Genomic DNA, 72,089 nt, shown 5'->3' with positions numbered 1-72,089 from the left:
ACTGTCAGTGTTTGCCAAGAGAAAAGTATGCATGTTGCATTATCAAATACCAAGAGTTTTAAACAAGTAGGTCATATTTTATCTGCCTAATGAGCTGTTGAGAAAACCTTCGTTTTTCTTTCACGTTTGGTAATTGTTTTTATGTTGGCTTCAGTTTCTTGGTCAATTAAGAGTTGTTCCCCTTAGAGCTTCTTCGGGTAGTTACCATTTTTTGGTTATGCATAATAATTTAAGTGAGAGTAACAAGAAAAAAGTCACTTTTTGAAAGCGAAATCAGCCTAAATACGTTAATTAGCCACTAATGTTAAATAATCCACACCTACTTATTCAATTTCACATGTTAAAGACACTTGAACTCGAGACAAAAAACGAGATGAAGCTTGTTTTAGCGTTATGATTTAAAAACAATAAATGAGTTTTAGCTTGGCATGACGTCATATATGACATCAGCAAGGGCTCTGAACACGTTTTTATCATATACTGTAAACCTACAAATGTTCGCGGATACTATATTTCGCGTTTTTCAAAATGTGGACATTTTTGCGGATACAAATCTTCGCGGAATCATATCCATCGCGAATCCCGCGAAAATGAAGTCGCAAGTGAACATATTTAGTATAATAAGGTAAGTATCACTACAAAGTTGCATTTATAGTATTCTTGAAAACGTTCAGTTTTATTGTACCCTTCAATTTAAATGCACCCTAATCCTTTTCATCCATATCAACGGTTATTCACACCCCCAATTATTGACAGTCAGTAAATTGCTGTTATTACACTGTATAATATATCGTCTTGGTAGCCGACTGTAAATTACATGTATATGTCGTTTGATAGATGCATATTATTTTTGTTTTTATCTCCTGTTTGCCTGACGGATTGATATTGAAAATGCTGTTGCTTCATAAATAACTAACTTGTCAATCAATTGAAATAATATGGATTTGTGCACTCATGTAATACAATTATGGTACTATAATATGAATTATTAATATCCAGATATGTGTAAGTACAGAACCATTTTATAACCATCTATTTACGCTGAAGCTAAAATCTTTCGCGTTTTTGTTAGATCATAGTTTTTCGCGGCTTTTTAATTTCACGGAAATGTACTACCCGCGAAAGGCGCTAATTTAAAAAGCGCGAAAACAATTCTACGTTTACAGTAAGTATCCTTAAGACAGAAGTTATATTAATAACAAAAACTTTAAGAACCTCGAATACAAAAATGGGTATATGGTGTATATGCCTTAATGGACAGTGTCACTAAAAGTGATATCTTTTCTGAGAAGTAGAAACGAGTGTCTATATATCAAGAAACTTTAAAAACATGAAAAAAACTCCGTTAAGTAATTTAACTTTGCATGAACTATTCCGTATTTTTTGAAATATAATGAGAACATATAAATACCATATATACGTACTGTACGTATCAAAGGAACAATTTCTTCAAGTCGGTGTGAAATTCAGTGAAGCAGATTCAATGACTACGAATATGTTTGGGTAAAATTTATTAAAGTCGCGATTGATATTTCTGTCATGACGATTGATTCATTTCTATAGAAATGAGAATAATAATTGTTATTTTCGAATCAATACCTTAGGCTAGGACTTAATTCGAATCAATCACACGAGCAATAAAATGTAGCAAATCTGCACATAAATGTGCAGACTTTCACAACAGTACAAATGCCAAACAACCCAAATTCCTCAGAACGAATAGAAAAATAAACATGTAATTAATGATAAAGAAGGTCATGATTTTGAAGATATATTGTATTTATAATGACGTTTGTATTACATACAGGTAGGTGGTTTTTCAACTAATCTCATGTTAACTGATGTCAGTATTACTTATTTAATAATAAACAATCAAACAAACTCAAAACTTGCAAACGTTTTAAAAAGCATTCTGAGCAAATTATATCAGTTGGGAAGTGTCTGTGTTTACCAATTACTCACTCCCTGAAACTTTGTTAATTTTTTAACGTATTAAATATGGCGTTATTGCTTTTCTCATTTATCTATGTCATCTTATTCCATATATAGGAGCAATTCAGCATTTCATTAGACTTGTGGGAATATATAAATATAATCCTGCTTTCTACTACTTGTGAAAATAATATTTGATTTGTAGGTGATAAAGTTGTCATTGGCAACATGACTCTATTGCGAAGAAAATGCGAAAACTATATACGGTCGACTTAAATGTTCTGTGAAAAGCAGAACGTCAGTAAAACAGCAAAACGTCATAGTACTATTCTTATAATTGGTAGCAAATTGCATGAAACCAGTTTCAGTAAGACTGTGTAAACCAGTATTGATCACAAATCGAACTGAATGCTTCATTTGATTGCAGGTGATAGTCTGACCGGGGGGAAGTTAATCGATACGCAATAATTGCACTGGGTAATCTCTTCAGGGGGCACATAATTCGTTTATTTCACTGTCATAAAAGCTATATATCAGTTTCTGGAACAAAATCGAACTCGATTTATCAATGCAGTACCCTTCGGATTTGGCTCTTAAATCACGTTACAGACACTGCCAAATGGTTTAGAGCTATCTTGGTTCAACTTTTCATAGATGTCGTAGAGGCATACTAATCATTAAGTCGGTTGGTATCATATAGAATCCTTGTGGTTGAGGTAGCAACAAGAAGTATAGTGTCGTCATGCAGGATACTGATAAAAGCATGGCTGTGTTATCTCAGCGAACCCTGTATACCTTGACACAATGAGATACAAATCAATTGATCCGTAGCAATTTATTGTATTTCGTGTCATTTAATGTTATAGCTGCTACAATCTGAATTCCGTTTGTCCAGGTCTGAAGAACATGACCCTCCAAAGGTAATGTATATTGAAAGAAGAAGTAAAATACGGATATTTTACACTTTTCAGTGTATTTCAGTTTCACTGTTATCCGTAGTTGATAATTTTAATAAGCTTAATGTTCCATACGGTTTTTAATTTCATGTTAAAAACAGATGATGCTGCTGTCCAAACAGATATTACACATAAGTAAATAGTTAGAAATCCGCTATTTTATATATTGCACATGAAATTTTGAAGTCAGTTTCATAAAAGGAAGATAATCAAAAAAGTGCATTTTATAGAAATTTCTATTATGTTAATCACATAGTGAAAACTATGACAAATACATGAGAAAACAATTACCAAGCATACTTTTTTATGGAATATTATTGAAGGTTCCATGTACACCGCCGTATAAATATATTTGTGTATGTCTCTAAATTTTTTATTTTGGTACTTGTAGCACGTGTAAATGTTGAGTTCTTCTAATCCTTAAGCTAGACAGCGTTGATGATAGCTTGCATTTCCACTTCCATGTAACATTCACATTTATGTTGAGCTGAACGACCTGTGGTTTTCCTGTTTTTCTATTTCATATCTACATAACAAGAAAAAACTATAGGAAACACTGTATATATCATTTTATTACTATCTTTGATAACTTTGAAATATAAAATCAAACTGTTGCTTAGTGTTCAGATTCCATACTTTAATGCAAATACCGAACAAGACTCAAAGTCGCCGATCTAAAGCAGTCTGAGCTATGTCAATGAATTACTAAAAAACAACAAGTATTCTTAAAAATATCCCATATAAAAAAGTATTTCATTGAACGTAGCGGCGCTGGCTGCTTTGGATCGGCGACTTATTAACATACAAAACTGTACTTTATAGCATATTTAGATAGAGAAAAAATAGTACAGGTAAAAACATCAAGCGTTTATCATCATCAAGCGTTTATTTAGCCTTATACAAGTAATGTAATTTTGATTATGTAAACATGATGATTAATGATAATAAAAATCTCTTTACGTTCACTTTTATATCTACACATCTACAGGAAACTATGGGAACATCTGTATTTTGTAGCATCTTTGATAACTTTGAAATAATTAATCAGATTGTTGCATATTGTTTAAATTCCATACTTCAATGAAAATCCCGATCAAGATTAAAGTATGTGAATGCGCATCGCCGCCGATCCAAGGCAGTCAGAGCCACGCTCAATGAAATTTATCTTCTTTTTCAGAGAATGTTTCAAGAACACTACTTATTTAAGTATCCAGTAATATTCTCGTCACGGTAATTGATAGCTATGAATAAAAACGACAGCTCGCAGTTAATAGCGTCGAAATAATACCTAGTTACAAAATAACATTTAATGTACAGATATACCATAAGACCTCTTACCACAGGGGAAACAATCCGTTTATAGAGTGAAGTAGTTGAGTGAACACCGTTCGTCTATTCTAATTTTCTTCATATCAATGCAATGAAAAAATAACCTACCTGTATTACCTGCCGTACAGGATATCACACTCATGCATGTAACAGTTCTGAAATTGTTCTCTTATATTTTCATATATTTCTAGACATTTACCCCATGTTTTGACGCATATATAAGTGTAGCACAGATTCTTCTCTTTCCAGCAATAGCTATCTCAACATACTTCACCTTCAAGTTGTCAAATTATGTGGATTTAAACTTACAAAATATTGTCTGTTTGTTGACAAGTTTTAAAATATAAAAAAAAATATCACACTTTCAAAAGGGTATTAACTTATTTGATCTTTTTCATATTTTTTCTATTTAACCTACTTACCTTTGTAGTAATTCTGCATGCTTTATTTCATTTCAGGGGTAAAAGTTGCATGGTTGGCATGAGGTACTAGGTAAATCGTCACCTAAGCCTTCACTAAAATTTAGACGGAGTTGTCTCCATTTTTTCAAATATTTTACACATTGTTTTACAACGAATAATGTTTTCAGCTGAAAGAACTCTTTTTCAGAAAACGATATTACAATTAAGTCTAATTAAATAGATTAAGATCCATTAATGAAGCTTTTATACATGCATAAAGAACGGTTCCTAAAGTAGTCAATACAAATGCCCCTTTCAATCGGGGATTTTTTTCATATGATTTAAAAGAGGTAATATTGGTATGGTTATGTTACAATGGCTCAGTATTTACAACCTGAAATCTTTCAGTCTTTGTAAGTCAATATTATACACTGAACATTCTTATGTGATATTTATTTGATATTTTCAATATTATAAAATTATTATTTTAGTTTTTGACTCTTATTATAAGCAATGAGTGTAAATTTTAGGTTTGTTTTGTACAATGTCTAAGACGAAAATTTAAAGATTAGCCAAATCCCAAACCATTTTGAATGTAGAGAGATAAATTACTAGTATTTAATAAAGCTGACGTTATGGTTTTGCACATTTACTCACTCTTTTCTATAAATATATCTTTTTATAGAGGCAACACATGGGGGAATATGTACAACCGAAATGTTAGCAGAAATAGTATTTTTATATTTAAGAGGAAAGGGAAAATCTGTTGATAGGTACTCGGTCTTTTTCCGGAAAGCATGATTAATATGTACTGTATAATCTTAAGATTATCCAATTATACCCAAAACCTACGACTGGAAAGGGTGAGACAATTACTAATCTATACGTTTCTTTCCGTTTTATATATTATCTGCACCCGAAGCCCATATGAATTTCCTTACAAAGCAGAAATATAGCGCATGTTAAAGAAGTATTACAGAAAAGATCGTTAACTAAATATTTGCGTCATTTCGAATTTATAACAACGAACTGTATATTTTAATACATTAAACCCGATTACAAAGCCGTATTGGATGCGTTTAGACATCAACAATAACTGATCCCAGTTAAGTATTATCACGTCGTCAAGAAAACGCACAAACAGATACAGTTTACGGCCACAGCGGTAAGTTAATCTGTGGTATTAAACTTCAAAGAAACTTTATTGTTTTACTATAATGATGAGTTGCTAAAATACAAATTCGAAATCTAGGCAAGTAAATAGATTTCTGCTTCTCGTCAAAATCATAACACGCTTTCCGTGACATTTGCATAGCGTTCAATAGACTATTCTGCTGATCGAGAGTTAGATAATACAATTTTCGCTACATCCCAAACTGCGTTTCTGCAGAGTCTGCTACTAGTATTTTCTTACTTGATTGCGTTTTTTCTTACAAAGACTTTTCAATCCTACCATCAGCCGTGACTGAATGTCAGACCCCAACTTTTCATTTGATGTGAAGCAGTATTAACGACAAGGGGTATTTATAGGTGATAATAATTGCTTTTAATCTTTTAACCATACCAGTAGTGGAAGTTCTAAATTGTAGAGATGGTATCTTAAATTTCAAATTGCACCTGATATTAATTTCTGTTGAAAACTTAATACCGGAGTACCTCAATTATATAAAGGTTTAACTTTCATACTTCATTTTTTATGCTGAAAGGCAATATTTAATCCGAAAAAAATGATCCTACTTGGAAAAGTGAAGCCAGTGACATATAACTCTTCTAGATCTATTTAGCTATGTGAACAAAGTATGCATAGATTCGGATGTGTTTCCCAAAAATATAGTTTACTTCAAGATCTATGAATAATCATTCAAACAAAAAAGTTGCGCATTTTCTTTTATTTTTGAATACAATTATTCAAAGACAATTAATTTTATTCATTACTGCCGATAATTTACAGGTATTGTATGATCACCGGAAAGAAAACATTTTTCGTGAGAAAAAATATAAAAAGACTATAAGAATTTTACGACATCGAATCCATCAACATTTTACAAAATTCATTTGCCAAGAATAATCAAGGCCTCAAAATGTATGAGTTAAAAACAAAGCGATATAAAAATGTATATTCTAGCTGATGGTCACACCAAAACCATACCAAAAACTGTGCAGAAAGAAGTTACTTCACTTTTTATGACACGCACCTTGTGTTTACAAATGTACCTAATTTGCATATTGACCGAGGCCTGCGGAATCGCATTTACCTTGCGGAATCTACCGTTACAGAAACTTTTGTTAATATAATGCAGACGTTCTTTAGTATAAATAAAATGGTTGTGTTAGTTAAAAAGAAATAACAATCACCTTTCTTTAGCTAATCCATCAAAATAACGAAGCCGGTTTCGCTGTTAGAAGTTCCCGTGTTCACTGTACGGTGATATGTTAAAATATTGCAAGCGTGAGATAAGCGATATGCGCTTCAGTTTTTCACCTGATTTGTTGTTTTTGTCGTTGAATATGTAGCCTTAGGTACCATCTCTATAAATTGCATATCGTTTTATGCACGATATGTAAAATCGTGATCTCCATTCACGTTGTAGTCACGGCGAAGTGTTCGTGATGAAACGGTAGTTACATAGGAAACTCCTTTCAAGTATGTTATTGAGACATACATATCAAATCAAAATAATTCAGCGGTAATCAAAAGAAATAGGAAAACCGCCCAGAAGTGGCAGGTATAGATACACAATTAGATGCTTATTCATAGTATTTATTCATAATTTAGTATGCTCAAAATGTATTTCGCATATTCATTTTGTACAGCGAAACATTGTAAAGAAAGAAAAAATATAAATAGTTTCCTTAAGGAGGTAGGTTACCTTCATATTTGTATGTGCGCATGTCCAACCGGAAGCAAACGTGACGATTTACGACGACGTTTACGACAAACTAAATGTGTTTGTATATTCATTCTTCTGAAAACAAATCATGAACCTGTCTTCGATTTGATGCTTTATGGTTTAATAATTCAAAAATAATGAATAAATTGCCGCAGAAACGCCTCAAAACAATGTTGCCTTAAAATGACGTCACTGACGTCATGACGTTATGTGTCAGTTACCGCGCAAAATTAATAGTTTTTGTCTTGATAGTACGTAATTCTGTGCATTTTTTTTTTATTTTAACTATTTTCAAATAACCATTATTTGCTGAAATATTTTTATGAGTCTTTTGCTCTGAATAAAAATCAATATTTTGCTTCTTTTATGTAGTTATATTGAAATGTTATGCGGAATGTAAGAAAATGGATGATGGTAACCAATGTTATTTGGAATATAGTTGGGTGAAAGGTTACTTGTTACGGCCATTTTCAAATAAAAAATCTAGCAGTTTGATTTGTAATACCTATTTTTCAGGTTCCGTTGATAATTTGTTACTTATATACTAAAACTAAGATCTAAAATTGTTCAAATTTCGGTAGAAAAAATGTGGTTTCTTGAACTGAATTGATGTTACCATGGAAACGAAGCCCGTGACCTATGTATCTAAATGTAAAATTCAAAAGCGTTGACACTGGTCTATTTAAGAAACACAGCTTCGGCTTTTTATTTTCATTTCAACAATATCCATGAGAATAATAGCAGCATGCTGAACGATTTTTCCATGAAAAATGCCAGACGAGGGGTACTGCTGTAAGTATTCTAAGTTGTGAAATTTGTTCGAATAAATTCAAATAACACGAAAATATAACTTACGTTAGAAATAGTATGTTTTATAAGAAACGACGACAAAAAACAAGATATAAGCTATTTTAAACATCTCTGTTGTCATGGTTACTTTAAACTTTAAGAAAAATAGGATACCATGTAAAGTGCTTGGTATTTTGCTAATAATATTACCCAAATATTCCATGTTGGCCATTAACAGAATGGCACTGAAGCCGTCGAAAACCCCTATTTTTATACATAGTTCTTTAAAAATGAGAGAAAATGCGTTACCATGGAAACACGAGCCCCGCGACATATACATTTTAAGCTTTTATTAGAAAGATAACGTGCATACTAGTAAAATTATCAATTATGCAGACTTCTACGGATATCAATGAAACTAAAATACACTGAAAAGTGTTAAATATCCGTATTTTCCTTCTTCTTTCAATATGAAATACCTTTGGAGGGTCATGTTCTTCAAACCTGGATAAAAATTGAACTTGAAGGGACATAGACAAACGAAATTGAGATTGTAGCAGTTAAAACTTCATATTACACGAAATACAAAAATGCGCTGCGGTTCAACTAATTTGAATTTACCCTTGTAACAAGGTAACCTACCTCCTTAATATTTTCCACAAAGCTCTTTAAAATTTACTTTTGATATTACTGCTTTATTTTGTGATCTGCTTGATTGTAGTTTAAAGCTATCATTAAGAATGTATTGAGAATATGCACGTGTCTAATCGTATGAAATATTAAAATCTAATGTAAATGAAAGTAAGTCCTTTTACTACTTTGAAACAGTTTTCCATTTAATGATTAGATTGTACGGTCACTATCACAGTTAATACTACGTTAAGCCTAAAATATTTCACAAAATTCTCCCTTATCAACTTAATAAGTTAGAGGTATCGATCCAGTGCTCATATCATAAACACTCAAACTTTCACAGAGAAGAAGAAGCGGCAAGACTTATAAGTTACAAGTGCTAGTTATGAATCGGAACCATTTCACTAGATACGACGTAAGTAGTGGCTTCCTTGCATTTTTGTTAGTATTAGCATCTTTTAGATAGAGGAATTAATACTTCTTATCAAAGGTGACCTTAATTCTTTGAAATCGCATTATTATGATAACTTTCTTAGAGTCAAAGTAGAAACCAGTATAAACCTTAACAGAAAATCTCTTAAATGATAACAATTTTAATAGTGTTCTGTTAAGAACTTTTACAACAAGGTTATGAGATGTCGTCGTTAAGTATCTAAACTTTTAATTCTTCATTAAATAGAATTGCATTTCATAAGTTCCATATTCCATATTTCAGTTAGGAAATAATCAGTTAGGAAATAATTTATAGCAAAAGAGTGTTTTAACACTATTTATGCACGATGGGCGGTTTTACGTCGGGTGTAATAATTTCACGAGGGAAATTATTTGTACGACGTATTACCGCCCGAGTAAATATTGTTAAAACATGGTTTTGCTATAAATTATTTCGATTCAAATATGGCCTTAATCTTAAACAGTTGATAATATATAGTAGCGTTCTTTCTTGGTCGCATCAAAAACATTGACGTCATCGCGCGTTAAAGTGACGTCATTCTAGAATAAGCGTGTTTTAAAAGAGACAAGAATAGCTTTTAAAGTGTAATGACAATATATTCATGTCAAGATGTGTATGCACATCGCCGAAAGTGATAAGTGACATTTTACTTCACAAACCGTTGCTACATTGGGTAAAGTACATTTAGTCACAGCAGTAATGTTCCAGAAACCTTTATTCAAGTCTGCAGTCCTATCACAAATAATCAATTCAATGTTGCAGAAGAGTAACAAGAAGTATTACTAACGTTGAACTACTACTTAATTACAAACAACACATTGAGTGAATATGAACATGATACCTTTATTATTGTAAGTAGCATACAAAACCAGTTTCTTTATCAGTTTGTATCAGCAGTTATGTGCGTATCACTGATAGTAAAACAATAAATTAGACGGAAATTGAAACCCAAATGTCGCTAATTATGACTAAAATGGAAATGGTGCAGGCCACATTTGTTTTGAATAAATCACACAGCTGTAAAAAACAAAATATCTGCACCCTGTTCAAATGCCTAACAATTCATCTTGCTCAGTCAACGGATAGATCATAACTGCATAATGGTAATTAAATCTGGCAATGATTTTAAATCTAAAACTGAACTAATCTAAACTAATTATAGTATATGTTATAAAGACACTTGTTTGAAAACAGAAGTAGTGCCATATTGACTGATATTGGTATGACAATGTCGCATGTACTCGACATTCAAAATTTGCTAACTATTTTGGAAATCAATTTCCTAGCAATAAATATAATAGGTGGAGTTTCTTGATTTACAATTACTTAGAATCAATACCTCGTAACAGACAGAAATATTCCCGAAGCTTTGTTGAAGTTAAAAAAGATAGATCAATCACTCGTTAAAAGAAATGACGCAAATTCATTCTTATATGATCTAATTATACGTATAATTACTAGACATATGGGAATATCTAGAAATAAAATATTTCTTTTTGCTACTTGTGGAAATAGAATTTAATTTGTTGGTGACAAGACTTTCTATGGAAACTCAACATCATTACTAAGGGCTTGTGGAAACAATTGATTGTCAACCAATAGTTCTATCACGTGCCAGGGATAGATATATCTGTATTTCCCTTGGAAAATTGCAGGTACTTCAGTGACAATATTATAGAACTTGTCACGTAGATCACGTAATAGTACTACAATTTATTTGTCATCACAAACTGTGTTAACAAGATAGGCCAAGAAAAAGGATCTTACACGCCTGCCAGTGAATGGCCGCTTTTTCTAAACCTCGTAAAAGCATAGATCACAATAAACCTTGCTACAGCTTGGGGTTAAAGGGTGAGTTTGGTGCCATAAACTTTAAAAGTATAAACTCACTCCACAGTGTCTTTCTTTTTTTTTTTGCAACCGATTGTTCCAAGACGACGTCCTTCTGTCTTCTTATGTCGTGTATGTTTACTGTATTTGTAATATTTCAACGTTATTACGTCCAGAAGAAGAACAATGGTACATGTAATAGGCGAAACGATTGCATTAGATTTTCACAAATTTAACAGTATTACATTCTAAAGACAAAAACGTAATCTTAGTAAATATTCTGAGGAAAGGTTCAAAGTTTCGGTAGATGTCCAGGCTAAAATAGTACTTCCTTTGAGATTTCAGCTTGAAGTCTACTGACATAAATGAAATATTTGGATACTGATTTTCTTTTTGTCAAATCAAATTAGCGGATAATACAATTTTATCCCCTTTTCGAAGTCCGTATCTAAGTGCCTTTATTACCAGAATTAATTACAAAGCGAGCTTAAGATGCTTTATTTGATTGCAAATGGCATAGACGCCAAGAGAAAATGTGCTTTATATATCCTACGACTCCTTTGAGGCGTCTCTCTGTGAACGTTTTATTGCTTTATTCTGTCTGTATGTAAAGCTTATATCAATTGTTGCAACGCGAATCAATGCAGGACCTCAAATCTCGTTATGGAACGGCGAAGTGTTCATAACTGTAAAAACCTGATGAAGCGGATGCTACCTATGATGCCTGTCAAATTTGCAATTGAAATATGCCATCCGGCAAGGTGGTATATGTCAGTATATGACCTACGAGCGAGTATTTTCACAAGGAGGAGTTTTACGGCTGTAAAACACACGTATTAACTTAGTTTATGGTAGTACTTACCGTACAAATCATGCAGAAATACGAAATAGCGATACAATTCTTAATATAAAGGGGAAAATAGATTATTTTCTACATGTCAAAACATTTGACTTATTAACAGAATGTGTAATAAATGGATATTCTGCAATATGGTAACCGTAATGAAATCTTATTTTGAATTTGCTAAAGAAATTTATACATTGAAATAGAACAAATAGAAACACCTCAAGTCGCAAGAATACAAATAGCTCGGTTTTATTTAGCCTGTTCAGAGGGTAAGATGTATTTTTGACAAATATTTTATCAGCTATTACTTACATGATAGACGTTATGCTAATGTTCTTTGTAAAGGATGAACACAGCGTAAAACGTAACAAACAACAAAATTTTAATAAATCAATAAACATAATTTGTATTATCCGTATCATTGAACACATCAAATGGATCCAGTCAACTGTCTTCATATTGTCCATTCTATATCTTAAACAGTTTTATTTTCAAGCAATCGATATATCCTGGAGAATTTCTGTGCTTCATAATTTTCTAGATGAACAAAAGTTCAGCCTTAATGGCATTCATTGTTGAATCGTGGTAAGCCTTATCATGCTGGACACAAGTGGTTCTGCCTTTGCGACCATTGTAGATCATAACCAGCACTGTTCACCATTCAGTCAGTATCATTTTATTAGACACCCCTTTTTAACAGTTAATTGTACTGTCTAGATTGAATGACGGACAAGTTCAGTATAGAAATTTAGCAGTGTAAGGGATAAGTAGAGATGAATCAATAAGTAAAGAAGCTCGCATTTTGAATATACGCATTAAGCATTCTCATTTATCATTAATATTCATTATACAATCTAATTCTATGAATAGGTGCAAAGAAGTATCTGCTAGACATACATAATTAAAAAAACACAACACGCCTTTCTATTTTTTGGCGGAAATACAGTTGATTTGAAATACTTTAGATGAACGTTTCAACAGTTAGAGATTGTATAGAACAAACAAGTAACAAGAATCGTTCGAGAATTAACGATGAGGTTTTGTATAACAAACTTGACTTCAAACATTTTGGCGGAGCGGTTTTGACAATAATGATATATGGGGCTATTTGTTTCAGTGTAAGATTGAAATGTTTTACATGAGTGAAAACTATATGCGATATTTTCATTAGTGGCATAGCCACGAGTAAAAGTGCAAGATGTTATGTTAATCAGTGAACGATATTTTCATTTCTTTTTATTTCATGTTTTGACTGAATATCTGATATTTCTCACTGTTAAAATACCGGATATATTTCACTCTAATATTTCGATAATTCACTGAAAAAATACATGCAATAAATTGACAATAATAATATAATTATTAGAAGGAGGTACACATTACGAGTTCTGATAGTCAGAAAGACGATAAGCATATAGCCATTCTTATTCTTGTTTTTCATCGGTAACATGATTACCAGCAGTAAAAAGCCCTTTAATACTAGCTAAGAATGGTGCTATATCTGAGGCGTAATATACACAAAGTCAATAGGTCATTAAAGATTTTTGTTAATATGTTTTGACAAAAACGCACGGTTTAAAAACTGGTTTTATTGTGGAAAATAACATAAAACACGTTTATCACACCCTTTACGATGACTTCGTCTAACTGCGTAAGTTAACAAGCATTGATTTGATATCGAACTGAAATGCTGCGTTTGATTGCAAGTGAAAGAAGTTATTTTATATGCACTAATTGCTTTGGTCGTCTGGTGAGGATGTTCTTTATTGATTTAATGTCGCTATTACATAACGCTACATATCAATTACGACCCGTCAGATTAGTCTGCCCAATCACGTTAGTACTGTCATGGCCAATTGTTTCTATAGATATGACGAAGCTGTTGTTACCTTGGTAACGCTTGTCAAAACTGTCATTGAGAAACATACATCATTAAGTTGGTTTATATCTGTAATTCATACAGTGAAATAGAAGCCCTTGTGGCCGAAGTAGCTTATTCGCAATGCAATAGAAAATATTCAAGTTTCTAAGAAAACCCAGTTATTAAATTTGATATTTCATTTCATAGCTTATCTTTGTTGGTTTTATTCTTGTTTTCCCCCCAAAGTAAATATAAAATATTGCATATAAAACATTTACTTAGTTTGTATTTATCTTGAACACAACTCTGATAATTTTGTTACATTACATATTTCAGGGAAAGGCCGTCATTAATGTCGGAAAATCTTGCGGTTCAACCCATTTGCTTTTTACTTAAATCATCTTCATCATATGTGCGTTTATTTTAATGTGCTATATGTACAATGTATTGCATGTTCTAGATTTATATTAGCAATAAAATATGATTAAATCAATCAAATACGCCAAAATATGAGATAATGTTTTGCTAATACGAGAAAAGCAACGAAAACAATTTGAAGACTGTTCGATGCAAGACGGTGTAACCCTGTATTGCAGGTAGCATTGATATATCACTATTCGTTTGCATTAAAGAGCATATGATTAAGTTTAAGAGAACGTATTCACTCAACAATCTTCTTTTGTCACCACGTTAATTCCCTTGTCAATGAGTAAAAAGGATTTAGGGTAAGTCTCTAAATAAAAAAGTGTTATTTGTATACCGATGTTGGTATGACTAAATACTTTAAACTCGAACAAAACTTCTAGTTTTGCACTCTTCGTATGATAAGTTTTTAAAACTAGACAATCTAATTGATACCGATATGATATTTTCAAAGCTAAAAAAGTTTAACACAGTTTGGTAATAAGGATTCTTATCAGATGAAAAGGATGTAGCTTGAGGCGTGCTCCTTACAATTACTCCCTACAAGGAGCGGCCACACCCAAGGGCAGTGTTTAATTTAGCACGGGAGATAAATGAAAAATACTAAAAATTTCTAAATTTCCTTTTTTTTCAGTTCTGCCCATTGTTTTCCCGTTAGGACAAACCCATTATTTTAACTGGGGACTATACGCCGCTTTTCATTGAATTACACGCTAGTGCATCATTGAAGGTTCCATGTGCACCGCCGTATGAACACATCTCGGATGTCTAATTTGTTTTGTTCATGTAACATGTGTTAATGTTGAGTTCTGCTCGGCCCGGGACTGGAGGGCGTGCACGGTAGCATCCATTTCCACTGCCGTCTATGAACAGGTTCAATTAAACCGGGCCTGCAACATTTTCGTTTTTGTCGTTTTTCTATTGTATTTACTGCGCTGTTACTCAATCCTTTATGTCAATATATATAATTTATTTAAATGCACAACGGTAGGTGTAATTCAGAATTTATTACACATATGGGAATATTCATAAATGAATTGTTCCTTTGCACTTCTAGCGGAGAATATCTGATATAATGTACTATACATTGTTATAATCTAAACATTGTTATGAAACTACATCAGCATTCTGTAAGAGAAACTTTGAATTCAACCAGTTAAAGTATCCTCTATCCACAGTGCTTTAATTGCAATGAACTGTATTACTTAAGCGATTTCAAATATATAAAAAAAAACATTTGGAAATTTGGGGTTAATACCAGTGAAGGTAGAAACATACCGCAAAAAAATATTTAAAACCCACTATTAAATACTTATTTGGAACAGGCCACAACAGAAAATCATAACTAATTGGATTATTTTTATTTGCAGCTCACGTGGCCTGCGTACAAAGAAGCGTTCGTTTATTAATTAACCGACAGGATTTTTTTTGTTGCCGCTCACGTGACCGGCGTGTCCGGATTGAGTTAAACGAATTGGCCCTATAAGGCAGATAAATAAGGCTGCGCAGTATTAGAGATAAAAATCATTAAAGAAATTTTACGTCCCTTCCAATTTAAGATATTTCTTTAGAAAATACCGAAAGGTATGGCGTGTAAAATGCTGATACAAGTAAAGTATTATTACGCCAAGAATAAAGATCAACCGGGCGAACAGACACAGCTTATTTCCAGAAACTACAAAATAATCTGTAGCAATTGCTATAAAATTGCCATGTGGTGTATATAAATGATGTTGAAGTGACGAGTAGTTCAAAGTCAAACCAAACGTCCAGACAGGGTAAATATATCCCTGGAGATTCCTGCCTCACGTTAAGGTGTTCTAGAGATTGTTATACCGATGGAAAGGTAGATAATAAAATTTTATCATAAGCCTTGGGCTAGATGGTTGTGCGTGTGGGTGCATTAGGAATGCATTACCTTTCATTAACAGACTGACTGGATCAAACAATCGTTGTTAAGCTTGGTTACGTCCTATGTTCAAGGGTTATATTTTAAGAGATCTTATTCATAATTTGATCAAACCTCGGTGTCTTAATTAATAAGTATAATTGAATCCCGAACCAAAATAAGTAATTTGATAAAAATTAAGCAAAATCAACACCAGTAAAGACTTTGTTTTAAAGACGACAATAGTTGATTTTATTCCTCTTTATGCTTTATTTTGCTTGTTTATAAAGTTTTACTTCAAAGTGTTCATTATTTTACAAACATGATAAAAAGGCGTGTCCACTCGGCGTCCCTAACAATTGCATGTCAAGTATGTCAATGTTATATTTGCGAAAATTAAAACAAAAGTAGAAAAAAATCGAGGTTAAATGTCCAGTTGACAAAGCCATATTAAAAAAAAACGCTGATGCTTATACAGAGGCTGTGGCCAGAAGTGAAGCTTTGCGCCGCATTGAGAGCTGTCTGACTGAAATTGTCTCGTGGATGAATTCCAACATGCTGAAGCTCAATGCTGACAAAACTGAGGTAATGCGTTGACATCAAAGCGTAACTCCAAGTACATTAATGACGTTTCTGTGAAGGTCGGTGATTCTGTGATAAAATCCACGAAATGTGTTAGGAATCTTGGAGCAGTATTTGACAGCGGTATGGATATGGAACAACAAGTCAACTCGGTGTGCCGGGCTGGATATGCACAACTTCGCAGAATAGGTCACATCAGACGGTATCTTACCAGTGATGCAACAAAAACCCTTATAAACAGCCTGGTTACTTCACGGTTAGACTACTGTAATGCCTTGTTAAGTGGTATACCAAACAGCACACTTAACAAGTTGCAACATGTCCAGAACACTGCAGCTCGCGTAATCACTAAGACGCCCCGTCGCAATCATATAACACCGGTTCTGAAGGAGCTTCACTGGTTGCCAGTGAAATACAGGGTGCAGTACAAGGTTCTGACCCACACCTTTAAGGCGTTACACAATCAGTCCCCTGCCTATATTAGGGATATGCTAGAAGTGTATAAACCGGTCAGGACCCTAAGATCGCAAGACACGCTGTCACTGGTTATGCCAAAATCTAATACCATGATGTATGGCAATCGCAGCTTTTCGTGCACTGCTCCAAAGCTTTGGAACTCTCTTCCTGTCAAGATCAGGGAAGCTGACACGCTAGCTGCTTTCAAAAGCCTGCTCAAAACCCACTTCTTTGTACAATATTTTGTTAACTGACCGATACATTTATTTTTTTTATCTTGTTTTATTAAATTATACTTGTTTTCATTTATGATTTTTGTTAATGTGGAATGCATTATCTTTTTATACGTATTTGTTTGTATTTTTGCAATTTATTCTGTAAAGCACTTTTGAACGTGTACAAGTGCATGAAAAGAGTGCTATATAAATGTGGTATAATTAATAAATAAATAAATACAGCAATCCACATGAAAGTATGTGTATGTGACTGAGCACATGTACACATTTACACGAACGAATGCGATGATAATATAAATGTAGCAAAAACATGAAGAAGAAATACAATTATATATGGTGTCGCCTTGGAACGGTCAATGGCAAAAATACCGCTTGGGGTCTTTAAACTGGCACCAACCCTCGTTCTTAAACCCGACCGTGTTCATATACTACAAGCCAGTGTAAATAAAATTATTTCTCGCCAGAATCCCTTACTTGGGTAACAGTTACTACAGGAACGCACTGTAAAAAAATCGGATGTAAAGATATATAAATAAAAAACAATGGAACCGTAAATATATTTACTTCATGACTTTGCAAAAGCACCAGCACCGAATGAAACACCATTAAGAGCACGACGAAGCAGGGGACAGATATCAAACCAGTCCAAACACTTGCGGAAATGCCAGCAATAGGTGATGAATATAGAACTGGCTTACTAAATGACAAAATTGTTCTCATAAACAAGAGTCAAACGCTTGTATAAATCACTCTGGTATCGTTACTTTACTTAATTATCTATCACTCTAGTTTCTAATTCACCAAAGGAAAAAAATCAGATAGAACGTAACATCTGAAAATCAATTTAATCTTCTGGAATAACTAACACAATTTCATTATCCACAATATTTTTTTCTTTCAACCCAAAACACTGATGTCAAAATATACTGAACTCTAGATGAACCTGTCCCGTGAGAATTTTTAAATATAAAACGAATAATAATATCTGCCATATGTTTACGAATCGGATAGAAATATCCGTCCCGAGGGCACCTGTGCATTGGGCGGTAACGAGGCTTGCCGAGTTGACACGCGAGGGGACTGTGTTTTTTTTTTCTTGCATATCATATACATATAAGCTTTTTATTCTGACAGATTATTTTTCTTGTAAACTGTATTGACAAAATATAGAAAAAAATAAAGCAAATAGAAATACTTTCTTTGTAGCACTCTTTTTCATAGTAGAATATGTACACAAATCGCGGGAAATTAACGTCCGTAAACAGAAGTGACGTCATGACGTTTCAGAGACGCACAATAACAAAGTTCCACTTTAGTTTTATCGTTTGTTGCGTAACGTTATGTTCTTACCGTAAAATAACGTATATTGAATCGAGAAATATACTATAAAGCAGAGAGAGAAACTATCAAGGTACCTGATTTTTTTCGTATTTTACATATAAAATATATAATCAATGCATAAATCTCTAGTTGTCATTAACAGCACGAAAGTCATAGGGGATGCCAGATGGGTTTTTGCCGGCATGGGTAAAATCACCGAAAACGCCAGTCCGATGTGCAAGAATGATAATGCCCGCGGTTGAAATAATAAATCGGTATTTATAACAAGATGAGCTATGTGTAGACTACAGTTTTTAACCTCAACTCAATAATATTGTTCCCAGTTGTTGCGTCATTAGTCTGGGTATAACTGATAAACCTGTTGTCTGGGTTAAATTTCAATGCAGGTTTTTATTACCTGTAAAAAGGTACTCAAATGCTTCCTGTCGAGATCGTTTATAGTTCAAGGACTTCTTTTTCTTAGTACAATTATTTGATAAGCTTATCTGATGCCTTAATGATGATATGGTTCTGAAGGTACTGATTCGGGAGATTTTAGAAATCTTAATATTGATATTTATACTCTTTAGATAATTAGATTTAGATGCATTCTATCTGCAGTTTTTTTTTTCAGGGCTTATTAAAACTTTAATAGAAAATATGTACTCGTCTGTTTTAAAATGAACAAGTGATTAGTAGAGCACTGTACGTGGTCTTTAATTGATTATTCTGCTTATGATTTCAGCAAATATATTTTCTTTCAGCTGTTATCCCAGTGAACAAGGAACATAAACACTCTCTAATAAGCATACCTATAACCTTTGGTTAGACCTTGAAAACATCCATATACTCAAATTTAATGTAAACGAAAACAAAACAGTTTCCTTTTTATAAAATACCATTTCAGGTTAGGGCTGTATTATTTGCTATTAAAGGTGTTGCTACATGTTAATGATGTTGATGGCTGTGAAATCTTATTCTTAGACTAATATGCTTAACGTGCGGTGACGTCAAAGTTTTGTGTTGCGACAAAGAAAGAGCGCTTTTATATGTTATCTACTGTTTTAGAGTAGCATATTAGAATCGAAATAATTTATAGCAAAACCGTGTTTAAAAGAATCTCGAACACTTCTGTATTTAAGATTTGTTCCTGTTGTGATATACATGTATGATATAGAAACTGTACGATATGTGAAATTGAAACAATGCAAAATGCGGTACAATTTGTACGTGATATTTGAGACATAGAAACAATGTGATATATAGAGTGCTCTATGGTATTGAAACAATGCGGTATGTGATATTGAAACAATTGAAAAGTAGGCATAAGACAAATTATTTAATGAATGGCTACGCATTTATTCTTAAAAAGTCATAAGTCATGTCCACTTACATGTGGATATCTTATGCAGTAGCTTCTGCAGTGTGCTGATTATCTGCAACGCCTTTTAGCGCACCACATGCTGCTACCTATCACACATAACCTGTGCAGATATATCTGATTTATTGATTTTTATAACATGTATCTCTCTCACGAGGATATAACAGGAAATAAGACAGATCCTGTTTGCAAAAAAAAAAGACAGATCTCTTAACATTAACACGTTATAGAATCGCTAATTATATATAATCCAAATACATTAATCCAATATGCAGACATAGAAACTCAAACGAGGGAAGAAGATTTAGTATGTTCGTAATACGTAGGAGCTTAGTAACCAGACATAATTTAAGCAATGGCTTCCTTACACTTATCAAGCATCCTTTAGACAGAGGAATAAATGTATCGCAAAGTAGGCCCTACAAATGTAGGAACTGTAGTGGACATCCTTTAGCTAAAGAGCTGCTTCCAGCATGCAAAATGTACATACTAATTATATGCAAGATACAAAAATTAGGACAGGTGTAGAGAAAAGGGTGGGGTGTTTGGGAAAAATATAAAAAAGCATGGATGAATATTGAACAGGGACAGCAACGCTCCAAAAACGCAGCAGTGTAAGTATTTACGGGCATAAAACCAACACCCATGCGCATGTGCAGGAATGCGCACACGAGCGCACACACATACACACACACAAAGCAAAACAGACAAGTATGACAAAATAAACAAATAATGGAACACAGGACAGCACCCCCTGGGAGCTCCAGTCAAATTTGGTGCGTAATTAATCTTATCCAAAGCAATTGGGGGCAGGGATTCGAATTAATGAAAGTAACACCAGTAAAATACAAGGTAGTATGAAAGCATATAATATGAAACGGTTTAAAAAAAGAGATGAAAACAGAGTCGACACCTTTGAACGGTCAGTAACCTATAAAAAGAAATGGGAGTCTTAAGACGTTTTGTGCATACCAACTTTGCACTTACAACAAGTTAGACAAGACAATGTATGTAAAATAACTCCCATCTGAAAAAATGCTCTAACATTAGTGACAAAAAACAAGGTTGTATAAAGTAAAAGGCATAGGGTCAATCTTAGGTAAAATGAACTCACAATCTTGCATGAAGTCAGAGCACAAAAGGTGTGGTTGTTTCGGTCTCCAACGCCATAACTCTTATTATATCCAAAGCTACCGTTTGCTTAATGTGGTGCTCTGGATATTTACATTCTATAATTATGAAAGTCTCAAGCGATATTCTTATCTCGAAGACAGATCTATTGTTACGGAAATTGAAATAAGGGAAGCATTTTCTGATTGGTGACGGCAGAACAAATCTAATTCCAAATGGCACACAGTGTGAATTAGAGATCTTTTCTATTATTTGCCGCAACATACCTAATTTACTTGCAAGATATAGACTTGCATATGGGACAACTAAATATATATCAACGATCGTGTTAAGCAGCAAAATACAACAAACCACGCTTATTGCGAAGCATTCACATTTGTAGCGGTCACAAACGTTCAAGCTAAAATGCCCAAAACAGACCGGTGATACATGCAACGTGCATAAATGACATATATTTGAACTTTAACCTTGAAAGTGGTATTTAATAATAATACCATCTAAAATGATATTGATACATGATTTGTTATTTTGATATAACAAATGTTTCATTTAAACACTGCAAAAACTTGTAACCTAACGGTCTGATTATGCAAACATGTCCATAATGGGCAATTTGTTATTTTCAACTCCATGAACTACTACATTCTGGAATTAGCACTCTGTGCAATCGATATAGCTGTAATTTACAATAAGATGAAGAGTGCAATCTGAAAGACAGCCATATCATTACCGGGTGGATGTTGAGTAATAGAGACAATACTGGCAAGTGGACAATTCTAATTCTCCAATGTACTTTCATGAGAAGCTTTTTAAAAAGAACATTAGGGAAAAAAACTTTGTACGGAGTTTTATAAAATGCTTTAGTTGGATGGTTATGGAAAGGCAATGTTTTTCTTACGTTAATTTCGTCAGCTGAAATGTCTTTAATAATTTAAAAAAGTGAAAGAATTTTCAAAATCGGAGTAAAAATGAGAAAGTTATGAGCATTTAAATATTTGGTAAAATTGGCGGCCATTCTGTTTCCATGGCAACAAAAAAACCAAACCAAAAAGGCGGATTTATTAAATTTTAGATACACATTTTAACTGTATTTACTTATTTCTGTAAAATAATTTCTTTACGTTTTTCCGGCTATAATGAAAGAAAATATATTTTACGCCCTACACTCAAGAAAGATATTAACATCAATATATATTAAAGGCTATTTGCTAAATAAAAAATTCAGCAGTGTGTAAATGACGTCATAAACACACAAAAATGGCTGCCTCCATGATCAGCCATTTTCTTAAATTTCAAACTGCCATATCTGTTTCAAAAGTGGTCCGATTTTAAAAATTCTTTCAGCATTATGAAAGGCTTGAGGATGGCTTTGATAAAAATTAACTTAGTATCAGGCTTAACCGTACCCTTTAACTTAATCAGATGTACAACTTTTCTTATTTCGATGTTTGTTTAATCAATTTTGGTCTAATCGTTCAGCAAACACTGTACCGGTAAGTATAACTTATTGTAATTAAATTGTTTGGACAAATGTAAAGTCGGCCGGTTTGCTAAATTAAAAAAAAATAAACAGATAGATTGCATTTTATTAAATATACTATAAAGAACAAAGAGGAACTATCAAGGTATTGGATTTTTATTCCGTTTTATGAAATAAACTGTAAATTACTACATAAATCTGTTTAATATAAGTAGTTCGTAATTGGTCATTTACTGCATGAGAGTCATCTTACACCCCGGGTTGTAAGTTGAAATTTTCCAGCTCCGGTGAAAATTCCGGAAATCCCCGTCTGGTATGCAAGAAAGCAGTTTCTTGGCATACGGAATGATAAAAAAATCGCTATCTGTAATTTGTATCAGATACAGTATTATAAATATTGACTTGTTCTTCGTTTATAACTGACGCAGCCGCTATTACACAGTTTGAAACATTTTTTATTCAGTTAAGTGTTACGGATTAACTCTGCCAGTGAGCAATTTATTGTTGGATAACGAGGCTGTATTGAATGTAGTTACTGATACTGCTTAATAATTACTACGTCCATAAAGAGTCGGTTTCATCAAGGTTAGAATATTACACTTTTAAACAGGAGTATAAAAACTGGTCCTAAATTAACTCATCAAGTGTCAACAGTGTTAAAGCTGATAGCGACTTTAAGTAAAAAAGCAGACGTCCAGACAAATTTAATGGATGTATATCTCAAGCATTACCTCTTTTCTTCTGACATTCACTACAAGTTAAAAGGACGCGTTCATGTTGGGAAATAACATTAAACATATTATCGTATCCTTGACAAAGTTCGTATCTAAGTGTCTTTATTAACGAGTATTGATTGAATATTGAACCAAAATCCTTCTTTTGGTTACATGCATAAATAAGTGGTAGAATATTAGCCTGCATTTAGTTGTCAATGGTGAAGTTTCTTTATTGCTTTATGCGCCTGTGTATCCGCAATCCATCAAATGCTTAGCTAAAAATCGAAAAAGATTTATTGATGTTCAACCTGTCAGATTAAGGTCTCAAAGCACGTTATAGACACGGTGAAGTGTTCTTAATTGTATAGACGGGATGAAGCGGATGTTACCTTGGAAACGCTTGACAACTCTGTCATAGAAAAATACTCATCAAATGAAAGTCTTATATCAGCGAAAATCAAAAGAAAATAGAATACATCCCGAGGGAGGGCTTTCTATTAAACATCAGAGATTGCCAGGCAATAGAAACAGCTAATGTTCCGGATTCTCAAGATATCAGTTTTTCCCTAACTCATCTGCATCACATTTAAAAATGTGTTAAATATCGAATCAAGAGCTTTTAGTTTAGGCCTACAATTTCATGGCAGGGCACATGAGTTATGATATTTAAACATTAAAATACGTATTGTTTATACTTGATATTTTATACGATTTCGCAAGCAGTTGTGAATAGCAAACTCAATATTGATTCCCTCTCCGCAATGTTTATTTTGAGGATACATCACAATAGGGTTTAGATCTCATTGTATTGATAAAACCGAGCATACTCACTGGCTAGTGTTAGTTGTGCGATATCGCATTTTCTGGCAGTCGTTATTCAAATCGCTAAATCAGAGTTGCTGGAAAGCTTGAAGGCTATGAATCAGGCGTAGTTGCGGAATATTCGAATTAAATGGAAATGTTTGGTTTAATATGTTGATGTATGCATAGGCTAGTGCCTTGGGAAATCAAATAGGACTTAAAAGTTTAAAGGAGCCGTGCTAATTATAGTAAATATTGGGCGAACGGTGTAAAACAGGAATCCAATTTCGCGGTGCTGAATTATTTAGCAACAATGTATGCGATGAATAGATCCTAGGATTTATTTCAAACGGTGGAGTAAACACAATATAAAGTAGAAAACATGTCCGAGGTAACAGCACGCAATTCAGAATTTCCTGAAATAGTGGAATTAAATGTTGGTGGAGTTTTTTATACCACCTCCTTATCAACTTTGGTGAAGGAACCTTCTTCCCTCCTAGGAGAAATATTTGGAGGGGAAAGTAACACTAAACTCGTTAAGGACTCGAAAGGAAAATATTTTATTGACCGTGATGGTGTTTTATTTCGATACATTCTGGATTTTTTGAGAAATCAGAAAATCGTTTTACCGGAAAATTTTCATGAGAAAGATAGACTGCGAAATGAAGCGGACTATTTCAAACTACCTGAGATGGTTAAAGGTATAGCCGCAACTTACTTAAGCGGTCGTCTTAGTCCCGCTCCTCATCATAAAGCTCTGTCAAGTACCGTATACAATTCCGTACACTCAACTATCACCGAAGGCAGAACATGTGGAGTAATAACGCTTGGATATCGTGGTACTTTTGCTTTTGGGCGAGACGGATTAGCCGACGTCAAGTTCCGAAAATTGAGTCGCATCATTATCTGCGGTCGAGTCTCCTTGTGCCGAGAAGTATTCAAGGACACGCTAAACGAAAGCAGAGATCCCGATAGAGGATGCTCGGATAGATATACAAGTAGATTTTTCCTGAAGCACAGTTTTCTCGAGCAAGCGTTTGATATGCTGCAAGAAGAGGGATTCAGATTAGTAGGGACTTGTGGTTCCGGTACAAATAATGCGGGAGAAGTTAAACCAGGAATGGATACAGAAGAGGCCAAATGGCAGCACTACAATGAATTCATTTTTGAAAGAAGATAAGTTGTTTTGGTACAAAGCAACCTTTCCATTTACAACGTCCCGGACCACTTTGTACAGTGAGATATTAATAAAACTGCGGTCGAAAAAAATACGCGATTTAAAACAAAGTCCATGGCCGTTAATTCTAGCGTTTTATTTTGGTTTTATGTGCGCTCGTAATGTTTTAAAAGTCAGTTTGTTTCATAAATGGATGAGGTATGATACATGAGACGGTAGCAGATGTTTTTAATGATTTATATAATTAAGTTGAATGGATTGAATACAATGGAAACTATATTTATCCGATTTTGCTAAATAGGCAATTTCATTAAATGGAGTAACGTATTAACAAAATTGGATTACCACTTGAATGTGTTTGAATGTGGATATATTTGTATGTCACTATTAAAATGTCCTGCATAAAACATATTTTACAGAAACAAACAAAATGACACAAGAGAATGTATTGTGAATTGACATTGTATTGATTTAACTTCTTGATACGCATGCGCAGGTGAACTAAGAGGAATTATTTGAGTAACTTTCTTTCTAAGATAGTAGTGTATTCTGAACAAAATGTTATAGACATTATGCAACAGTAGGTAACTTTTGGTGTAAATATGTTATGAATTGTGTAGTTGTCTAAATAAACGTAGAACAGAATATGATGCGTTTCCCAAATCCTACAAAGTAAGTAATGGTGTTTGTTTTCTTATACGGCCACTGGTCAAGTTTTACTATAGGGTCAATCCTAGAAATAACCAGTAATTTTTATACGTGTTTTAAGTAGAAACGTGTTTTGCAGTTATTTACAAATATGTCTGATCTCTATTAGATCCAAGTACTGCGTTTAACTTTAAGATATAAAATATCCAATGGCTAGTCCCAACCGTTACTGCCACAAAAAATCTGAAATAACAAATATTTCCGTATTTAACTCTCCGATCCATTTACTTAGTAAATACATCAAATAGTCAAATCATATGTTATATGTGAGTTTAAATTTCGGGAACTACTTTTACAACGAATTAATACGGCTGTTCTTTAACCTTTAGCCCGCTGGCGGCAAGGGATTCAGCCTTGTCGGCCAGTGCATACCAAGATCAGCCTGCACGTCCATGCTGGCTAATCGTGGTCTGCACTGTTCGCTATTTCAGTAAACACTCCTTCAAATAATAAATAGTATTGTCCAAATTGAATGATGGATCAGTTCATTTTAAATTAGACATTTAGCAGGGTAAATTTTAAAAGGACTGCGTCAAACATTAAACGACGTCTCTATCTTATTTGTACAGTCATTGTCATTTAGAAAATATATTATTCTTATTCAAGAATAATAGTTAAACTATATTTGCTGTTTTTTAACTCGATTTTATATTTGACCGATACATATACCGTTTATGTGTACGAAATATTGGGCAGGGTATAATCAAAAGTTTAAACGAATTATAACAGTTTCAAAGTTACATTTCTGTGAAAATATCCCATTTTTAAATCGGAAGTAAGTGCTTAAATAGTCCTTGAAATATATTGTTATACTATACAAAAATTAGTACAAGTCTTATGCTGGTAATCAAATACAATTTAATAATGATAATTATTTGAAATGACTGAATTATTAATAACCATTGAAATATTAACAAATAAATAAAAATATCAATTATGTCAAAAATTCTAATACCATTGGCAATCAAAAAATAGAAGATTCTGATTGACTGGGTTTGTTCGTGAGAGAAAATGAAATGAGTAAGACTTTTCATGCTCCTTTTATTGGCTTAGGCGAATTCAATTATAGTTAAACTTAATGCAAAAGGACTAGAGAGCACAACACAACTAAGTTCAGTCACTGATAGACTTGTAGCCCGTACACGGTACAGGGCACCGTAAAACTCCTGCTGATAGTTAAAATCTATAACAATCATAGAACGAAACCGCTGTCAGAATCTCCTAAATTTGCCATAATTTTTGTGATGTTGTCTTTTCAATGGGTCATAATCTTTAACTTGTTCTTTTGTCAAGGACGTCACCATGACAATATTGATGTCATGTCAGACCTAACGTAAAGTTACTTATGGCATGCGACAAATATTAAGGAGAAAACACTCAATCAATAATGCCACTGGGACCTTCTGAGTTATCCTGAAATTCACAGTTGAAATAATTACTTTCTCGGCGGCATCAATTTAAATGTGTAGCAGACGACACATTATATCACTTACAATGAACAAACAGCAATACAAAATTAAATTTTAACCATTAGTGGCTTTTTAGTAGTATTAATGGTTGAAAGAAACCTTGTTTAGAATGTAAGGCCTGACATTGATACAAATTTAGTATCGTTAAAACGAGCTCTGTTTAATCAATAAACATACATTTAAAAGCATGTTTATCTCTATTTTCCAAGTAAATTATTTAAAAAAGCTTTCACAGTGCTCGTTAATAATTGCTTCGTATCAATCAAATAGAGTAAAAACCAAACGTCTACAACAAGAACATTACCGTGAAATTTGTTGTTAATTTTGTTGCCGGTAAACGTACATATACACGTCAAAAGCTATGGCTAGCTGCATACGAATTGTTCAAAACAATCCATAAATGGAACATCATGTCGAACCAAGTATACACTTTTGTATGACAAGCGACAAAATTCATACTACATAGAAAATATTCATGGAATAAATGCAACCGGGACATTTCTGGTAACACTAAAGTACAAATTTGAAGTACATATTAACTAAAAAAAAAACATTTCTGTATTAAAAGATATTTCGACAAATCTAAGGTTAATGTCATGTGTCCCTTAATTGCAGTTGTTTTTCTTTTCCAAAAGGCAGTCTCACAGACTGAACAAATGTAAGCAAATACTTCACGCTGGCTTCAAACACAAGAAATGAAGGCAATTTGTTCTACGTAGGGTGTAAACAGCTGTTTCAGCTCTATATGTGGTTCAGTTAATTGTGTTTGTGGTGTTTTCGACTGTACAAATGTGTGTGTTTTAAATCGTACTGGAATAAAGTCATATTGTAATGGTTTGTACTTGGTATGTAGTGTTTCTAACACTATATGCGATGTTGTGTTGCCAGTAACTGTATGTGCGGCATCCACTGCCATTTGTCTGTGTACGTAAGGTACCAGCAACTGTATCTTAATTTCTATTCAATTAACACTTTGGTAATATCAACAGTATATGCGATGCTTTAAGCTTTGTATGTAGTGCATTGTATTGCATATGCTTTGCTTTTAAAATAATATTTGGTTCTTTTAATTGTTTCCGCTGCATCTATATATTTTTATATGATGCAGACAACTGCATATACGGTACAATTAACATTATGAACAAACTACATTATGTTACCGGAATATAACGAACGTTCACAAATATTTCCGGAAACATCCGATCATGGATATTATTCGAGGACTTTTTGTCTCTTCAACACAGTCACTTGGAATTTTTCTAAGCAAGTTACATATTAAGTTCACTTGCAATATCAGTGCTTCTTTAAATTTTGAAGAATAAACCCCTAAACGTAGGACGATTTTTATCGTTTAGGCCCATTTCTAATAATTTTCGGTGTAACCTTATAAAAAGTAGCCTTGTATGATATCCTATAACAGACGATGCTCATTGTTATTCGTAAGAACTGAATGCAAATCGCTAAGCACGGATACTTTTGCCGAAAATACAGTTGAAAGTAACAAATATGACTAACGTACCATTACATAATGACAACGTATATGCAGTTACACTACATATAAAGGTAAAGTGAAGGTATATAGAGAAAACGCAGAGGATTCAAAGTTTTAGGTACGGCATACACAGATAAAGGCTTCGCATACTAAAAACACGGTATAAACTTAAGTATATTACATATAGCATAATTATACATGAGCAAGTACTGCACATAACAGTAGAAGTACTACATATACTAATATAAATACTGCATAAAGTGCCCATCAATATCAAGTGATATATACGGCATTTAATATAATTTACCTTCATGCATTTTTTTTTTTTTTTGCTTTTGTGGCAAAAAAGCAGTGAAAAACTGGAAACACTCAAACAAAATTATGGGTAAGCATTACAACATTAGATCATATTTATGATAAATACGGTGACCATTTTATTAACTAAACAGCACCCAAGGTATGACGCAGATGCAAACAATAAGGAAAATGAGATACAGTTAAACAGTTCATGATATCAACTTTTTCCATCATATACTCAGTTCCAAAAGAAAGTGTGCACTTTTTAAGTTTAAATACTTCAAAACATTCCCCGACGTTTTTGTTTCATTTTTTTCATTCACTAACTCAAAATCTAAAATGCACACCAATTTGTTTACGAACTGATTTAAGTTTTGGTACCAAACATTATAAGTTTTCATGAAAATAACCGAGAAAAAATACCAGAAAACTAAGTGCACACTTTCTTTTGGAACTGAGTGTATTATCCACTTCCCATTTAATCATCCACTTTACTCGACATTACCCGCTTTTCATGATATTTCCTGCGTTCCAATATGTCCCCGGTTTCCCTTGATATATCCCGATACCCCGCGAAAGTAAATGCTTACATTTTTTTATATGAAAAACTATTGCGCAGGATGACGTTTGCGTAACACGGACTAAAATGACTAAAAACAAAGACAAATATCAAACAGGGAATGCAACGTACCAAAATCTCAGCCTCCCCAAAACGAAACCTACAGCACGCAGACGTGCACACCACAAACACACACACACACACACAACACTGCAAACACAACCTACCACGGCCGACCAAACACACACACAACACGCTCCAACGCTCACGAGGACAAAACGAACAAACAAAGGAACACAGTGGGGCACCGCCTTGGAACGGTCAGTGGCAAAAACACCACTGGGGAGCTTAAACAGGTTTATGGTGCGCACCCAACCTCACTCTTACCCCCACCATGTTCCAAAGAAACGGGACAGTGTAAATAAAAGTAATCCCCTCCAGGTGAATCTCTAACACACGTAATGGAAAGAAAAAAGGCATGGCATGTAAAACACAAAAATGCTCGTGTATAAAAATATAAAACAACATTGATGATACCACTATTTTTACACCTCGTGCGTGTTTACTTCTGCTGAATCAAATAGTCATCTCAGCATATTATGTTTTTGTAAATGATTCCAACAGTTTTATCTTAATGTAGATATGGTCCTGACTGACTTTGATCACTTCGAGCGGGAATTTGTACTTTAGTTCTGGTGGGCAATTTGAAAAACTGACAACAAAAACAAAATACAATGTAGTTTGAACTGTGCTGACACTGAAATGTTAATTCGGTCTTTAAGGGAGCAACGTCCTCATCATATTCCAATCAATCTTGCTTACGTTGTAAAGACATATTAATTTCAGCGAAACCTATGAAAAAATTTCATTGCCTGTACCATTCACCTGTAATCAATAGAACATTAAATATTAACTGAGTGCATACAAAGTTTACTAGACAATTAGATTGATAAAAGGTAAGGGTAGATTTCACTAAAGCACAGAGCACGCCAAACACAGTCATAGAGTCATACGTTGCAAAAGTAGGCACACAACAAAAAGAAGCTTTAACGTAAAAATATTGTGAACACTTAGTACTTAATATACAACAATTTCAGTTTATTACTCTCTGCGATAAACATGTGATTGTGATATATAAACTATAAACACAGCACATAATATATATTCTAGGAAGAAATATCTTGCAGGGATTATAACACCCATTTCTGACGCAAATCATTGATATAGGTTATGAAAACTGTGGTTTATACTAAAGATAAAGTAAACCACAAAACAGGATTTACACCATTAAATTTTGGCAGTGAAATATATTTCGTCAGTAAAGGTATATCCAGCGGACCACACTTAACCGTTCAACACTAATTTGTTCTTAGTAATAGATGATGGAATTTCAATTAGCAATATCTATACTTAGTTGTAGTTGTTAACGAGAATTCTCTAGAGAAATTCTCACAAATCGGTATAGTATGGATTGATAATAATAGCGAAAACTTGAAATTTCTATTTTTCTGTGATTATAGAATCCGTGACTTTGGTTATTATTTACAGCTTAAAGTAAATCGATTTATTCTATACCTATTTTATCTATCCAATCGCGAACGTTCGTTTGCAACACGTGACCGTACAATATATTACGGTATTTGGATGCACGTGCGTACAAAAATCTTGTATTTTCTGTATTTGGACGCACGCGCGTACAAAAAATCCTATATTTTCTGTATTTGGACGGTTCAACAGTCCCATGTTAAACATACGATAAAGCCCGTAACGCGTGAAAATGTTCCGAATGTAAATCGGATGAAGTAGGCGCTATATGTACAGAGTTTGATTGTCTTGAAATCTGGATTTAATTTGAGTTTTTTTTTTTGTTCACAACACACAAAAACGATTCAAGGGATAACAATGCTATCTGATTTAGATATTAAAACGTTCGTTAATAATCAAAAACTTAAAAATACAGTAAAAAGGATCATAAGATGTTGGAATATTTGAAAAGTCGCTAAAAGAAGCCGTTCCGGACGAAACCTGGAAATTGGTATCAGCCCTGACTGTCTGAATAGCTACCTCAGCAGTTTTTGTTTAACGGTTAAGAAACAAAATGGAGAAGATTATGAATGGCAGCGGAGAGCGGTCAGCATCCAAAACACGTCTGCTCTATAATTTAGTTTTCGTCGGATCTTCACCAAACTTGCTGACAATGTTTGTGGGCATTACATCTCGGCCAACGTCGATAACCAGCCGAATTGTACCAGGCACTCTTCGATTATAGTCCTTGAATTACTCGAAAAACGGGGAACTTAGCCTTGTCCGCTCTTTTAAGTCAAACAGTTTTCATCCGATCTTCACCAAACTTGCTGACAATGTTTGTGGGCATAATATCTCAGCCAAGTATTGTTACCACCCAAATCACCAAATGGCTGTCGTAGGGAGGTTGCGCCATATACTTTTTTAAATGATGATACGCAGAAAAAACAACATTCAATGAATTACGTATATTACGTATGAAGTGAAATAAATATAGAATAAAAAGGTTATTTAAGGTCTAACATTGTTCTGTATAATATATATTTGCACTCATACCAAGCTGGGAAAAACTAGAAAAGGCAGGAATACAATTCAGTGAAACATTTTTAATTCAAATTATTATTATAGTACGATAAAATAGATTTAGAATAAAAAGGTTATTTAACATTGTACTGTACAATACGAGATATATCTGGACTCGTACCCAGCTGAGAAAACCATATTGAACTCGCCTAGCGGCTCGTCCAATATGGTTTTCTCAGCTGGGTACTCGTCCAAATATATCTCCGTATTGTACAGAACAATGTTAAATAACCTAATAATATAGCATGTGTGCTGTTAAATATTACTGTAAAATTCAGTATTCAATAATGTGGAAAAAGGAATTAAATATTTATTTTTAATCAAGTGAACTCTCCTATTGAACGTCAGAAACGTTTATTAAATAAATGAACAGCATAATTAATGATGTATTTTCTTCTGTTTTGCTTGCGCTATTTAAGGCAGATTTGTTCAAATCAATAAAAGAACTTCATATTCTCTGTCAGTTTGTGGTGATTCTCTCTGTATCAGAACAGGCTATCGCCGAGGGTTGATAGAACTCTAGAGATATTCACAGATATTTTTACGTCTCGCTGACAACAAATCAATGAATTATATCAGATGTGTATGAATGTATCTATATGGATTTATAGAAATCAGAACAAAATCTTTATCTCCAATACGTTTTGTAACGACCTAGTTATATTGCGCAGGCAATTTTATCAACATGCCTTTATTGCATATTTGAGACGGAACGTGTGTTCAAATATATATTTATTATTGTATATTCATACTTTTATAACTGTAAAACAGACTGTTAGAAATGTATTAATTAAATTTTCGAAAGAAGTGGACCTGTTAGCGTTTGTACTATATCAAACGTGCATACACATTTTTTGTTGTTGTTTCTTTGAAACATTAACAAAAAACATTACATTTCCCTTGAATTCTTTGATCAATATATTTCAGTTGTAAAATACAGATTCTTACAGTAAATTCTATCTAAATGCATTAAATGAAATTGGAAAATATAACAGTTTACAAACATACAGTGAATATTAATTAAAAGAAAGACGATAATATCAATGAAATGAATGCTACCTATAAATTATTGACAATATTACGTATAAAATTGAAAGAAAATATAAAAATAAACACTTTGCTGAAAAACCTGCGCATGTCTATATTGTCCTAATTGTTATAGTTTAGACAAAGGTGCACGTTTCCGTTTAGTGTAGGATAACTGTACGTATTATACACTGATGGAATGCCTTACCGATCAACAGTCAAAACTATTTCTCGAGATCCAAAGGAAGCCATTCAATAATTATTTTAATATTTGATATCATGTTTTAATTCACTTGGTTTCTGCGTTTATTCTTTTACCCATTAGCCCGGTAAAAATGTGTTAAATAGACACTGACCGTACGGCACAAACTGGACTGGCGATTTATATAGTGGGTCATGTAATAAAACAAACGAATGCGATCAAAGGTAACGTAACGCTGCTCGTATAGCTAGAACAGATATATTATAATAAAAGGGCATAATAATGCAAACGTGTATATCATACGCATTCGAAATCGAGTGTGCCTGATTGCTGAAGAATTCCAAAATAATTAGAACAGAATGATTCCGGCATAGAATGCTGCTTTACGATTAGCAAATAATTCCGTGAACTGAATTCATAATGTCATAAAAACACGGTCCTACTAGCATCACAAATTAAGTTTACTGTAGGCAAAAAGACAATCTAGCTTTTTTTCCTAACATTTTTGCAGAAGTCTTACCTGCAATGAAAATCTGTAAACTATCAAGTAGAAGGCAAAGGACACCTGGAACAGTTGTCTGTCTGATATATTATGGCATTGTGTAAAATGCATTTGTAATTATATAAACATCAACAATAGCAGCTAATGAATATTAGAAACGTTTGAGCTGAAAATTGCACTATTACTGTTCCCATACAGAGGTTATGTTTAATACAGATATCAAATCCGTGAAGCAGTTCTAGAAAGAGTGCAACGGCAGTGTCCTTGCACTCGCACATACCGATATCGAAAAATCTTCAAATGTTGAAGGAACTTTCGTTCAAGAAATACCTGTTTTAAATTAATTATAATATTTTCATAGTGTGTCGAGTATATTTATCAGTTGTCGATCAAAAAATTGTTTTAGTGACAGTTCAAAATGTCCCATTTGTGTCCGAGTGCCGTCATACATTCACTGTTAATAAATTACGAATAAACATCACTTTTATTACTGTAATATCAAATCTCATAGTAAGCTTGATTAATTTGCTTAGTTGTTCTACGGAATCAATAATTGCTACATTAGGAAGCCACTTCCAAGAGTTCTGTGAATGTTCTGTTATTTTTCCCCGTGAATGCCTAACTATACAAACATAAAAAAGAGGTTTGGCACGCACTATTAATCCAGGACATTTTATGCGGAACGACAGCAAGCAGTAAAGAGAATTCGGATCAATAAAAGAGAAAAAAACCCAGCCTCAGTTCATTTATCTCGGAACATAAGAAGACAAATTGATAACTAACAAGGTATAAATATGCTCGCCCGCGTGGTGTAATTTGCGTGTGTATATTTCCGACGAGAAAATGTAAACGACAGACAACCAGTACTCCCACGATTGAATTAATTATTTTATATGTAATATCTCGACGGCCATACAGGAAATAAACGTTTTTCATCGTGTTACTTTATCTATAATTGAAAAGCGTAGTCTACAATGGATAGTCGATTTATGACAATATCATTTTATGTTCAATATGAAACAGCTCGATTCGAAGTTCGCTCTGCGGTTAAAAAGAAAAAAAAAACACATAGATTACCATTAAGATTCAATTCAGTTTTAACAGATACATGAAGAAATTGTACGTTTTATGAAAGACAAAACAAACACAACATTAAAAATATCGACGGCATGTCAGGCGGAGCATGTTTTTTCTATGACATGCGACGCATCCTTAGGAGAAAGCTGCAAACTATATTGGGATTTGTCTGGTTATTTCTACAATCAAGCAAAGCTCTTTTGAATAGTATTAAAAGTTAATCTTGCAAAACATATTGAAGCCCCGAAAAAATAGCCCGAATACATTTAACTTACTGGATTGATCATAACGAAATATCGTGATGTCAGGCCGTTGCATGTTACACTGCCATGGTAAACTTGTTATATCGTGGGTCAAACGATTGAAAAAGAAACATGGCACATTAATAGATGCTTGAAGAGCTACACAACGAGATATCACCAATACTCACATAAATCTATCTCAAGACAGCAGAAGCATGACATTCGTACTAAACGTCTGATATTCGACATATCAGCTTCAAACAAAATGTATTTGACAAACTTGAAAGTAGTGAACTAACAGCTGTAATTGATATGGATTTTCGAAAAGCATTCAGGCATTTTACGAGGTTGATCACAATAATCTAATGCACAAACTATAACTATATTCGTAAAGTACCGTACTCAACGGGCTGTAGTAGACAGCTGTACCACAGATACTTTATCTGTCCTATGGGAGGTTCAGCAAGGCTTCGTTCTCTGTCCTTACCTCTTTTTTCCTTACATTAATGATCTTTATACCTCCATAAAAAGCAACGCCCGACTGTTTGCAGATTATACTATATTATATCTGACAGTCAACTCTTTGTCAGACCCCTAAACCTTACTAAATGATCTAAGTGCAAGCTCTTGAACATTGGGAATAGTCCTTGTTCATGAGATTCAACCATGATTAGTGTGAGGTGTTGCGGATGATTAGGAAGAAGACCCCGTATCTTTTCTCTACATACTACATGACACTTAATTAAATAGCACCGATGGCAGATACCTTGATGTGACAACCGCTAAAGATTTTAACCGGTCAGCAAATATCAACAATATTACATTAAAAAACAAATACCTCTCTTCCTGTCATCAGGAGAAATGTCAAAATAAGCGATAAGGAAGTAAAAAGATAAGGCTTATAACACCTATGTCCGCTCCAAATTAGAATATTGTTCATTTGAATTGCACCCTTGGCAAAAGTCACTAACTATCAAAATTGAAATAATTAACAGGGCAGCAGCACGCTATGTCTGTCGTAAGCAATGTTTCTCACATGATAAATATCTTAAGGTTTAGGAGTATATCATCAAAACACAGAAATATTTGATAAACGAACAACATCTTTACCAATATCTTACCTGACCATTACATGTTCTGCCGTACTGTCCCGTACGACGGATACTTAAAATATTCTGAAAAGTTGCCCCCCTTTGAAAATGAATGCCATTTGTAAAGAAATGAAAATAAACAATTGCTGAAAACTGTGTTTCACCTAGTTATGTGAAACGCTATTGCAAATGCATCAAAACGAACATATTTAACAGTTCGTTGAAAATGGTGTTTTTAAAGGCGTTTAACTGTCCGGAAGTGGGGCCCTTTTAGGCAGTCCTTTTCCGGAATTCAAGGTTTATATCAGTATATTGACACTTGTTTCGTAGAGTAATATACATGTTTTACAAGCTATTCAATTTTCATGTGAAACAACTGTTTCTTTCTATGATTTGTTGTTGTTTGATTTTTGTTTCCCAAAACGTAAGGCTAAGCGTTAAATTTGAAAACCCAAGAACAACGCCAGCCCCAAACTTCTCTGATTATATTTTACAAAATCAGATATAACCTAGTCAGTATAACATTATATAAATCACTACCATGCCACCCCTACCAGGAACCTAAACAACCTAATTCCGTATTGAGGCAAATTATTTCTTTCAAAGAACCATTCGTCTGGGGAAGACCCTCCTTAGCAGTGCACAGTCCAGTCCCAGCCTTAGTCGTTGTGCTGAGCATCTGGCTACTTTACTCCATATTCAAGGTATTACGTCCGTATTAACCCAAAGCACGACATTCTTTCTTTTAATCCTGCACTCGTAAGATCTAACACGTAACTTGTGTGTATTCCATATAATCAGTATTTATTGTGCAGAGTATTTTGTAGATGTAGATGTTGGTATTCGATATTTCAAAACCTGCAACACCTATGTATACACATTTATGAAAATAATCGATCAATATTAAGAATTGATATATATATATATATATATATAGAATAGCGCTTGCTTATTATAACCTGATTTTATACAGTAATCGAAAAGTTCCCTGTTCGAAAATGAAGATAAGTTATTTATTAACTAGAACAGTAAGGGTAGTCACCAACGTGTATTTATATAAGAAATATAAGAGATATAACTTACATTCACTGAAATGATACCTACACGGATATACGACTTTATATTTAATGCTTTTGGATAAAATACTGAGAAGTATATGTATTTTCATTGTACTCCAGTTTGGACTACTTTAAATATATTTCCCCTTATTACGACAATAAGATCAGTTTGAAGTGTACAAATCAAATTCATATCGAAACTAAGGCCACCTTAGTTTTTATCTTCTGGTCCGCTATATGCGCCGCGTATCAACAAAAACAAAAATCGTCCTGTCAGTCTTCTTGCACTTAATTTGAAGATTCTCGGGCATATTCATATACAGCCATGCAAAAACTATCATTGAAATAATTAAATCACAAGACAGTATATTGCCAGGCAAGTAAACATATAACCCATTTTCTCATTTGGTTAAATGTCTGCAGTAGTGGAATCTCTCCGGCTGTCAAATTCCAGCAGCACTTTCTATGAAACATTATCCGTAATCGCTAGGCCTTTCTTAATTAGAACAAGAAAGTTTTTTGCCATTAATTAAAGTATATCCAGGATTGATTTCTGAAATTACACAAAATTTCTTTCCTAACCAGCTGTTATTCTAATATGGCGGCCTTATAAATACTTGATTTGACTTTTGGATATTACTGCTCTATTATGTAGTAAAACATTTTGTACATAAATTACGAAATTTTAAATTTCACAGCTGTAATACCTGTCGTATTAAACATAAAGATTTTATCCTGATTTTTGGTAGAAGAAAATATTTCTGACAAATATTTATTGAGGATATATTTTTGGGCCACTTTTTCTTTGATCTTTTTCTTTGATCATTTAATTGAAATAAAAATGCCAGTAATTTTGTCTTTCTATCGCGAAAAATCATAAAATAAAAATAAAATGTTTGTTTTTTAAACAAACAAATATGCTCTATATGTTCGAGTATTGCCCAGTGCCCTGAGAAATCTTTAAATTTCTTATTTCATATTTTATTGCCATTCCTAAATATAGCAAAGCATTGACATGATAAATGGATTTGAACTAATATTAGACAATGTTATAATTAAGAAATAATAAATATGTGCCTATATTTTATCAGTTAATAAAATATGGGCAGGAGTTCGGATGCGTAATAATTAAATCACGAGTGCGTAGCACGAGTGATTTAATATCCGCATCCGAACGACTGCCCATATTTTATTAACTGATAAAATTATTGGAACATATTTATTATTTCGATTCTAACCACGTAAATTCTTCGCATTTTACAGCACTACATTTTAGCGCGATTGTCATTCGGCTGGCCATATGCTATTATAAAAACCTCCCCACGATTGGAAAGCGTTGCATCAAACGGAATTTTCCGATATTCAGTAAATTTTAATTAAAGTATTAAGTAGTTATTGCCGTGAAAATGTTATTTTCAATAACATCAAAGGTCGGATATAGAAATCAGAGGTAAATACTTAATTCAAGGTTTATATATGCAGTTTCTAAAAATAGTACACGTCACCTACATGATGGCACTGAAACATACACGCCAGAACATTGCGGCGGCATAGAAACACGTAAAAACTTGAGTCTGGAAGATTGGAAAATTAATTATAATTTATTTACTGTCAAAGTAGAATCTAGTTGACATTTGTGTTGCCTACAACGCAGAAATTGTAAACTACACACACGACCAGACATAGATGCACTGGTGTTGAAGTTGAAACTTACCGGGCTGAAACATATTCATACGGTAAAGTATAAACAAATAAATTCATCAATTAGATACTGTTTGTTTCAGAAAATTTGATGTACTTTTTATTACTACTACATAACACTGAAAAAGTCGAGTATTTAGTCGGTATATAACGGAAGCAGAGTAGAATCTCAGTCGTGTTACAATCGTAGGGCGGAATGGAAGAGCTATATTTTATCGTAGATTCATGTATAGGCGATTTCGCTATATGTTTATATAGCAACTGCTGCGGATCGTGTTAGAATAAATATTAGCATATAAACGTTGCCAGGAAAACTGTTCCATAAAATATTCATATGAAGAGTTGTTATGATGTAATTACAATATTTCTTGTGTTAAAACGCGCTATTTTTATATCTAGCTTGTCTGTTCCCCCAGGAAACAAGAACACTTATGAATAAATCATCTAGCAACTCAAATTAAAGAATGCCATTGCCCTTGATAGGTGTAGAAATAGTTAAAATTTAATCCCCTGTAGGATATCGTCTGACGAAAAGACGAAAATAAAGAAGTTTACATAACTTTGGAGAGTTTCTTCATTTATAGTGTAAAAACAAGTAAGCGAAACAACCCGGCCTGATTCACTTCCAGTCATCTTTTCATCAGACGCAGTGAAAGTGCTAGATCTTCCATGCCTCCAATTGCCTCATAATGTCGGGCTATGTGGAACTCTGTTGTACAAGAATATTTAATAGACCGAACGGTCCCAAAAGGACTTACAAGTTGTTGTTCACAGACATCGTGACAAAGGAACAAAAGACTAGTTACATATAACCTGTGAGAAGTTAAGCAGAACATTCCATGGTGTTATACCTTTAGTTTGATTTGCAATTTTAGTCACACAACAATGACGCGTAGTTTGAAAATCATTGGTATACGAATCATTTAGGCTAGATAGCTTAGGAAGAATGACGTGCATGAGGTACATGTATATAGGCCTCATATGCGTGCAGTATTAGCGCAAGTTGTCAGCAGGTCTAAGACAAAGTCACCGTAAATATAGGACACGATTCTTTTGACAAGATATTTTATTCCATATGTAAATGTCACTACTTTGACAGTGGCGTAAATACCATTGACAACTGACAGAAAAGACGTAACACGGATCGCTTCAACCTATTATGAAAGATTTAGGATGTTTATGTTTGAGAACCGTAACAAAAGATTAAGCTAGGATTAAGTCTTTATGACAAACTCCGCTTACATCTATTTACATATGCAAAACTTAGGGCATTCGTTTGGTTGTAAAATGCGTATGGCAGTATACCAATTTACTCAAGGGAAATTATGCGTCTCATTAGTTATGTATTTATGACAAGTTTCGTCTAGCATGCATCATATCAGCAGCTGCTAGAAAGTGTAAGAAAGGAAGTGAAGCTGCCGGTGAAGTAGAATTTCAGTTCTCATTAAGTGTTTTGACAGGTCATGAATGGCAGCCAAAATTATAACTAAATTAAATCACTTTTACAGATCTTACAAGAAGAACTGGCACAGAAGTACTGATTCTTGTAAGTTTTTTCTTAGTTGTAAAATGCTATAATACAGTTATCAGATCAAACTGCTATACAGTATGTTTCTTGCAAAATAAACAAAATATGTGTTTTGTTGGTGTCGCTAAATATGCTTTCTATTATAATCTCATATTTCCGTTTCATTTGTACCATAGTCACTTTTACGTCCTTTAAAATGATTACGAAACCAAAAAGCAATCTTGTTCTTTTGCTAAGGACATTGCTATGCCATATCTGCGACATGTCAGACGCGGTGTACATTTTCCTTAAGACGTCTGGCAGATATTAAGAAATATTTCAAGACAATAACACAAAAGTTGACATAATTACTTTTCTTCTAACATTAATTTCAGTGTGTAGCAAACGATAAATTTATAGAAGAAACACAATAATTTGGTTTTATCCCGTAACTAGTATTTCAAAGCAAACTCTAATTTTGTCAATATCGCTTATAAATATTGTAATAGAGGTATTTGTTACAATAAAACCTAGTATTTGATTACTATATTAATACATTGTGCATATAAAGTAAAATTATATATATATTATGTTTGTTCCAATGGTTGTTTTGTTTTTATTAAATTTAACATAAATATTTAGAATTTAACCTAGTTGAAATTCTGTTTAGCATGTGATGTATGACGCCGATCCTGTCAGATAGGATTGAATTTATAGTGTGTGTATTCTTGCATAGAACCGTTGAAATCAAGTGCTCGTGATATTTGCTTGATTTTAATTAGGCTCGAAGTCAAATAATGCTACAAGGAAGAACCGTATCGTTTTCTTAAAATTGTTGCTGTAAAAAGTTAGCCAAGTTTCAGATTGTTCGCTGACTTGAGCAATACGAGGGATGTTCAAAACATACCCGTTAAAATGCTCTAATATCTCTAATTCTGTTTTCTTTTATTTGCAAAATGATAAAAAAATGACAGATTTCAGAACCTGTACATTATTTATTCGTGATGAAATGAGACATTGAATAGGGATGCACCGATCCACATCAAGGAGCTTTTTAACTTTCAAAACGTGCCCGAACGTTATTGTCTTTTGACGTCTGGACCGCGAGTCATCGACTAATTTTAAACCTCCCGTACCACTAATAAAGTATTGTTTTCTTCAGGGCATAGATTCTTAAATCTATGCAGCATAGTATTTGTCTTTTTCCTTCAGTATTTTTTTTATTCAAAACACAAGATGTAACCTCATGTATCCCCGCAAAACTGTTTTTTAAGGGATGAACAGCATAATTTGCCTGTCAAGCCTTTCTTTGATGTCACATTTATAATTTGATTTTTTTTGCGCAATGGTGACATTTCCCGTTAAAATTCAACCGATTTAAGAAAAGGTAGCTTGAAAAATATGTAATTGCAAGTAATATTTTAGCGAATGCAAAATGGAAAAAAACGTAAAACTTAGTCTGATGACGTCACGTGACGTTGTCATGGGAACTAGCATTTATTAATTAATTTTAACCAGAAACATGATTTTTACATATCAATTAAGTTTTCCCTTATCTACAAGTATCATTGATTTTTGATGAAACGTGAAGAAATGAGAGCACTTTTTCAGGTATTTATTGAACCCGTCACCAAAGATGTCACAGTTTCGGAGACTTGTCAAATCTAGCATACATTATCATATGACATGAGGGTAGTGTCAGTCATCATTATAAACTATAGAACTCTAAGTAAATGCTTATATAACATTTTTGTCAAAAACAACAACAACAAAATATGAACAACATATGACTAATATCCTCCAAATATCTGTAACGTTTAATGCTATGAATTAGTAGCGGTATCAGCAATACAGTCTCGCCTGTCTTGCTATAGCTGTCAGTGCTGGTTTAATGAAACCAATACAATAATTTCATTTTCGCTATCACTTTGAAGTGACTGTTCTAATAGTTAAATAGTCTATCGCCGGAGGATGCATCCAACTTTATAGATTTTCTCAGAACAATGCCCACTCGAAAATACTTGGATAGCAAATCAATGAATATTCCAGACGTTGATCAATGTCTCTGTAGAAATTTATGGAAATCAAACATGATATAGTCAATATTTCTTGCAAGAGACAGAGAGACAATTGCACCATCATACTGGAAATTGTTCACATTTCCATCAATCCATATCTATCTTTTGATGTGTGCCTTATACCTTGATTTCTTTTCCAACACTTTTCATTACAAGACTAAATAAAGATATGCAAACATAGTTTTCCGACGATAGACTCTATTTAGTTTAAGGAACAATCTCTACACATTGAAAGAGAAAATCCTTTGTATTGGTATTAATAAATCAGTCTCGACAGCACAAAGTAACTACACAAAAGTGTTTAAATGGTAATTTACAGAACGATTCTATTTTCGCTGGACAAATATTAGTTTTGTCATTATGTATCTGACACAGACATTTAATTCTGATTTTCAGCGGGACACAGAATGTAAATAAAAGTCGATAAAACACGTTGAAAATAATTTTTATTTAAGGTGCTAATAATATTTGGATAATACTAAAATTTAAGAGTCGTATAGGACAATAATTGTTACGTCACTGAGTACATGCATTTACGGTTCCTTTGAATTATATATATGTTTTACTTGAGTATATAGTGCGGCCACTGAAACCTTTTTAGGGATTAACCTAGCGAGGCATATTCTGTTAGATCTACACAGTATTCATTTGTTATTTGGAAACATAGTAGGGGTAAAGAGAATCTAAATTAAACTTCTAAATCTGATTTATACTAATCGATGCCCAGGGTCGTTTGTGCTCGAGTTGTTAAGAGCGCTGGTGACGGGTGTTGGCTCGACACTTTGCGTGGGGTTGCAGGTTTCCACCACGATCAAAATCTGAAAAACTAAACTGTATTGGTGAGACTGCCAAAGCCTGAAGCAATGTTGAATGTTCTTTATAAATTTATGTGTGTGTGTGTGTGTGTGTGTGTGTGTTACGGCTGTATTTTCCTTTGCTGTCATTTGTGTGCTTGTGTTCACAGGTAAATGTGCATGTACCCCTGCTTAGTTTTGAGTGTTGGTGGTTCCAGTACTCCCGCTTTGGGTAATGTTAAATCACCCAATGGTGCTTGCTTTTTAATTTTTTTTGTCAGTTTCTGTGATATGCAGGCTCCATAACCACAGATTTGCAACAATTTCATTTATGTCGTGTTGAGCGATCTGTGGTTTTCCACATTTTTATTTTAGTGTTTTTTTTTTTCATTCTTTTTTTCGTCTAGCTTTGTCCTTGTTTTTCACTTTTGTCCTTGTTTTCTTACACAGCAATTGTTTCTCTCTTATTTCAAACTGATCTCGATATTTTTCCGACATTTATTCATTTGACTGTTAGAATTGCAAATTTCTCTATCCTTGCTCAATTGATTATTGCTGCGAACAAAGTTACCAGATCAATATAGAATTTGTATACATTGTATAATACCCGTGCCTGACGACCTATTCTCACCTTTCTGTTTTTAATGTTATTTGTATACAAGTATGTGTAAAGTTAATGCTGAGTCTTAAATAGCAATTAAGACTACCTTGAGTTATTGATCAATTCAATTAACCCAGATATAAAGTATCCTGTGTGGTGTGTCCGAGAAGCTATAAAGCAGTCTTTTCTCTTTCATAACCTTTACCAATAAGTTCTTTTAGAAAAAGCATAAAGATTTCCTTTACGCTGTTCGGCAAGAAAATACACATTTCTGTATAGCTCGTATTGTATTTCATTATAAGATGTGTGTTTAATATTATAACAAACAAATAGACCTGGATAATAAACTGGTGTTCATCATAAATGTCAAATATCAAATATACATGTCAAATATCTTATACATTTCTTATACTTTGCACACAGACTTTTGTAACTAAATATATCTTGACAGCAGCGATTTAAGCGTAAACAATTTTACAATTAGTAATGAAGAGAATTGATGTCAGAATACAAACACGCAAATGTTACTGCTTTTAACTTTATTGTTTCATGAAAATTCAAAATGAAGGATTCTCTGATGGACCGATATCAAATTAATGCAGTCTTATTTACTAAAGACACTTTGTATTCACATCAGCGTCATATCATAAATGCTGAAAAAGTATTAAATTTTATCATATAAATATATTTGAGTTTTCATAAGGAAACAAATACATAATGAGAAGAAAGTAATGTTGATAACTTATCTTTGTTCTGCTTTACATCCATGAGTTTTTGTAACATGTCGACTGCTACATAAAGCAATTTTTATCTTTAGTTAACTCTTTATTTCAGTAAGAAAACAAACATTAAACCTTACATGAAATTTACTCTGTAATGTCAGCTTTGGCAAAACAAAATTGAGTTTTTGTTACAGCTGCATGATATTTTCTTCGTGTAGTGTTAGAGCTATAAGAGTGATTACATATAATGTTGGCATTTTTTCTTTTCTTGTGCTACTTCGGGCACTTCTTCTCACTTTTAGTAGCTGCAAATTTATTGCTAAATGAAACATGTTCTAAATACCTCATCTTATGTAGAACATAATATTTCTTTGGGGATCCCAACTTTATAATAATCAAGTTCCGAACCGAGATAAGCTGTGTGCTGCAATTTTATACTAAATGTATGTAACATGAACATATTTCTGTGTAACATACATCGGGTAAATAAACATATCGGCTATGTTAAAGTAATACGCGTTTGTTTGTCTTGTATACTTCGCGTAGAAATTAAAGTCAACATTGAATAAAAAGCAGTCTTGTCTCCTGCTTAATCTACCTTTATTTCTAAAATGGAAATGAAACAACATAAAGGCAATCTAAAACAATCTGGTACTGTTCAGTTCGTGATAATGTGTCTTTTTACCTTGTTATGTTTTATTCAATAGAGTGAGCCGCATCAAGTTAAAATGTGGCTTAAGGTGATTTTTTGACATTTTGAGCTTTTTGTATAATGTTTCTCTGCAATAAATCCTCTTTCCAAAATGTATATATTATTATATCTATATAGAAGCATTCGTTAATAACCGCGAACATTTCATAAGTTATCAGTCAATGAATTAACGTCAAATACGTCGCGATGACGTCAAAAAATTTACTTGCGACGCTGTGGTTTGTAGTGCACATTAAATTAATGTATTTTGTTAATAATTCACATGACCCGTCAAACTTTTAATATAAAATTAAATAAATGATTCAATCTACTTATCATCACAATTTTAATACAGTTTACAAACTGGAATTAATACATATAGCTGTTGGGTAAAAGTACTAGCGTCTGATATTTCACAGTAAAAAAAACGTCATATTGCTTTTACCAAAATGTAATTTTAACTATTATTTAAAGTTTCCTCCTTAATCAGAAAATAAAACTTTTTTTCTGAAATTCGTATATTTAATCACTTTATCGTTCTTGAACAGTACATTTTGAAATCTGTCGTCATTCCATAGCTGTTGGAGGGAGACAAAAACAGTCCCGGTTCGGCTGCCTTACAAGGGGTCGAACGTGCCTATATAAATACCGATGGCGTTCTGAGCTAAGACCTCCCGCTGAAAGTTCCGGTGGAATACTAGACGGGTCCATTTCTAGAAGATGAGTCTTGCAGACGACAAATCTCACTTCCGCTTCGTCCGTCGAAGAAACTTTCATGTAAACAACCCCGGGTTCGTCTGCAGTGAAGCGAAAACTGTGATATTTGGCAATGTTCGGAACTTTTTTGAACCTGTCTGCAAGAAAAACTTTCCATTGTCTCCATGTCCAGTTAGCGTTTCCATACATAACTGCTTCGTTGCTATGAGATGACCTATTCACTACGTCACCCGCATGATCTACGGTGTCGACATCTGACCTCCGGTACAGCTGCTTTATCCGTCCAAATCTGGCATCAATTAGGCATCTGTTCAAATGAAGTAAAAAAAAAAAGAATAAATAAATTATATATTTAGTGTAAAATGCAAAGCTAATTGTCGAGGGAGTATTTACGTTATATGTCATATACAAGTACAGTGTGTCTACGGAGAAAAATGTGATGATGCAAAACAGTTTCCTGTAACGTTGTTAAATGTTAAGTTGTTTTTAATATACAACTTCAGGCTTCGGAGCCGGACAGAGTAATCAAGCTTACCGTGTGTGTCCGGGTAGCTGCATCATGTATGTGATTGATTAATGCCGCTTTGTCATTGTTCTCCAGCTAAAGTAACCCAGAATATAACGATTCTTGTTTTTGTCCTGAAATTTTAGACAAGATTTAAATAATACTTAGTAGCCCTGAAAATCATTATGTGTACATATATAGTTTGGCCTCGTTAAGTAAGATTATTGCTGTTTGAAACTGTACCAAAGACTTTAAAAAGCTCAAATTTCTACCTGATTTTTCTGAAGATTTTATGAATAATTCTTCTAAAAGTAATTTTTTAGATAATTTTTATCGAGTATTGTTTAAACTAGGTTTTGATAAAAGCTTCAATTTTGTGTATATAATTTTTGTACATGTTTTATTAATATATAAATAATGTAGTTCTGCACTCACCATAACAATTATCTGCATGGATTCGGCACTCGTCTTCTTTCATACCAAACTTTTCGAAAGCATCATCCAACATTGAAATTACTGAGTCTGGCCCATGAGCTAGTTGTCCATCTTGACCTGTTAAAAATGTCATAATAGTTCAGATATGAGTAATAAACAAATGTAGATGAATGATAACATTTTTATTTAAGTACTGCATGATATGTTATAAACTACGGTTTGACGCGCGGACCAGTCAGCTGGTAAGAAAAACATTTTTGATTTACCGCAGTGATAGCACCGTATTTATCACTAGCAGGATGAATTAGTTTAACATATTTATGATCAAAACAATATTTAAAATAAAAAAAAAAAAGCAAACAAGGTCATCTTGTTGTTTATCTTTGGATATATCATGGTTCATCATTCCTATATTTTGGATATTTTAACAACTCGGGCTAATGCTCTCGTGTTTAAATCCCGAAACGTCCAAACTCTGAACCGTGTTATATCAGACGATAAACAATTCGATGGCCTTGTTAAATCTATATAACAATAATTCGATTTCAGGCATTGAGTCGTGAATGCAGTTTTAACATTATGGGATTACTTATGTAAATGCCGCGGGGAAGTGTACGACATCATTAATTGCTCGAAATTCAATAATGGTATAAACTATAATTGCGCACGTAGAGCATATTAATATTAATAGATGTATACATACCTATTCTCTGGTTCTCATCAAGGAGGTAGTTGTATTGTCTGTATCCGTCAATCCTGAAGCCAAACAGTTGGATTTTCCTTGGCTGTATAAAAAATGTGGGACCCTTTCCCTTGAATGATGGGGTAATTTCAGGTACTGACTGAAGTCAAATGTGTAATGCACCATATTATAGTTACGCACTGACAACTGTTGCTGAAACATTTCTGTTGATTCCTTTACACATTGTTCATATACAGCACGTTCGGAACGGGCATCAAGCACGTGCTGATGGTATTTGCCTGTTGCGGACAATTTGTCATCCTCATTTCTTGCCAGGGATATTTCTTGGCGAAAGTCTTCACACTTCTTGCACACATCTTCACGAGGACTCATTATCTTAATGTGAGGTACGCACCTGTTCCATACATCTTTAAAGGTTGTAAGTCAAACACTACGTTTGTCATTTTGCACGCAAGCTGTTACATACTCTTTATGTATTGAGAGTTTAGTGTTTGACGCAGGAAGATAAACTGGAGGTATACCATCACGTCCCCGAGATGGTGCCGGTTGCGGAAGTCCTTCCTCAGCTGCATAATTAACAAGGAACTGTACCGCGTCTTGAATCACTTCCTTTGGAAGAGCATTATTAGAGGGTTTTCCTGTTAAACCATGAACGCTAGGTACAACACCTTGTTCATTCATGTTTTAGTAGACCCTCAAGAGTTCTTTTCCCTATGTCAAATATCAACAGAAATGCATTTCGACATACCTTCTTTTCCTCATAAGCATACTCCCACCTGGTTCGTTTCCTTTCACCGTCTTTACATCTTACACTAGCAGTTACTTTACCAATTGTTCCCATGATATACATTTCCTTCTCATTCCTTTCCATTTCTCTCAAATTCAGCACGTGATCTAGAATTTTTCTCTCACTAAAGTTATTGTAGCAATATTTGCTACAGTCACATCCATTCCGCATTTTACCCTGGATCATTTCAAGATCATTTTGTGGATCATCGGGATCGCCAGCTGGAAATGTATCATGCCCATTCTCTTTTTCAGTAAGTATGAGTGGTGTAGCCAGATACTGTTCCACACGAGCATCCACAGAAATATCAATATCATCTGAAAGTATAAATGCAGGAAACCTTGGTTTAATCGAAGGCTATATAAATATATGCAAAGGCTGTTTAGTTTATAATAATTTATTTATTCTCGATTGCATAACAATTTCTTACAACTAAGTTTTATCACTCCAGATGAAATCAACCTCAAAAAGAGAGAGAGAGAGAGAGAGAGAGAGAGAGAGAGCGGGATATGTGGAGTTAAGTGCCTTGTAAAAGGACACTAACACCATAATGGTAGCCGAGATTGAACCCGGGACACTTCGATCTTAAGGCGAACACTCTTCCACTGCGACACACTGGCTCCACGGTAGGACGGTCGCCATGGGTGTATTTGACTTTACTGCCTACATAGTACTTTCTTTTTCATTTTTAAAAGATAAAACATAAAGCATACCGTTATCATGGCGTTATGTTGTAATTACTGAAGTATACTTTTAGAGTTTATGATAATTATTTACCAATGATTTCATCTGTGCTATTTTCTTCCTCAAACATACGCTCGTTGTCTTCATGGTTACTAACTGCACAATTAAAGCCAAAAACTGCCAATAAGTCGTCAAGTTTCTGTAATATAGAGTAAAACATGTTTCACTCATCATGAATAAAAGCTATGGTTAAATAACGACAAATATATTGTTACATCCAAAAAAAAAAATAGAGAGAAAAAAAATAGCTTCCGGTACCGAGATTCGAACCTTGATTTCGCGGACAGAAAGCGAAGAGCGTAACCTCTACACCACTAAGGCAATTGAAATTTCAGCCTATAATCTAATATTTATACAAGAGTATTGATTTTTTTAACAGCAGTATAGAAAATATTGCATTTCTACTTTTTTTGTCAGTTTCGTTGCAAATTGAATTATGAATTAATTTCAATATTCCTGAGAAATTCTGTAAGTTTCTTTCATATAGAATCCACCACTAACGTGTTCAAATGTAAATCTATGTTGGTAGATCTAACACTAGTCTCAGGCTGGCGTTTTTTCATGGTTCTAAAACACCTGTAAAATATTATCAGTATGCGACCAGGATTTTCTTGCTGTATTTGTTGCGAAACATGTAAAATGACACGATGATGATCGAGGAGCTATGATTGATTGATTGATTGTCGGCGGGATTTTCTGCACTGAATGATTATGGATTTTACAGTTTAACCAGTGCAACCATCACATATGTGCAAGGCAGTGATTATTTTATTTTGTTTTTAATTGAACTTCTAGATTTTCATAATACTACTCACCTCAAAAGTATCCATACCGTCTGTTTCTTTTCTACGCATGTAAACACAAGGGCGCCGCCATTATTTTGCGTCCGATAACTTTTGACGTCATTTACTAAGTTACGTCATAATTACGATAAGCCACATTTTAACTTGACGCGGCTCAAGTATATTTATTTAATATGAGTTTGTGCATGCGTACACTTTTTATCAGAATGCTGAACAATTATTGAGCTGTGTCTAAGCTAAGTCTAAAACCTTAAAAAATCCACATTTGCACCAAAAGCATAGATATTGCTATATTACAGTTAACACTGGAAGTATCTTACATTGAATAAGCGAACAGTTGAATGTGATTGGCCTTTCATGTGCAAAAATAGTTATATTCATAGGTATTTTATTCCATCTGTTTGCAGTAAAACCACAGTAAATCGCGAACAATGTTGTTTTGTGTCAGGTATTTTCACTGCAGCAGTTGAACTATATTCCATCATACTCAGGCTCTGTTTTCGAAACATTAAAAAGATGCATTTGAGGAATTTATGGTCTACATCTTCGTTTAAGAAATAAATTATAGCAAAAGAGTGCTTTTACACTATTTATGCACGATGGTCGGCCATACACCATCCTTGTGTTTATTAAAGTTAACATGGTTTGATATTTAGATGTACATGTACGTGTTTATTAACGCGATTCTGGACGAGTATTTACACATTGTCGCGCATTTGGCGATCGCGTTACTATTCAATCGCTTGCTTTGTCTTTGAAAAGTTAGCCTGAAATAAAGAAATATACTCTGTAATAGACGGAAAATGAATAAAAGTTGATCATTTACATTTCGCCCGATCAATATTAGCTCAAGGCTCTGGTCTCTACGATACGATATTCTGGAAATAAAAATACATGCTGGAACACAAATTAGATAAACATCTTCTATTAAAGAAAACATGCCAAGGAGCCATTTATACACAAATACCGATAATGAGATACGCAAGCTGGAGATTTCGATAAAATAATATACAACCATTAACATATCTTTATAACCTTAAGAAAGATTCTAGAAATATATTACATTTACACAGTGTCTTTAGACAGATGTCGACATTTTGGTAATTTATCTAAAGGCTCAACATTGAAATCACAGTTTTATATAATATTGTATTTTTGCATCATTTTTTATCTAGAAAATAAAAATAATCTAGAACAAATCCGATGACCTACATTTTACTTGTTTTTTTAATGGGCTGATTGAGGTAAATGGTCGAAATCTCAGGAAAATGCATGAAAGGATTTAAACGAAATTAGGAAAGTGCCTCTTTAGTACAGTTTCTAACAGAGAGAATATTCAGTTTCAGATCATGTTTATTTATCTGAGGAAGAATTAATTCTGTTGTCTGTAAATATTGACCTAGCACTCATTGAAGTTCCGCATGGCGTATCCGTAAGTTTATGCAATATTCGTACCCTAAAATTAAAGCCACTTAAAGTTTGGAGTAAGATTTATATGTTGACAAATACATATCTCGATGGTTTTAATAATCATTACGCAAGTGTAATGAATGTAATCAGTTTACATGTTAATATGTTCATGAAAAATTATTCAGGCTTATGTTTACTTAACAAAATACCTTCCCTACATCTTAGTAAGCTCCATAGTTGTCATCATGGTCTCAAATTCACATTATACTTTTTAAACTCAATATAATGTAATTCTATTGATCTTACCCTTATTCTATCATTATTCTATGTACCAAAATTTACATACTATTTCATTTTTTCTCTTGAATGAACAAATACTTGTAAAATCCTGGATTTTCCTTTATATACTTGGAAACACCTGTGACAAATGATTTGTCTTTAGATATAAGATGCTGTGAAACAAATGTATTCAATATTTTCTACTGTTTAACTGTAATAAAAGGGTATTTCTTTCAACAAATGAACCATAAATAATCATGATAGGGTTGATCAGAGACGTGTGGCAATTGTTCTCCTGGTAAGTTTGCAGATAATATTTTTAAAAAAAGCTTAACATTTTGGTCCGCACAGTTATCTGTGTCAATAAGATTGCCGTGTTGACCGGCAAGTTTGCACAGACAGCTAAGGTTTGACCGATTATACACGTCTGTTGCAAAGCGCCAGAAATAATATTCTCTCTTCCATTTTGTACTCAAAACAAGGCTAAAGTCATTGTTGAACAACAGGCCGGTCGACAGCATAAACTATGGACAGGCAACTTATATAAGGGACATGTATGAATACCGTACAGTATGCTGATAAAATTGTTTATGCCAAAGATGAATCGTAAAATGTGAGCATTTCTTATTAGTGGTATAATATCCGTTTGAACTGATACTAGTATATGAAGTGTGTATTCTTTGTAAGACTAAACAAGATTCAGTGGCTAAGGACATTATATTATAGATTGTATCGATTAAACTGTCAGAGATAGACTATATTTCTATAAGACAGGCGACAAATGATGAGGAGAAAACACACATTTCCTTCAAAAATGACATTGAGATGGTGCAGGTTCTCCTAAAATCTTATTATACACTAATAGCTTCTTGTCCTGTTTAAAATAAAAATTTTGACAAACCGCAATTTGTTTAATTCCAGTATTATTTTGAGTAAAGAAGTGTTTTGGTAATTAAAAAAAATGTAACAAGATACACTTTCAATTTAATTTGATGTAAATAGAAAAATATATGTTAAAGTTATAAATGATACTTTTTGTCTGCCTTGCTTCTGTTTCTATCTGTCTAAAAACAATATTGAAATGAATGTATCCCTCTGTATTTATATTTCGGTTTTACCAGGAAGTTTAAAATGTAGACCCAAACAGAACGCTTCACCAGACAGAGAGATCACTCCATTATTAGATAGAAAATTAACAGCTTTAGAACACACTTTTATCTCAGCTGCCAGCAAGTGTTAGAACATTTATGAAGCATCTTGAGAAGCATCTTCAGTTCTCATTAAGTTCTCGTTTCCGATGAGATAAAGCAGATTTTTAATATACATGTACTACATATTATTTAAACCTATCATTATAACAGCCTACACATACTTGACAGTATATCAAGAATTTGTTTATATTTTCATTGGTAATGATAATTTATGTATAATTTTAAGATTCGACGGTTTCATTCCATCAACTGCTGTGGCAGTCAGTGCATTATAGTTAATTACGGTCTTCTCGACAAGAGAGTAGAAATATTATTAGGAGTAATGTTCCAAGCTAGACAACTCAATGGTTCTTTCACACTTATTTGCCTTATATATATAATATATATATAAGTTGCTGTGAATGCACCGTGTCCCTTAATGTAATCTTATAAGAACAAAATACTTTAGCATTAACATGCTAAATCTGTTACGATAAGTAAGTTACTTCTAGCATTGTAAACAAATTCTTCTACACTTGAAAAACACAGTACTTTCATCATACGACCTACCTATAAATAATAGAATGATGTGACATTTTCATTTAATACAAGAATAAAGCTGTCTGTTTATCCCATGCCCTCTTAGGAAAGTTATGGCGTCGAACTGGTCCAGTTGTATAAACAGCTTATTGCATGCACCCAAACATTTTATATTCTGCATCCTGTTGCATTCTTCCGTTATGAAAATAACAAAATTTATTTACGAATCTCTAACGTGAGTGAACTATTTAAGAATTCAACATACGCAGTGTAATTCCAATATTTTGTAAACATGTTCTCCATTCCCAAAGGGGTTTACTTCGGTGAGAGTATCGAACAGAAAAGCAAATACAGAACGACTAAAATGTCTTTCAAAACTCAAAACAAACATAACACAACTAACTGTAGTGTTTATCACTACGAAAAGGTATAAACCATTTAAAGGCTTGATCAATTGTTCAGAAAGGCTTGAAGACAACGGAGACACTCAACAAAAAGTTTTATTGCATGTTACACAGTATTTCCTTCTTTAGCAAGTTACATGCTTTTATGTGCGCAGTGACTCTTATCGTACGCAAAATGTCATTAAATTGTCAAAAATCATTTACACATGTAACTACCTCAAAACACTCATTTACGACACATAAGACAATTTAGTGACTTGATTATTTTAATTAATATGATAAGTTTGGATTTATTGTTTTATAGATTTATAAGATTTTTCTCAAAATGAAAGATTTACATTCTTTTTAAAAATAAAACTAAAAGCATACTGTGGAAAGATTTAGCAAATAAGATCTTGTCAAAGCCTAGGCTTAAATACAAGATAACTTAGGTCTTTGCTGCGCACAATGTTTAATACGTTTTATTTTTATAAATTTAAGAAAAATGTTATTGAAATACAATGTTTAATTTCTTTCTTATTTCAATTAATCGATTTTGATCTATAACAATCATAGATATAAACAAATGAAGTTTGTGCCCGGATAACCTTTCAATAACATGTTCAAATTGAAGAGTGTTGACGAGTCTTTTTCAATATTTCTCCCATTAAAAGGCAATATTTATGGAACTACATTATTTGCTCCGCTGGTGCGTAACAGCATGTATCAGCAAATAAGAACATTTATGAATAATTCATTATACTGCACTTACTGAACATTGCCATTAATTTTGATAATTTCTGTTACAAGATTAAGTTTCAGTCGATAAAATTTCCTCTGTGATATCGTCTTGAACAGAACAGAACTACAGAAAGTCTTTAAATTTTCATGGTCTAAAAGGACAAGACATTATTGATTATAACAATCCGTGCATGAACAGCCCTTTTACAGTGCGTGTTTGATTGTTCAATGACCGAACAGGTAGGGGACTCCGTGGCAACTAGCTCTTAGATCACCATCTATGAACGGATTGGTTTGGAATTTATCCGGTCCCAGTCGGTGGCCCGTAATGCTCCCTCTTCATATATAATTTTGTTTGTTTGTTACTTCTTTATTATTATTTCTGCATTCGTTTTTTGTTAATGTGTAAATGAGTTCAACATAATAGAAAAATACCACCAAACACGAAACACTATTACTATTTTAATATACCGACGTTTCGCCGAAAGGCTTCATCAGGGTAATACATAAATAGCGGAACTGACGTAACGTCAGCGTGTAAAATAGTGCCAACGCGCTAAACAACGTTACATGCGTAAGCGGCAAAATGCATTTAACAAAAATACAGCAAACGTTATATTTGTAATATCAGGCTATCGGATCAGAAACATATGAAAAGTTTTTATAAAATATATATATAACTGAAAAAAAGAAACTAGCATAGTTATTATTACAAACATAATAGTCGTTCAGCATGGTAAATCACTTTGGCATTTATACCGTCCGGATATAATGTTTTAAGTTTGTGTATTGCACAGTATCTTCGTATCATCATGAATAACGTCAACCGGCATTAATGAAAAATTCCCAAGAGAATGATCTTTTTCATTAAAGTGAAGTGAACAGCGACATTAGACAAATAACTTGAAATCGATTCATCATAATGCTAATGTCACGACGATGGCTATTCATACGTTTCAAGACTTGTTGGTTTGTTCGTCCTACATATTGTTTGTGGCATTTCTACAAGTGTACATATAATATCTTTAGAAGTACAATCTGTAAAGCATTTTAGAGCAAATATTTTGTTTGTATTAAAACTAGAAACTGGCTATAATTTCATGTATAATTATAATTTGAGTGTAAATACCTTCTGTATCTAATAAAACTCTTACCTGGTGTTCTAAAAATTACCTTTACACATGGCTTTTGGGCTTTAACACATTAAGTGAATACGTTAAACGTAAATTATTTAGGGTCATAAGAGCCAGTGGTTTTATAATATCATTTTATTTTCATGAACAAGTCCGTCAAAACATTTAATTTGAAAAACTACCGTCTGTCTCGGTTCCGCTTCAGATGGCAGTAATCTAACATAATGACAGTATTTATTGTATCACTCAAAGCAGTATGGTATGAACGTCATGTTCACGTATTCGAAAAAAAAAACAACATACATTGTGTAGACTCTTGTACAATATCGAGATCTAGCATTCGTTTAAATTCCTTCCACCTTCGACATCACCGCGGTAAATCAGTCGTATAACCATGAACATGAATATGGGCCGGTTGCCTTGGCAACACTTCGAGAAGTGTGTACCATGTCAAACACCCTAACTATTAAACATGTTTTAATCGACTGTGTAGACTTTGCTCCACAACGCAGTATATACTAGGGCGTCCAATCTTTGAAAGAGTTATTTGGAAAAGTTTCAGTCGGAAATATTTTATCGTTTTTAAAGCAAATAGGAATTTATCAAAAACTCTGAGCATTTCATATTTTAATTCACATTTTTTTGCAATATCATACTGTTTGCAGCTGATATTTTAACACATACGTATATACATTTATACACAAATGATATTAGATCTGCTTTACATTTTACATGAATGATTTTTGACATGCTTTACGTTTTTACATAAATGATTTAAGGTATGCTTTACTATTGGCGTTTTCAATATAACTTCTTCTCGGCGATATATGACCATTTTGTATCGATTCTCCCTAAACCCTATTCACTCAGTTACCCACTCGAGAAGTGTGCATAAAGTACATTGTCAAGTAATCAGCTTTACGACCGTTCATCTGTAAAAACATAACTTATTTATAGTAACATTATTGCACTGTATCTTCTTTTAAAGTTGAGATCATTTCTCACTTCAGTAAAACTCATTAGATCCACAACGACTCAAAGTCAGAGGATTTCTCCGACGCAGAAAATTTATTGTTTATATTTTACGGTCAATCGAGAGACATTGGACTGTTTTGGTACGTACACATAATTCTAAATACAGAATTGCAATAAATAATAATAAATAATCAGGGGACGCTGTTATAATGAAAAAAAATCCGAGAAGGTTAACCGCCGTGATTGTCGGTAACTAGTATTCAAATTTTTAGAGATTTCTGTCTGAATTCTACATAAATAACATTGTTCCGGCTATTTTACATCTTCAATTACAAAATTCATTCATGCAACAACACTATCTCTAAAATCATGAACTACATGAATCATTGATTGACCCACTGCACCTTAAAGCTGTCATTATGGAAAATTAATGGGGTTGTTGTAAGGAGATTCTTTTAAATCAAGAAATAAATGGGGTTTTTGTACGTTTGTACCGGTATAAACTACATTTTAAAAAATACCAATATGTTGTTTACACGTCTAATACCTATATTTATCACATGTTTGACGTCGCGGGAGTGTAATAAAGACATTAAATAAAAATGATAATACGCTAGTGTAATAAAGCTTTGACGTCGACGTCATTTATAGCGTTGGAGACGTTGGTCAAATTGACTTGCTTATATAGTAAAAGAAAGTAGATTGTATGAGTTTTCGACAGGAAAAGCTAACATGTGATAAAAAGATTATTACATTTGTGACTTTCCACATTGAATTTATTAAACTCGTTGAATAAAATTGATAAAATGCTCGGCAGAGCCTCGCATTTTATTATTTTTATTCAACTCGTTTAATAAATTCAATATGAAAAGACACACGTCTAATACCTTATATTAACATTTTGAGGTAGCTTGCTAAAACAACTGGTTGCTTTTGAGATTTAGAAAATCGAAATTAATGCCGTCGTCATCTGAACAGAACAGCCAAAAAGACCCGCCCATATTTGTTTATAATTTCCGATACCGCGTCTGATTTTAATATCATTAATTCTCTAAGTTGTGTCGAAACAATTTTTTTAGCGATGCCACTTTGTTCATGCATTTTTTCTGCGAATTACATCAGATACATTTTTTATTTGAAAATGAACGTTTTTTTTTAAATTTCTTTTTATACAAAACATAATTTCAAAGAATGCAAATACTCGCGATTTGATTTCTCATTAGACATACCCCCCCCCCCCCCCCACCCCGACAATGTTAAAAAAATGTTTATCTATAAATCTGGTTTGAACAAATACGACTTATTTTTTAATCAAATACACTGTGTCATTAGTTTCCTTATTATATGCAGTATAATGCCGTACTGGATATTGCAAAATTGTTAGAGTCTAACATATCTATTTTACATAACAAATGTTACTGCATGAATGTTATCAGCAATAAATGTTTTGTATACATTCAATGGATAAAATTGTGTTTCTCTGATTATTCTCCTTTAATACTGTGAATTATACAAACGAGCCGCGCCATGAGAAAACCAACATAGTGGTTTTGCGGCCAGCATGAATCCATGCTGGTCGCTAACGGTTTCTTATAACAATATGCTTTGAAAGCAAACAACATGGATACTGACCAGACTGCGCGGATGCGCAGGCTTGTCTGGATCCATGCTTGTCGCAAAGCCACTATGTTGGTTTTCTCATGGCGCGGCTCAAATCGTCACGTCAAAGCTATTTTATTTAGAATGGATACTGGTTAAAATATATTGCCGCTTTGTAAAACACGTTTTAATCTCCTACAGAAAATACACATCAAGACTAGTCCCCTTAATTAAAATTAAGTAATTAAAATTCTATGATCAGAATGTGGTTAGATAAAACCTTATCATTATGGCTTATCATAATTTGAGCCGCGTCATGTGAAAACCAACATAGTGGCTTTGCGACCAGCATGGATCCAGACCAGTCTGCGCATCCGCGCAGTCTGATCAGGATCCATGCTGTTCGCTAACGGTTTCTCTAATTGCAGTAGGCTTTAAAAGCGAACAGCATGGAGCCTGCGCAGTCTGGTGGTCTGGATCCATGCTGGTCGCAAACCCACTATGTTGGTTTTCTCATGACACGGCTCATTTATGCATTCTTATTGTTTATTGATTGTATTATAAGCCGGAATAGCTGATGTGGATTATATAGCGTGATATTTTGCATACCTTGGTTGGTTACATTTGCAATAATCGGTAATAACTTGAATATGATTTATGGTTTGCACGCACGCAAGCGTGGTGCAGTGTACATCTGTCGCCATACAGACTGAGTAATAACGCAGATAGTTCTGTTATTTCCTCCCAAAGGGTTTGTTATATAAGTATTTAGAACATTGAAATCGTTGCGGTGTTAATTGTCGCTCTAATGAATGTACTATACGTTAATGCGTAATAGTAGCCTTTACTCTGGGCACTACTTACATAAGTTTATAATAGACAATTTGATAACTAAGTACCACGATATGTTTGTTGGTTTTTGCCAACTAACGGTCAGACAGATAGTCAACATTTATACTTCAATATAGAAAACAAATATTACCATAACATGTAACCGCATTTACTTTCAAGTAATGTATCAAGCTAGAACACGATGAATTATTACTTTATTTCATTCCCGCACCTGTAACGTAATAAAGCGTATTAGCGTCTGAGGGCCCTATCACGCTTCCGCAGAATTAACATTTATTACACGCCTGTGGGATTTGTGTTTATTCCGAGGTCAAATATTTGTTCGTAGATGAAAAGCTGACATATCATGCTAAAGCACAGGTATTTCAAAATGTCAGAAATGGGTGAAAATTTACAAAAAGTCCACGCGCGTACAGTTTGAATGGGTTCTGCACATCGTCATGATGAGGTGATCATCTGACCCAAGTTTTATAAAATTCCTTCAAGGGAGATATAGAGCGAACACAAAATGGAAGGCTGAAACCTTTGACCTTGAGTTGTGGCCTTGACCTTGAGCTGGCATGGCTGACTCATGGGTTCTGCACATCGTCTTGATGAGGTGATCATTTGACCCAAGTTTCATGAAAATCCTTCAATGGATTTAGGAGATATGTAGCGGACACGAAAGTGTTACGGACAGACGGACGGAAGGACGGACGGAGACCATTCCTATAACCCCCACCACTTGTGGCGTGGGATTAAAAATTTAGCAGGCTAAGGGTTAAGTGTTTTGCTACTTTGTGTCGTTCTCTGACATGTTTATCTTTTTCAGCGCTCCATCACACAATTGTTTTAACAACCAAGTCGATAAACTTAAACCTTTGTTTGATATAAGCGTCTGATTACATAGTTTCTTACAGTTTGGCTCAGTTATGGTGTCGTCTCGGTATTCATTTCTTCGCATTTTTGGACTTGAATTGTAAATTTCACATTCTAACACGATTCGATTTATTTTCCTATTAAACAAAGAAGGCTGATAACAGTGAATTATTATTCAACAATTCACTGTTCTGACGTCACAATTATTACGTCATAGCGTCAGACGGCATAACGGCGCGCTGGAAAAGAAACCAACTGAAAACTGGCAAATATTTAATAAATGTCGTCAAGGATGTACTTTAAAATTTTTGGTAACCTGTTAGAATCGAAATAATATATCTCATTTAGTGATTTGCTCTTGAATAAATCATTGTTTGTCGTTCAGATGCGTATTATTATATCACTCGGGCTGCGCCCTCGTGATATAATTCCTTCGCATCTGAACTCCAAACAATGATTTATTCAGCGACAAATCACTAAATGAGATATATTATTTCTTAAACAAAATTTCCGCAATCATGGCAGTTCTGTATTTCGAAAGTTTAACTCAGTCCAAGTCAGTCAAGACTAAAAAACAAATGTCATGCAAAATGAACTTTTTTGCTTTACTCCAATGTTAACAATCACTGCCCGCATTTTCATACACTTCTGTCAGAGTCGGCTGGTCCTTTTTCTAATCCTTCCGCGCAGAAACGTACTCCTGCAGAATACGGACAAAACAACTGTAAAATATATAGAATGACACACAAGTTCAATAAGTACACTTCAAATGTAACAATTCAAAGTGAGACTTTCCAATTTCAAAGAACTGCTTTCTACGATACAATGACCAGGAAGTACTTCAATAATAATAATAATAATAATAATAATAATAATAATAATAATAATTTCTTTATTTTACAAAGGTTAACTCATTATGTAATGAAATAAGCAGATATAAATGAAATCACATATTTACAATGAGGCCTTCAACAAGTTCAAATTATTTAAATACATATTACAATATTATGACATAAAAATGCTAAAAAACGAAATTGATCTGAGCACCTGTAGCATTATGATTATGCAGTGCAGACTTCATCAAAATAAAGTTTTGTAACTGTATTTAAAAGAGTTCATGTTCGCTGCATTTCTGATAATAAATGGTATAGAAATCCACACTTTCATTGATAAAAAATTTGAAAGATTGTTTCATATAATCAGAATTGAGTCTGAAATGAGTATTTAAACCTTGGGAATTAGATCTTAGAGTGCTATCGACACTGTGTTATGCCATTTTTAACAGCATGTGGGCGGTGTTTAGCTCATAAGTAAACATGCACTACCCTTAATTCACAGAAATACCAATGCAGTAAAACCGCATATGTTTAAGGACATCGTATTGTTTATAGTGTAGCTTGATATCACTTTTTAATCATAACGAAATGAGATCCGTAATGTCAGCTACATTATCGTGGTAATTTCGATGGCATGTCAGAACACAAGCTTTATCTTTTATTACATGCGACGAGAAATCAAAACGTCAAGAATACGTCAGAAAGCTCCTTGATTAACCTGCAATGCATAGTTAAAACAATTACTTTCTTTCTGGCATTAAGTACTGAAAAATCGTGAAACCACTTTGGATATAAGCAAAAACAGATTAATCTTTAGTCAATCTTGTTTAAACATTTTAACATAACGCTTGAAGGAAACCCATTAAGCTTGAGAGGTATACACACTCTCTTTATTCAACAAGCATACGTTTGATATCATTTAAAGGTAATCTTGTCTTCATAGGAAATGGAAGGAAAGGACTTATGAATTAATTGCTCATGAATCGTTCACAATATCACAGTATCAATTAAAACAGGGTGGAAAATAAAATGCTACAGTACGAAATTATCGACTTGCTGTAAAAATCGTGTGTGCCTATTAAATAATAGCGAAAGATGTATAAAGTAAATAAGAGTCATATTAAAGACAGTACAACTCACTGTACTAGGACCCGTTTTACGAAGCCCACAAGTCGAGCAGAATAAAAATATGGTAAGTGCCGGCCCTGAGTTGCTACTGTGTCACCCAGCTTAGTAAGAGGCCATTACTGGTACTTCCCAGGAAAGATTTGCCTGCATCGGTGCTATACAGTGTCCACGTTAAAGAACCAAGCTGTCGATTACCACCCTCGTCTGTCTGTCTCTACCTCTCTTTATTCTAGGAGGTCCCTCTTGCTCCGACCCACTGGTCAGATTGCTGAGTGGCTGTACTAGTACATGGCGAGTTTGCCTGGGTAGCTAAACATGTTCTTAAAACGCCTTTGCACGTTTTTATCACGAAAAGACCGCTATATAAATCTTATGTATCATAATATATTTGAATAACTGGACATCTGATAAAAAATTTAGAATTAACCAAAACTAGACACGTGTGAGCCTCTGCTGAGGATTTTTTTCAAAATGCTGTTCCAATAAATAGATGAGTATTTCAAACATTTCTTATTCTAAAACGAAATTATAGACACTAAAATAAAAGTACATTCAGCAGGATGCACTGCACAATGCAAACATAACAAAAACACATACACTAAATATAATGGTATTTCCAGACTTATTCAAATTCAGATAATCACAAGATTCTACCTGTTGAACTCAAAACTGGTGACAACGGTAGAAACCATTATCCAAAATTCATATTAGTTTAAATCAAACTATATTAAGTATACCTAGACTTATTCAAATTCAGTTAATCTTATACTTGACAATACAAAACGGGCATTATACGAAAGTCTTGACAATGTTTTCTACCTGGTGAACTCAAAACTGTTCACAGTTGACAACAGTAAAGTCATTAACAAAATATATATGAGTTTTATTCATGCTTTAGAATGTTTAAAACAACGTCTGCTTACTATAGAACATGTCAATGCCGCATTATTTCAGGGTAACAATTGATTATACCATACTGAAATTAACATTAAAGTTTAATATGTGGTTAATTTTGTATTTAGAACATATTTTCTCTAGCAATAAGACGGCTGCTAGCAAGTGTTAGACAGTAAATGAAGCAACAAATGAAGTAGGTTTTCAGTTCTCACCAAGTTCTATGACAAGTGATGAACAGAAGCCAAAATTATAATTAATCACTTTTGCAGCTATTACACGAAGAGCTAGTATTCAAGAATTGATTATGTGATGTCGTAATATGCACAAAGGGTGCAATTAGCTGAACAATGTTTTATTTTTTCCATTTTCAAAACAATTAAATGATGTATCAATCTAGTTTGTACAAATATAACATTAGAGTGAGCTATTGTGATCGCTTTCGTACGTAGTTGTCATTAAATTTACACAGATCCGGGCCTGTAGCTCAGGTTGAGATATTGTGATCACTTTCGCACGTAGTCTACGCCAAATTTGCACTAATCAGAGATGCGTTTTCTTGTGCATCTCAAATTTCCCTTATTTTTGTTTGTTTGTTTGTACACACAACCTGGCAAATTGATGTATATGTGTGTAAATGTTGTTTTTTTGTGTATCCTCATGTCACAATTGTATTTGTGCTGGGAGTATTAAATAAACTGTAAACTGTATATAGGTGTGATTTATATTGATATTTATAAACATCTACAATTACAATTATATTTGTAGTGGTGTTTTTCTGCCTGCCAAGGCTATCGTCATGGCAATATTTGTTACATGTCTTACAGTCAGGCTTAACGTTAATTATCTTAAGACATCCAATATATCTTAAGGAATAAACATTCTGTCAAGAAGACCGATACACAATCGACAAATTATAAAACTAACTTGCGTTTTAATTTAATATAAAGAAAAACAAAAATGAAATGTGGTCATTTGACGAAACTTGTTACGAATGTAAGGTATGATGCTAAAGCCATTTGTACACATAGAATAAAAACGGTCGAATTTTTGAAGGATTATAAGGTTTATAAGTGTTCGCAAACCTTCATTGTGTGTTCATCTCAAAATGTATCGGGTGATGTCAATAATTTATGTTTGTTTTAATGATAAAACGTGTACACAATTATCAAATGTATGTCTGAAGAATTCGGAAACATACATTATATACAAACAGTGGGTTAAACACTAACTTACTCATTGATTATCTTCAATCTATACCTTGTAATGACACCTAATATATATATATGAATGTTTATTTGTGCTTGTTAGAACGGTTTTACAGAAGGCCCTTAGATTAAAACTGTACCAGCAGTTATACTGCTTAAATCGTATGTGCCAAGCATGCATAATACACGACAAAAAATGTTGTAAAACGTTTATGAGCAGTACGTGTAAACTTTAAGAAAAATATTTTAAATTCACCCAGTGAAAGGAAATAGAATGTATAGCCCTTTTAAATTAAAAAGTAAGTCCCTAGGGATTGAGAAAATCTGACCTGCAGGCGCACAACAAAGCGAGCTCGTGAAAAAAAGGTAATAACATTGTCATACAGTACACTATAATCAAATAATGCATGCTTTTGAAAATGCTGTTAGAAAATATGTAATAAACAACAATGCATAACCTTACACCATACTTATCACATACATATGTGACTTGAATATTTACTGCTATGAAAATGTAGCATTCTTAGCTGACTTTACAAAGTTTTTGATACATCAAATATCTATGTGAGTGTTACTAGATCTATTTAAGCTTCTGATTTGAAACTTAAAACAGTTATTTACTGTCAAAGTCTACACCTGGAGAAACAATACTCTTAAGTCTGAATCTAGACAGAGTTATGCCCCTTTTTAACATGGAATATTTTTAATTCAATCTGACTGAAGTACTTGATCTTCTAAACGAAGATCTGAGAACGACCCATTCACATTCGTCTTCTGTATATTTTGGATTTCCAGTATTGCTATTTTTATTTTATCCAATCAGACGACTTGTTCGAATGTCAAAGAGTAAGAAAAAATGTGCAATCATTCCAGGGCTCGAACCCGGGACCCCTCGCTTACAAAGCAAGTGGCCTACCGACTGAGCTAACCGGCTATCCGATAAATTACGACATAAGAATTATAAATATCAAAAGTCAAGGCTACAGGTAGATTTGCAAGATGTTGTAAGTTAGGTACTGATTGGCTAGCGGAAGGGTCGTCAGAACGAGGCAATGAATAGGTCGTTCTCAGATCCTATGCGTAGCGTAATAGGATATGTACTTTAGTCAGATTGATTTTTAATTGAGTTTTATATAATGACCAATAGCTCTTTACTTTCAAAGCGTCTGACTATTTTGCCCCTTTTACTGGCAAAGCTCTGATTCAGAAAAGTCGAGCATGATGTCTAATGTACAGCTCTTTTTCTAACTTTAAACTTTCATAACATATTAAATTTGTTGAAACAAAGTCTCAATTAAAGTCTGAAATGGAGATTAACGTGCATTAATATTAGTCTACTAAATGATTGGAAAATTTGAAAATCGAAACTGTTCTGAAAACAACTCATAATGTAAATTCCTTACCCCACCAACTTTCGTATGCAAATGCTGATCATTTGGACAGGAAAAACAGAAAACAGATAAGTGACATGCATCAATAAGTATTTACCCTTACCAAAATAATGTAGATTGATGTTATCAAATAAATTAGTTTGTTTTTCTTCATCCAGTTTTCAATGAAATAAATCGATTTTTGTAGCATGTAATTTGGTAAACATTTGAAGAAAATGGCGTAACTGCATAAAGGGGAAACAACTTTAATGCAACTAAATATAAGTGTTATGATTTATTATAGACGATGTGTGCGAAGTATGTATTTATTTTGATTATTTCCATTTGAGAACAATCTAGGACTGGAATTATAAGCATTTATACACTTTTACGTCCGTAAAAAGTAGCGCACCAAAAAATTTTAGATTAATTTTTTTCAATGGGGCGAGCGCAAGCCAAAAACAAAAAAACAAATATTTTTTTTTTGTTTCTGAAAATATACGAGCGGCAAATCCGATGAACAACTTTTTAATTTGGTGAGGCCTTAGAATGATTTTTAACTTTTCGTCAAACCACATTTTGTAAAGAAAAATAAATTCATGTAACGATTGCAAAGTAAAACAACTGCAAAAAAAAAAAAATGTAAATCTTAAATGATGTAGCATTTGCATTAAAAGTATTATTTAGAAATATTTGATATAAACATGCAAAAAGTAAAACAAAATTCATTTATCCTGCTTTTATAACTATCTACTATGATAATAAAACATTTCGTGCAAATGTAAAACATTCAGACATTATTTCTTCACAGCACCAAGACAGGGAACATTTAGGTGAACCGGTGGTCTAATGGTAACACGCTTGACTGTCAATCCAGAGGTCCAGGGTTCGAATCCCGGTCCAGGCACTGGAAATTTCTTATATGCTCTTAAGTGTCTCCCATCTAACTAAGAGGCCTATACTGGTTCTTCCTAGGAAAGATGGCTTCGCATGTATCGGTGCTACACACCAGGCACATTAAAGAACCTGACTGTCTATTAACAAAGAGCTAGGCTAAGTTAGCCGGACATACGGACAGGCCTGTATCTAAAAACGATTTCTCTCTATCTGTTCTGGGGACTTTATGTCTGTACTAGTAGAGAATGACTTTTGCGCCCTGTGTGGCTGCGTTTGCTATATGTAAAGCGCCTTTGAACGTGTTTATCATGAAAACTGGTGTAATAATGATAAAACATTCTTTTCAAAGTGTTTGCATTTCATGTGATATTATGCAACTAATTTTACAAATTGAAGACAAATAAGTACCCTTGATAGTTCATTTAAACGCAAGGGAAATATTGTCTTAGTGCTAATACTACATATTTCTCACTTAAATTTTAGATAATGCCAGTTCATTTAATACTTTCCAATCTGTCTTTGATCTGTTTTTATAGCTTTGTGAGTATATGCTTCATCTACCCGTTTTGATTAAATTACTGGTCTCACGATTTATTTGTATAATGATAATATTTACAAAATAAAATTTGAAGTCATCAATATATATATTAAATATTTATATATGCATCTGTTAAATGCGCTTAAAACAGATTCGCTATCCTCTCCTTTCCCACGAAGTAGGGATGACATGCATTTTATTTCCCCTATCATTTAACATCCCTACTGCATTGTGATTACTCACTTATTTTCTTTTATACGGAATATACATTACTATTAATGCTATGTACTCTAATATCAACTGAAAATAACAAAAGTTCATTTGATTTGTTGAACTATTGAAATAAAAAAGTCATCCACTACCCACAATTTCAAGCACACCGTATTGAATCTTTTGTAAAAATACAAATAAGTACCCGATAAATGGTATCAAAGTGCATTTATATGACATGGCTAGTATCACTCCTTCCAATTTGGGTGAAAAATATTGAAACCTAACAAGTAGTAAGGAAAATTAGCAATTGAAATATGAATATTGTGTAAATATCTATGTTTTGTCGACCATTTTTTGACATCACCTTGAATGTCTACTTAATACAGACTGAACCAATGTCTTCACATTTCACATCAACCTACCTTTATAAATAGTTTGGTATATGAAACTCATTAGTGGCAGATACACACCAGCTCCGTGTTTTCAATACTGGCAGTATTATGTAACCTTGCCAACTGACGGAAATCATTGGTAATATACTATAAATCAATTGATCTTTACTTGTATCATACATTAATTACACAGACACATATAGAATCTGAGACATCAGAGAGCTCTATTATATTTACGTAATATGAATTCAATAATCTGTACTTGAATTATAAATCAACTGCGAACGAAAACAAATATAATCTTAGACATGTAGAGCTCTTACACTTTTACATTACGTAACGCAGTTTCGTTACTCAAAACAAATAAATTGTATGCACTTACTGAATTTAAACACAGTAATAGAAGAAGTTATTCTTACTTGTTAAAAACATTGTAACTCTGTTTAGTAATAAATTTAGGACACATCCACGCACTGGCAGATCTAAGAAAATCAAAAGACATTCAATATCTTTCTCATTATCGATAAAATAAGACAAAGTATTAATAGAAGACAGAACAGCTGACACACACATATATATATATATATTTAGAACGGATCTGTCACTTAAATACATGACAATGTAAAGTTATGACATCTTAACATAGTTTCTACTAATTCATTTTAGCTCGAATATGATTACAGCTTGAAACTTATTTGAATTACCTTCGAGCCAGTTTATGAGAAGGCTTTGTCGTGACGACACGATCGCCGTGTTGTGTGTTTGACAAACATGGTGTTGTGAGCCCAAATGGACTATTTATCTTTACGGAACAAACTTTTAGTTTCAAAATAACTTCATTTCTTCATAAAAAGCAATTCACTTTAAAATAGTAATAATTATTGTGAATGACCCTTTCATCTTCTGCAGATAGTAATATAATAATAAGAGAACATTTTAAGGATTGTATCTGAAATATTAGTAACATACACTTAAGGTATGTTGTAGTACGAAAAACTACATTAGAAAAATAAACAATGCTAAGATAGTTTGATTAAACAGGTTTTTCGATATTTCATTAAAATTTTGTATCAATAAACTGATAAACTTTGCTGACTCAAGACTAGTTTCATGAAATATTCATAGTGTACACTCTTTGTGACGTCATTTCAATATTTCTCTCGTTATTAAAACGTGTTTTTTGGAGCTCACATATCGCTTCAGTAACAACATATTATCAGCAGGCCAGCGTGCTTATGAATAATTCATCGAGCCGCAATTACTGAAGATTGTCACCACCTTATGTGCATGCCTGTTTAGAGTAAGAAAAGAATCTAATATTATTACTTAACAACGTCCTGAATATAATAAAAAGCTTTCACCACTTTGCAGTGGTTCATACACATAAATCTTTACGTTGGTTATTTGAAAGTGTTAAAAACAAGTGTACATAGTATAGCAGATTCCGTTCATTAGCGTCTGCTGATGAGCATTATTAAATATTTGAACAGTGCACCGACACTCCAAAGAACAAGAAATGATTATGGTCCAGAAAAAGCTTTGTTTTTATTTTCTTCTATTTTGCAAATCACTGTTTAATAAACATATTTGTTACCATTCTCGATTTGAACAGTCATAGAAATATGCCGCTGCATAAAGGTACCTTTTCTAGACTTCATGTCTACTTGTATCTTTGTAACATCTATGTTTTTGTGTTATTCCACAAGTATTTTATGTGTGTATATATGTTCACAATTTATATGTACATTAAAACTTCAGTGTGGTGAATTGTACGAGTAATTGCGTTCTGCAGTGTTCAACTATCTTTCAGGAAAATGAATCTGCTCCATGAATCTCAACAAGTTACAGATTTATAAGTCCAATATATACTTCTAGTTTCACAAACCTTGAAAACTAGGTCCCGGATCGTCTGAAAGTGACATTCTATCGCAGTCCGCACATCCTATGAGTAGTTTTAATCAAACTAGACGACGGGCTACGAGCTATCACAGAAGCTCAAACTGAGCGCAGACGGGCTATATATTCATATCCATTATTTAAGACCTGTACATATGTCACCTTTATACGAGCTCAAGCATGATAACCATAGCTTATAGTTTATTGTAAACAATTTCATCGAAAATGCCACTACATATGAGATTATAAAGGACGTTTCTGTAAGAGATTGACAGATCTAGGTCTTCCGTTTTATACATCTCATTCCAACAACATGGTAAATAAATTAGTAACGGTAATTTGAATAAAGTAGAGAAACATGGTTCCGACTGATTCTTATACCAGTGTAGAAACACTTCACAGTCTGACCAGCTTCGTTGTTTCAAATATTTCAAGCAGATACATTTAAACACAGATCCCGTTTCTAAAGTCCAGTTTGTTTAGTTCTGGCCATTGTTTACTCGTTTAGGGCGAAACCATTACTTTATCTGGGGACCATACGCCGCTTTTCATGGAATTGCACTCTGTGAATCATTCAAGGTTCCATGTGCAGCGCCGTATGTATACATCTCCGGATATCTCTAAATTTCGTCGTCAGCAGCCATGATTGCTGCATCAATTTGATTCTTTGGATTTTGTCAGATAAAATCAATAACAATTAAATCCATAAACTACGTGAATCCTGTCTGATTAACTATTTATCATATACTTTTGAAGTGAAAATCAAACAGTCTATTTATGTGTTTCATTCAATGATTTTATCATTCCAAAAGAGACAAGCTTTGCTTTGTATGCCAATAAAAGCCACACATTAGGAGCAACTGTTCATCCTGTTTCGCTATAGCTTGTTATAGCTAGCATACAGACATGTACGTTTGGCAAAAAAAGAGGTAGACTTGTTTATAAAGAAATTTAAGTTTGAGTTTTATAAGTTAAATGATAACTAAAAATGTTTTATTAGGAGTTAACTTAGTGATGAATGAAAGTTTACTTATATTTCACTGAAATATGTGAACTTAAAACACGGTTGTGACGTAATCCTTTGTTAGTTTTGTCCATTATATAGGTTATTGTATCGATATCGCTCTATACACACGATTATTTTACTATACCTGTCCATTATTAGCCTGTAAGAGTCCATTCTTAAAATAATGGATACTTTAAGAATGGACAGGTACAGGTTAATAATGGACAGGTATAGTAACAACTTTGTACGTTGAGAGGTGTGAATACATCAGTCTTTGAAATTCGAAAGTTTCGAAATATATTAAAACTGCAACGTGTTTTTTTTTTCAGAATTTGTAGCTGCAATAAAAAACCCTTATGTGGAACGTATGCTAGTTAACCCAATGTTTATTTGTTTGTTTTAGGTTTAACGCCGTTTCTAAACAGTATTTTAGTCATGTAACGGCGGGCAGTTAACCTAACCAGTGTTCCTGGATTCTGTACCATGTGTTCATACGGCGGTGCACGTGGAACCTTCAATGATGCACAAAGTGCAATTCCTTGAAAAGCGGATAAAATAATGGCTGGGCTCTAAACGAGAAAACCATGGGCAGAATTAAACTGGAAACCAATAGCTCTACTTATTCTTTGAATAGTCCAGCTAAAACACCTGGTTAAATTTGACATTCAGAAATGTGCAATTTCACATTTCTACTACAAAGACAAACAAACAAAAAAAAAACCACACTAAAAACGTCAAATTTCTTATCGTTTTACTGCATGTTTCGGTATTTCGGTATACAGCGAAATTTGGCCGCAATGATTTTAATTTAACAATACATTATTTTGTTTTTAACTTTCATAACTAGTAAACGTCTCGTATAATACGTGTTATTGTCTTCTAATAAAATTGATAGAAAACAACGTAATTGCGAGATAAGAACGGTTGTTTTGTAATAATGATATAAAATACATATACATACATTTTAGAATGTCTTCACCTGGACCTGTCATCTATATAAAACTGCAAACTCTGCACGAACAAAGCGTGGAAAACTATTAATACATACATCATAAGGCCAAGCTAAATTTTACTTTTAGTAAAGATACTTCAAATCATATGTAAATATGACAAAACGTG

General features: G+C 33.4%; 3 protein-coding genes and 1 long non-coding RNA gene across 4 annotated transcripts; 1 reads left to right on the top strand and 3 right to left on the bottom strand.

Moving 5' to 3' along the window:
- Positions 1 to 24,268: 24,268 nt before the first annotated feature.
- Positions 24,269 to 26,159, top strand: LOC123558003 (BTB/POZ domain-containing protein KCTD16-like). Its single transcript, XM_045349860.2, has one exon. It carries the CDS (start codon positions 24,720 to 24,722, stop codon positions 25,515 to 25,517), a length of 798 nt encoding a protein of 265 aa, XP_045205795.1. The 5' UTR covers positions 24,269 to 24,719; the 3' UTR covers positions 25,518 to 26,159.
- Positions 26,160 to 46,365: 20,206 nt separating this feature from the next.
- LOC123559257 (uncharacterized) lies at positions 46,366 to 47,290 on the bottom strand. The gene is made up of 2 exons (XM_045351056.2): positions 47,191 to 47,290; positions 46,366 to 46,962 (listed from the first exon to the last, which is right to left on the bottom strand). Exons 1-2 carry the CDS (start codon positions 47,214 to 47,216, stop codon positions 46,506 to 46,508), a joined length of 483 nt encoding a protein of 160 aa, XP_045206991.2. The 5' UTR covers positions 47,217 to 47,290; the 3' UTR covers positions 46,366 to 46,505.
- A 304-nt stretch (positions 47,291 to 47,594) lies between these two features.
- On the bottom strand, positions 47,595 to 48,460 carry LOC123562644 (uncharacterized). Its single transcript, XR_006688596.2, has 2 exons — positions 48,299 to 48,460; positions 47,595 to 47,712 (listed from the first exon to the last, which is right to left on the bottom strand). It is a non-coding gene; the product is annotated as an uncharacterized LOC123562644 (long non-coding RNA).
- Positions 48,461 to 48,971: 511 nt separating this feature from the next.
- Positions 48,972 to 50,035, bottom strand: LOC123561207 (uncharacterized). Its single transcript, XM_045353446.2, has 2 exons — positions 49,863 to 50,035; positions 48,972 to 49,402 (listed from the first exon to the last, which is right to left on the bottom strand). Exons 1-2 carry the CDS (start codon positions 49,987 to 49,989, stop codon positions 48,972 to 48,974), a joined length of 558 nt encoding a protein of 185 aa, XP_045209381.2. The 5' UTR covers positions 49,990 to 50,035.
- Between the last annotated feature and the right edge of the window lie 22,054 nt (positions 50,036 to 72,089).

This window comes from Mercenaria mercenaria, chromosome 5 (genome assembly GCF_021730395.1).
Source record: "Mercenaria mercenaria strain notata chromosome 5, MADL_Memer_1, whole genome shotgun sequence".
NCBI classification, from domain to species: Eukaryota; Metazoa; Mollusca; class Bivalvia; order Venerida; family Veneridae; genus Mercenaria; species Mercenaria mercenaria.
Note: the sequence above shows the minus strand (reverse complement) of the source record. Positions and strands in the feature narration are given on the sequence as shown.

Coding starts and splice junctions, on each gene's coding strand:
- LOC123559257 (XM_045351056.2), bottom strand. CDS start 47,216: ATGATGCAGCTACCCGGACACACACG. Junction 46,963..47,190: donor CAGCTACCCGGACACACACG/GTAAGCTTGATT, acceptor TCATTTGAACAG/ATGCCTAATTGATGCCAGAT.
- LOC123561207 (XM_045353446.2), bottom strand. CDS start 49,989: ATGTTTTACTCTATATTACAGAAACTTGACGACTTATTGGCAGTTTTT. Junction 49,403..49,862: donor TAGCACAGATGAAATCATTG/GTAAATAATTAT, acceptor TTATACTTTCAG/ATGATATTGATATTTCTGTG.
- LOC123558003 (XM_045349860.2), top strand. CDS start 24,720: ATGTCCGAGGTAACAGCACGCAATTCAGAATTTCCTGAAATAGTGGAA.